Source organism: Sarcophilus harrisii, chromosome 3 (genome assembly GCF_902635505.1).
Source record: "Sarcophilus harrisii chromosome 3, mSarHar1.11, whole genome shotgun sequence".
Classification (NCBI taxonomy): domain Eukaryota; kingdom Metazoa; phylum Chordata; class Mammalia; order Dasyuromorphia; family Dasyuridae; genus Sarcophilus; species Sarcophilus harrisii.
The window spans coordinates 556543088-556613127 of NC_045428.1; the positions used below are offsets into that span (position 1 = coordinate 556543088).

The 70040-nt window shown below is 46.2% G+C and overlaps 5 protein-coding genes across 7 annotated transcripts in view; 1 reads left to right on the forward strand and 4 right to left on the reverse strand.

The window, feature by feature from the left end:
• Nucleotides 1-10112, reverse strand: part of CATSPER4 (cation channel sperm associated 4) — a 20878-nt gene extending 10766 nt beyond the window's left edge. For both annotated transcript variants that reach the window (XM_031962535.1, XM_031962536.1), the window contains exons 1-4: nt 9999-10112; nt 9730-9810; nt 9365-9508; nt 5858-5959 (exon numbers count right to left, since the gene is read on the reverse strand). In XM_031962535.1, coding sequence (XP_031818395.1) covers nt 5858-5959; nt 9365-9508; nt 9730-9810; nt 9999-10070 — 399 coding nt within the window. In that variant the 5' untranslated portion in view covers nt 10071-10112. The remainder of the gene's footprint in view (nt 1-5857; nt 5960-9364; nt 9509-9729; nt 9811-9998) is intronic.
• A 10919-nt stretch (nt 10113-21031) lies between these two features.
• On the reverse strand, nt 21032-38314 carry CNKSR1 (connector enhancer of kinase suppressor of Ras 1). The gene is made up of 21 exons (XM_031961528.1): nt 38206-38314; nt 32435-32592; nt 31641-31822; nt 31092-31176; nt 30733-30784; nt 29913-30097; nt 29025-29084; nt 28756-28824; nt 28203-28304; nt 28058-28122; nt 27888-27964; nt 26586-26728; nt 26109-26145; nt 25425-25597; nt 24891-24964; nt 24584-24655; nt 24209-24282; nt 23959-24020; nt 23775-23874; nt 23459-23643; nt 21032-23334 (listed from the first exon to the last, which is right to left on the reverse strand). Exons 1-21 carry the CDS (start codon nt 38255-38257, stop codon nt 23095-23097), a joined length of 2247 nt encoding a protein of 748 aa, XP_031817388.1. The 5' UTR covers nt 38258-38314; the 3' UTR covers nt 21032-23094.
• Nucleotides 38315-44646: 6332 nt separating this feature from the next.
• ZNF593 (zinc finger protein 593) lies at nt 44647-46748 on the reverse strand. The gene is made up of 3 exons (XM_031962537.1): nt 46459-46748; nt 45113-45175; nt 44647-44912 (listed from the first exon to the last, which is right to left on the reverse strand). The coding sequence occupies exons 1-3, from the start codon at nt 46653-46655 to the stop codon at nt 44771-44773; spliced, it is 402 nt and encodes a 133-aa protein (XP_031818397.1). The 5' UTR covers nt 46656-46748; the 3' UTR covers nt 44647-44770.
• Nucleotides 46749-49662: 2914 nt separating this feature from the next.
• Nucleotides 49663-55593, forward strand: C3H1orf232 (chromosome 3 C1orf232 homolog). Its single transcript, XM_031962539.1, has 4 exons — nt 49663-50508; nt 53217-53300; nt 53525-53622; nt 54813-55593. Exons 1-4 carry the CDS (start codon nt 50425-50427, stop codon nt 55093-55095), a joined length of 549 nt encoding a protein of 182 aa, XP_031818399.1. The 5' UTR covers nt 49663-50424; the 3' UTR covers nt 55096-55593.
• Nucleotides 55594-55723: 130 nt separating this feature from the next.
• Nucleotides 55724-59028, reverse strand: FAM110D (family with sequence similarity 110 member D). 2 transcript variants are annotated; one of them, XM_012545543.3, is made up of 2 exons: nt 58872-59028; nt 55724-56768 (listed from the first exon to the last, which is right to left on the reverse strand). In XM_012545543.3, the coding sequence occupies exon 2, from the start codon at nt 56700-56702 to the stop codon at nt 55905-55907; it is 798 nt and encodes a 265-aa protein (XP_012400997.1). In that variant the 5' UTR covers nt 56703-56768; nt 58872-59028; the 3' UTR covers nt 55724-55904. The 2 variants fall into 2 exon arrangements, with proteins under 2 accessions (XP_012400997.1, XP_031818398.1); XM_031962538.1 differs by lacking the exon at nt 58872-59028 and adding an exon at nt 57194-58755.
• Between the last annotated feature and the right edge of the window lie 11012 nt (nt 59029-70040).

A 70040-nucleotide genomic window follows, 5' to 3' on the forward strand; every position in this document is an offset into this window, starting at 1 on the left:
TCCTCTTCCCTCCCTCTTCCTCCATCTCTCCCTCTCCCTCTCTCTGTTCCTCCATCTCTCCCTCTCCTTCTCCCCCCTCTTTCTCCCTCCCTCTCTCTCCTCTCTCTCTCTCTCTGTTCTTTCTTGGTTCTCTTTGTGTAGTGTGTGTGTGTGTGTGTGTGTGTGTGTATGTATGTGTGTGTTTTGCCTCTCTCCCTTCCCCTCCCCTCTCTTCTTCTCCCCCCTTTCTCCTCTTCCCTCCCTTCCTCTTTCTGTCTCTGTCTCCCCCCTTTCCTTTTCCTCCTCCTTCTCCTTCTCCTCTTCCTCCTCCTTCCTCTCCCTGCCTCTCCTCTCATTTTCAATTTATCCTTATTTGTAGATAGTTCTTTGCGTGTTGTCTTCCCAGTTAGACTGAATTCCTTGAGAGCAGGACCAGTTTCTTTGCCTTTCATTATATTCCCAACTCTTAGTACAGTGCTTAGCATATAGAAGCACTTAAATATTTGTGGTCTAGAAATTGTCTTGACTTTCTAGAGAATGATGGAGACAGTAGTTGAAAACATGAACTACCCAGAAGTGTTGATGTTCCTTGATTATACCACTGTCTTTAGGAAAATTCCAGAAGAACATGAAGAAAGAGTAATAAAATGGCTAGAAGAAAATGGTCCGAATTTCCAACTGACAAATGCCTCTTTTGTATAGCCCTTATCTAACTTGTGGGTTACACAGATTTGCAACAAAATTTGACTACTAAGCCAGAGAAATCAAAAGCACATCCACAGAATCTTTAAGATCTATAGACTTTTTTAGGATTTGGTGGATATTATCTCAAATTTGTTTTTTAAAAGACTACTTTAAAAATAAAATATAATAAATCAAATCTATTTTATAAATAACAAACATGAAATTAATATGGAATATAATAAATGTTAAATATAAATATGTGTAAAAATAAATATACATAAAAATAATATAAACTTGACAAATGTAGAAATATGTTTAGAAAAATTGCACATATTTAGCCTATATTGGATTAAAGTTAAGTCATACATTGGGCAAGCATGCTGAACTTAGAAAGTTCAAATCCCATCTCAGACACTTAATAGCTATGTGACCCTGGTTAAATCAATTCACCTCTGTCTGCCACAGTTTTCTCATCTGTAAAATGAGCACATGTTTCATAAGGTTAATGTGAGGGACAAATGAGATAATATATGTAAAGTTCTATGTAAGTACTGAGTAGCTGTACCACTTAGCTACTAGTCTGGAACCAGGAAGATTCATCAATGAGTTCAAATTTGGTCTCAGACACTAGCTATGTGACCTTCAGCAAGTCACTTTATCCTGTTTGCCTCAGTTTCCTCATCTGTAAAATGAGCTAGAGATGGAAATGGCAAACCCTTCCAGGCTCTTTGCCAAGAAAACCCCAAACAGGGTCATGAAGAGTCAGATTTGGCTGAAAAATGACTGAACATCATCATCATATAAATACTAGCTGTAATAATGACTACTGCTTCATAAGGTATGCAAAAGGTATCCCTTAATCAGGATACTTACTAAGAAATTGTGAGAGATTTAGTTCTCAGACTTCCTGAAAAAACTACTCCAGAGTTTGTCAGTTGGGGAATGGTCGAATAAGTTATAGTATTTGAATATAATGGAATATTATTGTTGTATAAGAAAAGATGAGGATGCTGATTTTCAGGAAAGATTTACATGAGCTGATGCTGAGTGAAGTGAGCAGAACCTAGAGAACATTGTACATAATAACAAGAAGATTATGTGATGATCAATTGTGATGGACTTGGCTCTTTTCAACAATGAGGTGATTCAAGGCAATTCCAATAGACTTATGATGGATGGAAAGTATCATCTGCATTAAGAGAGAGAACTATGGAGACTGAATATGGATATCAAAGCATATGTTCATCTTTTTATTGTTTGCTTGTTTTTTTCCTTTTGTGTTTTTTTCTCTTTAGACCCAATTTTTCAAGCACAGTATGATGAATATGAAAATGTTTAGAAGAATTGCACATGTTTAATCTATATCAGATCGCTTGCAATCTTGGGGAGAGCAGAGGAAAGAGAAAAAATTTAGAACACAAGGCTCTGCAAAAATGAATGTTGAAATCTTTGCATGAATCTAGAAAAATAAAATACTCTTGAATTTTTTAAAAAGAAAACTACTCCAAGTCAAGGCCTCCAACAGAGGAGGTAGCATTTTGCCAAGAACACTCGGGGTTCTTGGGGCCCATTAGGGGCAAGGCAGAAACTTTAACAGCAGCTGCTCAAGGACAGGTTAGCATAAACTGCCATCAAAAACAGCGCTATCATTCTCAAGACGACCTTTAGCTTGAAATATTTCAATTACATATATTGTGATGAATATGTTAGGGACAGGGAACCAGAGCAAAGTGGAAACAACATGTAGTTTTCCTAGAGCATGAACACATGGGAAATAGCATTTTCATGGGAAATGATACCAGCCAGTTTATACTCCACCTGCTAATGTTTGACTGTGATCCATATGCTTTGGAGTCCCTAAGAGTGGAGAGATTGTTGATACAATATTTCTCAAGTGAGAGAGGAGCTACAGTTTCAGCCCGGAAGAGTTGTGTAATGCTTGTGGTCAATACCCCCAACAAAGAGACAGCATTTTGCCAAGGAGTCTCGGGGTTCTTGGGACTCACAAGTTAAAAAATCAGTGGCAAGTTACCCCACACTGGAGAGACTGGGCAGCTCGCTGTTGTCAGAACAGTTCCTAAAACTGGTGGAAGCTACATCAAAACAATTCATTGCAATCATTATTTAGTTGCTCTCCCTGATGAGCCTCCTTTCTGGAGGAGTTTTTACACATGTAGCCAGCTGGTAATGCTACTAACTTTCCCACACACTGTATGCATTTTTCTTTTGCCTGATATTGCATATGCTCATAGATACATGTGTTAATTGTTGTATAATTTGAGTGCTTCTGTTTTTACAATGTTCTTTTTCATGTTTCTTTGCATTTATATCATGCACATGGAGATCACTGAATGTGCTCCTATGGGTCTAGACTTACACCCTGCCCTTCTCTCCCCAGTATGGGGAAAAGGAGCAATTTTCTCAGCTTTGACAGTTGTCCTATCATTGATACCCGCTGAGGTATAGATGGGACGGTATGGTTTTCAGGATCCTTACCATCCTGATGATCCTCCTTCAGATGTGCTCTGATTTGTCAGTGTTCTTTCAAAAATATGGCTCCATCAATACCTGAAAACATGGTCCATCAACTGGGTAATGGCAGAACAAATTGCAACGTATGGATGTTATGAAATAGCATTGAGCTATAAGAAATGAAGAAAGAAATGGTCTCAGAGAAAGCTGAGAATATTTGTGTGAATTGATGCAGAGGGGAGTGAATAGAACCAGGAGAACAATTTATATAATAATCACAACAATAAAGACAAAAACTTTTTTCCCCCTGAGGCAATTGGGGTTAAGTGACTCGCCCAGGGTCACACAGCTAGGAAGTATTAAATGTCTGAGATCAGATTTGAACTCAGGTCCTCCTGACTTCAGGGCTGGTGTTCTATCCAAGTGCCACCTAGCTGCCCCCAGACAAAAACTTTTAAAAACTTAAGATCTCTGATTAAAATAATGACCAACTGTGATTCCAGAAGATCAGTGATGAAACATATTACCCACCTCTAGACAGAGAGAGGATAGATTCAAGAAACACTCACTCTATAAATATTATCTCATTTAATCCTCACTACTACCCTGGGAGGTAGATGTTGTCTCTGTTTTGTGTTGAGGGAACTGAGGCAGGCAGAGGTTTGTGCTTTGCCCAGGGTCACACATCTAGGAAGTATCTAAGACTGGCTTTGAAGTCAGACTTTCCTGACTCCAGGCCTGGCACTCTATCCACTGTGTCACCTAGTTGTAAATAAATAAAAATATGGCACTTAGAACAAACCAAATAGTCTGACCAGGAAAGAGAATAGCAAAATCATCCCTTTCCTTGATGTAAAAACTAGACTTGTCTTCATACAAAGAAGGACTGGTCAAAGAGGCTGAATCAGGAGAAGATAGTTATGGAGGGCAAGGAAGCAGAGAATTCCCAGAAATGGGAGTAGTAACAGTACCAGATACTTCAAAGACAGGGAAGACAGGAATGAGGAAAGGCCCCTGGATTTGATGAGTCAGAGATTATCTGAGGAAGCAGTTTTCTCCGAGGATGAGTTGGTCTCAGCTACACAGACATATAAATGAGGCATTTAGAGACACCCACATGTTATTTTTCAGTCACATATAAACAGATACATTCACCCCTTTGTACTCTCCTTCCCACAGATATGACAACACACAGACATAGACACCAACAGATATTCTGAACGCACAAACACAGACAAAAAGACATAATTACACATACACAAACACATCCCAAAGATGGCCAGACAGATACCACAAATTGACAGACAATCCCATCCCCAGAGAAAGCCCCACATACAAGCACATACCATTCTGATAGAGGACACACCCCTCCCCACAGTACATACAGCCCAAATATAGATAAGTACGGCTGTATAGTCACACACACACACACACACACACACACACACACACTCAGATCTTCATAAGCAAGCGGGCTGGTATGGAATGTCAGAAAGACCATCTGATGATCAATTCTGATTTTCAACAATGAGATGATCCAGGTCAGGTCAACTCCAATGGTCTTGTGATGAAAAGAGCCATCTGCACCCAGAGAGAGGACTATGGGAAATGGATCACAACAAGCATTTTCACTCTTTTTGTTGTTGTTTGCTTACATTTTGTTTTTTCTCATTTTTTTCCTTTTTGATCTGATATTTCTTGTGCAGCATGATTAAGGTAGAAATATGTATAGAAGAATTGCAAGTGTTTAACATATATTGGATTACTTTCTATCTAGGGTAAGGGTAAGGGAGGGGAGGGAAAAAACATGGAACACATGGTTTTGCAAGGGTGAATGTTGAAAAGTGTCTATGCATATGTTTTGAAAATAAAAGAACTTTAATAATAATAATAAAGAAAAAAAAGAAAGACTATCTGAAAGGCATTTTTCTGAAATTGGATTTAACTCAGACAGTCTTCGTACAACTGGCAATCAGTAAGTTTCAACAACCTCTACCTTCTCATTAGAGAGTCCATCCACAGACATTTAAACACACACACAATACACACACACACAATACACACACACACACACACACACACACACACACACACACACACACCCTACACCTATCTCAGACAAACAGAACCCCTACCAACAGAAAAATAAAACATGGACAAACTGATCATTTCTCTCTGTCTCTGTCTGACTTCCTTCTCCCTCCTTTTTTCTAACTCTGTCTTTATCTCTTTCTATCAGGCACGCGCGCGCACACACACACACACACACACACACACACACAATCTACACTCCATAAATATTTATACATAGATATATGTATATCCTGCCAACTGACACACATACACACAGCTATATAGATCCCCTCCCCCAGCTCTAATGGACAGATGGACACAGAGAGATATACAGCTTCCTCTCCACACACAGACATAAAGGCACTCACCTTTTAGAAAGACACAGAGACACTCATCAGATACTCTCACACAGCACTCCCCAGGCAGATATCTACCCACAGACATCACCCCTCTGAGAGAGTTGTAGCCCATCCCACTAAAGATGGACACACATCCATTCCAAACCATAGAGACAGATGCCTACTCACACCCTTGCCCATGTACTCAAGTCTCACAAAGAAGCCTTCAGCAGAATTCAAGACGTATAGGAGCAGAAGCATGGTGGAGCAGGGAGCATGTTTGGGGGCTGGAGGAACAGGACTGAAATCACCTTCCAGAAGATCCAGAATCCATTAAACCAGCCGAGCAGAACCTCACACAAGAGAATTGTAAGCACAATGTCATCTATAGCAGAGAATAACTCATAGTGTTGCTACATGGGAGTAAGAGAAAAAGAGAGAGAGAGAATGTATCAGTTGGACAGGCCTGAGAGTAAGGAGAGATGTGGCTCTGGGCTTCAAGGGTGGGGAGCAACAGGAGAGGGGGTGACAAGAGGGTCTGGATGGGGTGAATGAGGAGAAAAGAGGGAGGATATCTCTAGTCATCCCCACTTCCTCCCTCCACTATAGGCATCTTAAAACTCGGTCTTAGAGGGGCAGCTAGGTGGCAAAGTGGATAGAGTACTGGCTCTGAACCCTAAGTCACTTATCCCTGATTATCCCTCTCCCCCTAAGAAAAAAACCAATTGAATTCTAAGCAGCATAGTATAGGACAAGGAATAATAGACTTGGACTCATAGAACCTGGATTCAAATCCCAACTCTTCTACTTACTATCTCTTGACCAGGTCACAGAAATTTCTGGGCATCAGTTTCTCTATCTATAAAATGATTGAAGTAGATAGGCTTCTCTTTCTAGTGTCATATCTATGATCCTTGTGCTAGAAAAGAACTCAGAGCTCACTGGGTCTAACCCCTTCCCTCCCCATTTAACAGATGAGATTAAAGAGGCTAGACACAGACTAAGAGATTTGCTTGTGATCACATAACTAATAAGAAACAGAGCCCAGGTTGGAATCCCCAAATCCAACGATTTCCTCCTAGATTCTCTCTTCCCTGAAACTACTCTCCTAGCTTCAAGCATCCTCTCTAAGCAAACGTTTCCCGAATTCTGACCCAATCCCAATTACTTTTTGAGCTCCAAACAAGCGTGCATCTCCAATAACCCATGAGAAACCTTCACAATTCAACCCGCGGAGCCTAAGCTGAACTCATCACCTTCCACAATTCCATTTTCGAATTTGATTTTCCAATTTCTATCTATGACACTATTATTGAAATCTCCTCACTTTAGAAACCCATTTTTTGGCTCCAACCCCATCCCCAAATCTGACTTTCCTATTTCTATCTATGACGTTATTACTACAGTCTCCCAACTTTAGAAACCCACTTTTGGTTCTTCCTTCCTATTCACCACCCTCTCCTCCAGCCTCCATCATCATGAACAGGTTATCTCCTGCTCTTCTCAAGTGTTACTCAGTCTTCTCCTTGACCTACTCCTCCTTGACACATGTTAAACTTTTAGGCAAAAGGGGTGTCCATAAATGTTTCTAACAACTGACTTTCTGGAAGAAGAAAAAGCCAAAATAAACAATTAAAGTCCAATCCAAATTATTCACATTTTCTCCATCACTTTCTTAATTCTACACAAACAACAAAACAAGAAATCAAGCCCTAATTTATTTATTTGGCATGAAGGTTCACACTGAAATTTGAAGAATTGGTCTGTTTTGTGTTTATTGAACTCCGCTCTAGAACACTCCTACCTTCAAACCAGTTTCTCCATTCCTTCTTCCCTCTTATTAAGGGAAGAAACTGGCATTTGTGGTTGGAGAAGCACAGCAAGAGGTTAGTCAAAGTTCCCAGTGGGTAAAAGAGAGCGGCCCCTGATATTTGCAGTAACCTTGGTAGTTTTATTTTAAGACCAGATGGCAGTCAGAAAAAACTGGGATCAAATTCAGTTTCTGAGACAGTCTCTGGGTGACCAAAGGCATTTAATCTTTCAGTATCCCAGGCAACTGGGCAGCATCATAAGTTACAGGTTGGTTCCAACCTGCACTGATAAGTTTTTCCACATTGGGAGTTCTCCATACCTGTGAAATCACAAATCCAGACAAAAACAAAAATATTGTAGTCATGGTATCTGAAAGGAGAAATAGGAAGGAGAAGAGGAATAAGTGTCCTTTGTTGCTGGAACTGCCAGACACTGGTGAAAAAAGTTAGCCATCAAAAGGTCATGGGGCTTGAAAACTAAGAGCATCAGATCAGAACAGCCAGAGGACAAACTTGGGGTACCAATAAACAAATGTTTCAGCCCCAACTGGAGCTTGGATTGGCTAATTAATACATGCTAGTGATATTATAATGAGGGCAAACGAGAAAAATGGAACATCCAACATTTATGTCCAACTGTTGTCTGAGGACAAGGGAGGTAACTTATTCATTGTCATGCTCACGCTCTTTCCAAGTGACAGAGCCAAGATCTGAAGCTCAGCCATCTGAGTTCAAACCCTGTTTTCTTCTCACTCCACCATACTGCCTTTTGGTCTTTTCAAATCCAATCTATTGCTCATGGTTCACCTCAGAGTCCATCTTCCCCAGGAGGCCCTCTCTGATGACTGCCCTAAAATTGGGCCTAATAGTGGCTGTGGACCTCTCGCTGGCCACGTGCACTTAGCACTTAGTACAGAATTCACACACCTCAGTCTTGTCTCTCTTATGGAATAGGGAATTCCTAGTAAATAAGAACAGATGTAGCGTTCTCTTTGCTCTTCTCTCCCAAGATTTAGCCAAGGACAGTAGACACAGAAAATGCTCGGTGAAATCGTTGGTAGGTGAGAGGATGGGAAATGGGTAGATTTAGAGATTTATCCATCAGTGAATGAATTAGAGAAGGAGGGATGAATGGAGAGAAAAAGAAATGAAAAATGATTGGTGAAGGGATGAAAGAAGGAGAGTTAGAGGAAAGAATGGGTAGGGAGAAATGAAAAGATGGATTGGGAGGAATTAATTGGAGAGGAATGGATACAAGGTTGAATGAATTGGGAAAGGTAGAATGGAAAGATGAAGGATGAATGAGGGATGGTGATGGGAGAAATAGATGATAACATAGTTGGGGATGGATATATGGAGGGCTCAGTGGAGGATGAGAAAAAGTAATGAATGGGGAAGGTATGGGTGAAAAGATAAGACAGATGAGAGAAAAATGGATGATTATGGCAATGGATGAATGATTATGGCAAAGGATGGATGAAAAGATATTATATTTGGGAAAAGAGATAAGTGGAAAGAAATAGGGAAAGATGGAGTAATGAATAGATGATGAGAGAGAAGGATGGATGGATGGAGAGAAGATGCTATGGATGGGAGGAATGGATGGGAATTAAAGACAAAAAAATAGGTGCTATATAGGAATGGAAAGAAATGGAATAATGGAATAAGCATTTATTAAATGTGCCAGGAACCGAACTAAGCATTTTTTTTTACAAAATTGATCTCTTACTTTATTCTCACAACAACTCTGGGAGATAGGTACTATTATTATCCCCATTTTACAGATGGGGAAACTGAGGTAGACAGAAGTGAAGTGACTTGCCCAGGTTCAGACAGCTGGTAAGTGTCTGAGGCAGAATTTGAACTCTGTTCTTCCTGACTCTAAGCCCAGTGTTGTATCCACGATGCCACCTTGGGTCCTCATCAGGAGAGGGATGGATAGGGGATGGAGAAAAGAGGAAGATCCTGGCTGGGGGGGAGGGTCAGAAGCAGGGACCTCGGTCCCACCTGGCCAAGGTAAATGTTAGTGCGGGCAGCGATGGTGATGGCGTTGGCCACCAGAAGCAGGGCCAGTAGCATCTGGAAGGCCGGATGTCGCAGGAGCTGCTTGATATACATGTAAGTGATGAACTCCTGCATGTCCCAGGCATCCTGGGGAGGGGGAGAGCAGAGACATCACTGTGAGGGGGACGGACAGCCACACCATCACAAGGGAGCCCTGGGCAGAGGTTCCCAGGGAGGGAACCCTGGGGGTCCCATGGGGGTAGGAGGGGGCTGCAAGGGACGGAGTGTCACTGCAGAAGAAAGGGACCGCTGGGGTGGGAGGGGAAATGTCAGTGTGGGGCTCCTGGCCACTTCAACCAAGGCCTTACTCTGCTAATTGTGACTTCATGACGATTGATAAGCACTTTTTCCTCTGGCCTTCCATAGGAATCTCGCAAGTTTCCACCAGTCTAAAGGAGGAAAGGGGGGAGGGGGCTTCACTCAGTATCAGAATGCCAGGGGAGACCCCCTTCCCACAGGGGGGGTCTTCCAGACTTCTCTCCTTCTTACCTCCCTCCTTTGTTTCTCCTTCTTTCTCTTAATCTCTCCCTCTTCCCCCAACCCAGGACGTCCAGCCTGAGGTGTCAGGATCACTTACCCTAAAAAAATTCACAGGCCTTCTTTGATCCTTTTGGTCCCAATGTGTCCATTCGGCTCCATTCACGTTCATCGTTCCAGCCTGGCCCAACGCCCAACCTTCACAGAATCCCGATTCCAAGAATTCTAAGCCAGCCTTTCTTGACCACCTCACAAAAGGAACCATGTGACCATGTGCATTCCAAACTCTCCAAGACCCCCCCTTCCAAGCCACAGACCTGTCTGGAGGGATATAAGGCATCTCGGAAGTTGGGGACACCCAGATCAAGACAACTCAGAATACCAAGGGACTTGTTACCCTAGAACCTCCTGGATCCAGAGCCACATTTGAAGAAAATAGAGGAGGTCCCTGCATCTTATAAGGCTCGGAGAATAAACATGATATTCCATCTAGAGCTAGAGATAGAATCTTCTATCTTGAGAGAGAGTTCATTTGATCTACCATCTCTTTTATTTTTAAATGGAGAAAATGTCTGCTGTGCATCTAGAAGCTCTTCTACATTTCTACCTTTCTGCTTTTAAATCTTTCTTCCATGTCACTTCTCTAACACTATAACCACTCAGCAGCTCAGGCCTCAGCCACTGCAATAGCCAGCCAGTTAGTTTCCCTCTCTAGTCCATCTTCAGCCTAATCGCGAAAGTAAGTGATCTTCCTTCTGACCACCTGGCAGAAATACGTACGGTCAAAGACCAAGGTCAACCAGATTGTAGCCTTCCTGATTCAAGTTCATGGCCAGGTTGCTAGGGAAGACTGGACCTCAAGAAAGTCAAAAAGGCCTTTGACTCCATTATGGATCATTCCTTGTTCTAATCTTTTCAGGATCTAGCCCACCTCCCAAAGACAGTCAAACCATAATTCAATTCAGTTCAGAAAATATTTATTATCAGAAATATCAGAATTTAATTTAATATCAGAAATAATTTATTAAGCTAGGCACTGTGCTAAGTGCTAGAGATACAAAATAACAAAGAAGAAAAGCAATTCCTGCTTCAAGGGATTTATAATTTAATGAGGGGGAGGACAATATACAAAAGGAAGCTGAAAAGTATGGGGGATGGGGCCATGGGCCTGATATTCTGAAGAGTTGAAACAAAACAGAGCTGCTGCTGGAAAATAGAGAGCTGCCTGGAAAGTCTTGAAATATCCAGTAAGGAAGGCTTTATTTCAATCATATCCAATCTTCATGACCCTATTTGAAGATTTCTTGGCAATAATACTGGAGTGATTTGTCATTTCTTTCTCTAGCTCATTTTACAGATGAGGAAATGGAGGCATCTGAATTCATGAAGATGAGTCTTCCCGATTCCAAGTCCAATGATCTATTCACATTTAGCTGTCCAAGGATGGCTTGGGGTGGGGGAGGATTTTATTGCTCCATGCTTTAATCTTGAAATCAGAGGGAAGAAGCAACTAAGGGTGTTAAAAAGCTATTGAGTATTTAAAATGAGTCAGTCAGCATGATGGTGACATTTTAGGTGATTCCCCTTATCCTGGGAAGTCAGAATGATCTGTTGACAAAAAGAGGGAGTTACCTTAGACTCTTATCTTGGAAGACTATGTATGGACCACCTGAAGAAAGGGAGAACACACTCTTCACCTGAAGCATTTATTATGTCAGGCTAAGAATACAAAGAAAGACAAAAACTTCATCTTTGAGTTCAAGAGACACATTCTAATGGGGGAGACAATATGCAATCACTTCTGTGATAATATAGTCTATATTTATATATAATTATATGTTATAAGATAGTCTTTAATATAATCGTGCATAATGTTTTTGTAATGTAAAATTCTATTAACATATTAGATGTTAATATATAATATATGGTATAATGGTATAATATGGTATGGTATATAATATAATATGGTATATAATGGTATAATAATAATATATAATATATGGTATAATGGTATATGGGAGATAATCTCAGAGGGGAGGTATTGGTGGAGTCGGGGAAGGGGACTTGGAAAAGCATCTTACAAAAGGTAGATTTTAACAAAGTCTTCAAGTAAACCTGGAAGTAGATGAGAAGGGAGAATATCCCAGAGCCCTCCAGATGTCCAGGATAGCTTGTGAAAAAGAACTGAGTCTGGGGCCACTAGGTGGTGCAATAGCTAGAGCATTAGCCTTGGAATCAGGAGGACTCATGTTCAAATGCTGTCTCAGAGACACTTGACACTTAGCTATATGATGCTGGGCAAGTCATTTAACCACTAGTGCCTTCCTCCTTTCTTCCTCCCTCCCCCCCAAAAAAGAAACTGAATCTCTCCCCAAACCAAAAATAAATGTAACAAAATTATAAAGATCAAATGGCTTGGAATGAAGAAATATGATAAACTACCAGTAATCTTTGAGGAAGTGGAAGGTCCACAGGTGTTACATATTGCACCTGTTCTTAGATTTTTTCAGTATATCCATCAGTAGTGCTGGCTTCTTCCTCTTTAAAAATATAATTTGTCATTTAGGATGGCTCTCTAAGAAGGGGAAGGAAGAGAAGGGGTATATTGGATACTATGATGATGTAAGAAACAAAGCATCAATAAAAACTTATTAAAAGAAAAGGAAAAAAGGCGCTGAGTTGAGAGATGGAACATTATGTTTAAGGAACAAGATGAAGGCCGGAGTAGCTCAATTGTAAAATATAGGAAGGGAAGTATGAAAAGGCAGAAAGGTAGGAAGGAACCAGATTATAAAGACTTTAAAAGCCACAAATGGGGGTTTTATGATTTTGATCCCAAAGATAATAGGGAGCCACTGGAGAATATTGATTAGGGAGGGAATATGATTAGACCCACACTCTAGGATAATCACTTTAGCAGCTAAGTAGAAGATGGACTGGACTGGGAGAAGACAGAGCAGGGAAAGTGAGGATCTGTCCCAGAATGGCAGCTGTCTCAGAAGACAAAAGGAAATATATTCCAAAACCCTGAAGATAACAAGATTTGGCAGCAAATTGGATGTGGATGGGGATGAGGGCAGTTAATGGAAATGAGGAAATGATGTGACCTTCTCCCAGAGAGGCGGTTAGGGATCTTGTAGACGGAATTCACATATTTCTAGGCTGAGCATTAGATAGACTGGATGGCCTCAAAGGGTCTCAACTCTATCCATGCTTTGTAAGGACTTACTGATGGGAAGAGAAGATGCACAGAACAGTGGGAGGAGCTGGGGCTGGGGCACTTAACCCATCATCGCTTTACCAGGTCTTTTTTCCTTTGTTACCACCTGGGTTTTTCCTAGGATCACTGGAGTTTCAGAGATGGAGAGACCTTTACAGATAGAGAAGTCTGAAAAGACTGATTTGGGAAATAAGCAACTTAATTAAGAGGGTGGTGTTTGAGTGTATTAGAGTAAGGACTTAGTATAGCTTAAAACATAGTTTGTCCAGCTATATGGTATTTTCATGTTGGTCTGAAATTGAAGTTAGGGGCCTCAGAAAAGACTGACTTGTGTAATAAAGCAACTAATTAAGAGGGTGATGTTTGAGTGTAATAGCGTAAGGACTTGTATAGCTTAAAACATAGTTTGTCTATATCAGCCTCTGCCAGGAAAGGAATACAGTAGAAAATGCTGAACCTGAATACTGAATTGAATTATAGATCTACCGCTTCATATCTGTGTGATCTTGGGAGAGTTATATACCTCAGCTCTGAGCATTTTCTCTGATTATCCACCATGTCTTTAATACTCTCCCTTTTCCCCTTCCCACCCTGGTTTTAACTAAAATTCTACCTGTTATAGGAAGCCCTCTCTAACTCCTCTTAATTCCACTATTAATTATTTCCTGTTTATTGTGTGGGAAGTTGTCTTAGCAAAACTCAAACCTGTTAAAGACCCTAACTTAAGAAGGTCACTATCTCCCACTTCATCTGGGGACATTTCCAGTTATCCTAATCCATATCTGGCTATTGGACCCAGATGGCTCTGGAGGAGAAAGTGAGGCTGGTGGCCTTGTATTGTTCTAATCTCCTCAATTCATCAACTTACTCATTTTTACGACCTATTCCTCTATCCTACCATTACCACACATGGAGAAGTGTGTCTATTTTTCATTCTTGCTCTCTTCTTAATTGTTTGCAGTCTGACTTCTGGCCTAATTGTCAAACTGAGATTGCTCTCCTTAGAGTTACCAGGATTTCCTTTCTTTTTCTTTTGAGAATTAAAAAAAATTCTTTTTTTATTGTTATATTTGAGTTCCAAGCTGTTTCCCTCCCTTCCTCCCAATCACACAATGGAAAAAAACCACCATTTAACAGAGATAGATATATAAATATTCTTATGTGTGAAGATCGTGTATTTTAAAATCAGCACGAGACAGGAATTCAGGTTAGGGGAAAATAGTCAGTCTTTATTCTCAGTGAAGAAAGATCGGAGGTGGAAAAGAATCGGCGATAGCAATGTGTGCAGCTGAGTCAAGAAGCTAGCTTGACCAGCAGCCACACAACCAGCAGCTTGGAGTCTTCCTGTCTCTCTCTCTGCCTCCACCCACCAAAATCGTCATTTCCTATACAACACATCAGGACTTGCACGGAGAGTGGGCAGGGACCATTCTTTATCCAATCATGTATATTAATAGAGTATAGCCCAATTACTATCTAGCCTCACGAACTTGGGACCTCAGTGCATCAGTTCAAACCTCAGCCCATTACATCTCCCGCTTTCTTTTATTTTAGAGCACAGGTGGTCATGCCATCCCTGACTCCTCAGGGAGGTCAGAGCCCCCAAGGGGAGGTGATCACAGCCTTCCTAACTTCTCAGGGAAGGAGGTGAAAGCACCGAAAAGGAGGTGATCACAGCCTCCCTGACTTCTCAGAAAAGGCGGTGAAAGCACTAAAAAGGAGATGATCACGCCCTACCTGACATCTCAGGAAGGGAGATGAAAAGCACCAAAGGGAAATGGGGGTTGCTAGCGGGTTTCTGGGCTGAAGGGTCTTATTATGCACAAACCCATCAGCATGGGAGGTATTACACAAGCACATAGCAATAACGCAGAGGCTATTAGGGATGACCCTCCCCTCAGTCAGTGCAGGCTCGATGTGGTGTAACAAACATGAATTGTACACGCAAGTAGCGGAATAGCAAACAATATAAATCAACATGGTGTTGGAAAAGATCACCAGAAGTCCTAGAAGGTGGGTATGTAAACAACAGTCACACATACACCTTCTTCAGCAGCCAAGAGATAGTCCAAAACCAATCTATTGTCCATTGTTTCACATGTCAGGGAATCCAATGATCCCCCTGAGTTTTTGAAGTCCTGCAAAAGTCTTTTTATGTGTTAGGGAATCCAATGATTCCAGCAGATTTTGAAGTGTTGTAACAGTCTTATCATTTCTCAGAGAATCCAATGATTCCTGAGAGTTTTCAAGTCCTATGTCTCAGAGAATCCAATGATTCCTGAGGGTTTTCGAGTCCTATGGCTCAGAGAATCCAATGATTCCTGAGGGTTTTGAAGTCCAACAATCTTTGATGTCCATGAGTCAAACGCCATAACTGCCACGCTCTTTCAATGGTGAGCACAATCAGCAACAGCACCACCCGATATTTCTTGGGTCTTCTCCTTTGTTTCAAAGGTCTGCTCCGTCTCTCTGCGATGGACAAGGCGAATATGGCTCGTTGGCACCCATCTGATTCCTTCTCCACCTGTAGAGATACAAGCAAACCCTCTCCCCAAAGCAGTTAGCCTATCTGGTCCTTTCCATTCACCACTTTCTGGGTCTCTCCACATCACCTGGCGATTATCTAAAGATAGTGGAGCTGCTCGCACTGGACACTGACCTTCCGGTGGGTTATAAAACCTGTCTGCCGGAGCCAGTGCATCTTTGTCAAAAATCAAGAAGTTAATAGTATAAAGAGCTAGATTTAGAAGTTCTCTAGGGTTACCTGTGGCCTGCCTCCACCCACCAAAATCGTCATTTCCTATACAACACATCAGGACTTGCACGGAGAGTGGGCAGGGACCATTCTTTATCCAATCATGTATATTAATAGAGTATATAGCCCAATTACTATCTAGCCTCACGTACTTGGGACCTCAGTGCATCAGCTCAAACCTCAGCCCATTACACTTATGCATATATGTATACATATATATAACTTATTTAAAACCATACTATTTATACTTCTATTAATTATTTCTCTGGACGTGGATAGCATCTTCTTTCACAGGTCTTTTGTAGTTTATTTGAATGTTCACATTACTCAAAGAAGTTTAGTTGTTTAGTTATTCTTTGAACAATCTTGCTGTTATTGTATTCAACCTTCTTTTGGTTCCGTTTATTTCTCCATTTTATGCAGGTCTTTCTATGTTTTCCTATAATCAACTTGCTTATCATTTTTTTTACAGCATAGTAGTATTCCATCATAACCATATACCACAACTTATTCAGCAATTCCCCCAATTGATAGGCATCCCCTCTATTATTCCAATATCATTGTCAAGAAAACCCCAAATGAGGTCACTGTCAGACATGACCAAATAAAAAATTAAAGTAGAAAGTTACAAATATATTTCCAAACTAAGAGCATAACTCTCCATCTTGGTCCTTGAGAAGAATGGGCTCAAACCTAAAACAATTGCTCTGAGACATTCCTTCCATTAAGTTCACCTCTGGGTGTGGCATAGTTAGTGAGCACATCACTTCCTAACTTACAGGAAAAACAGCTATTGGTTGATTCACCACTGGGCAGGTCAAAGTAGATTACTCCTCCAAAATGGATTATAGCCTGCCAGGGCCCAAGTTATACAACATATACTTGTAGAGGAACCCAGTCAGAATGATGGTGTGATTTTCTCCCCATTCATTTAGCAGCACATGTATTGAAAAGAGCAGATAATGGAAATGATCCAAAGCTGAGACTCGGCAAGGCAAAAAAGGAGATTAGGGACTCTGGTGATCAGGACAGTGTAGAGTTGAATTGGTTTGCCAAGGGAGCAAACTGAGGAAAAGAGAGAGTGGCTGGTACAAGGCAGATAACCTGAAGAAAAATTGAGGGGTCAAGATATTGGAGGTCATGGTACGTATAGAGAGTAGAGTTTTGCAAGAGAAGGCAGAGAGAGAGAGGTAGGAAGCCAACAAGTTATGGTCAAAAGAGCTCTGGAATTCTTGACATGGAAGTGATACGTTGGTGATGGCCAGAACAAGGGTATGCTCCTCATTGGGTGTGGTTGTGGTGGGTAGAGGAGTAGCTCATGGGAGGTGAGTGGCTCCAGTACTTGAGGGAGCAACAATTATACTTAAGTCCCCTAGTATAAAGGCAGGACTTGGGACTTATGACTGGAATATAGCTGCAAAAGAATGTCTTTTTCAAAAGAAACAATATAGATAAAAGGAAGTTTCAGTAATATTTTATGTGGATAAGATATTGTCATGTAAGGAAATCCAACCATCTAAGTAAGGACAAAGGAAAGTGGACAGAAAAGCAATACACTTACATAACTATAGCACATACATAAACAACTTGTTATTGTGTGCAGATGTTTCCTCGCCACTTTAGTGTAACTCTGCTTTAATTATAACACAGGTTGTCACACCCTCAGGGTGCTGGTGAACCAAACCAGATGCATCAGCAGAGATCCCTTGGACTGCAGGGTCTTATACCTCGCCCAGGGTTCCCCACTTATCTGTGACCCTCTACAAATGTCTACAGAAATCTCAGTGTGAGATAAATTGGTCTCAAGCCCAAAGAGGCTTCTTGGAAATGCTCATAAAAGATTTCAAAAGGCAAATGAGAGAAGTAGAAGAAAAAATGAGAAAAGAAATAAAAAGGTATGCATAAGACAGTCAAAGTTTGAAAAAGGAAGGGAAAAAATTGAACTCCTTAAACAGTAGAATAAACCAAATAGGAAAAGAGATACAAAAGAAAACTGAAGAAAATCACATTAAAAATTAGAACAGGGCAAATGGAAGCTAATGACTTTGTGAAACAGAATCAGTCAAACTAAAAAGAATGAAAAAATGGAAGAAAATGTGAAATACCTCATTGGTAAAAAAACAGCCAACCTGGAAAACAGATCCAGAAGAGACAATTTAAACATCATTGACCTACCTGAAAGCCATGAACAACAACAACAAAAAGAGCTTGGATAGCCTTCTATAAGAGGTCATTAAGGAAAAACTTCCTCAATACTCTAGAAACAAAGGGGGAAATACTCATTGAAAGAATCGATCCATCACCTCTGGAAAGATTTCACAAGGAAAATCTCAAGGATCATTGTTGCAAAATCATAATCTCAAGGGGAAAATACTGCAAGCTACCAGAACAATTGAATCAATGTCCAACTTGACCAAGAGTACACTAGTGTGTCCCCCTTCCAGCCATAATTTCAACATTATTTTCATCTTTTGTTACCTTTGTCGTTTTTTGGGGTGTGAGACGAAATCTCAGAGCTGTTCTGATCTGCACTTCTAATTATTAATTTGAACTAATAATTAATAATTCGTGGTTCTTTTAGGATTGTTTATATCCTTTGTCTCCACTGGAGAACAGCTTAGTTTTTTATATTTGTGTCAATTCTCTAAATCTTAACTATCAAACTCAACAATTTCACAAAACAAAAATGATCTGTTTGCTCTTTTGTGAAGCTAATACATTCTTGACTGACCTTAAAGATAATTTCATTCTTCTAAAGAGCAGAGGTGACAAGGTGATCTTCTAAAGAGCAGAGGTGACAAGGGGATTCTGAGTCTGAGTCACAAAAAAGGATTAAGAAGATAAAGTAGAAATGATGGGAAACTCAACAAGAGGTGATGGCTTAATCTTGGCATTTCCTGATAAAGGAGGTAAAAGTCAGACCAAGTCTGATAGCTACCGTGGATGGGGTTTGTTTTTTTGGGAGCAGATTTTAGGTTCAGAGATAAGATAGGTAGGATCTCAGAGACCAAGAGTGGTGAAAAAGCCTAATAAAATTCTAAAGATACACAGAAACGGTACCACTAAGAACAGAGCAAGCTCCAAAAAGACTGGATACACAGGGAATCAACTTTGTGGTTACTTGAGGGTAGTTTCCTTGATCAATTTGATGATCTTTCTTTCTGCAGAGAAGTCTTAAACATTTGGGGGTGGGGGTGGGGATCAGCATCATGGACTCCTGAGGCAGTCTGGTAAAACCTAAGGACATCTGCTCAGAAGAATGTTTTTCGTTTTGGTCATGTATACTTATTGTGTATCTAATTTATATTTTAATATATTTAACATCTACTGGTCATCCTGCCATCTAGGGGAGGGGGTGGGGGGGTAAGAGGTGAAAAATTGGAACAATAGGTTTGGCAATTATCAATGCTGTAAAGTTACCCATGCATATAACCTGTAAATAAAAGGCTATTAAATTTAAAAAAAAAAAAAAAAAAGAATGTTTTTAAGAATATACAGTTAATGCAAAACTGTTTTGCATGACTTCCTGTGTATAAGGGTACATAACAGAGTTTATAACATTTCTTGCTTTTTCAGCCAGTGCACATGGACTAGAAGGAATTTGAATCTGAAAAAAAAATTTAAATGCATATAATAAAAGCATTAATAAGGAGACCAACTTATGTTGAAATGCAGTTATCAAAATGTTATAAAAACAAATTTGTGATGGTCAAAGGATATGAACAATTTTCAGATGATGAAATTGAAATTATTACCATCATAGAAAGGTTCCAAACCATTTTAATCGAGAAATGCAAATTGACAACCTGAGATACCCACTACACACCTTCAGATTACTAAGATGACAGGAAAAAATAATGATTTGTTGGAGGGGATGGGAAAAACGGGAATGAACAAAGGGGAGCTGTGAACAATCCAACCATTCTGGAGAGCAATCTAATTTGCCAAAGTTATCAAACTGTGATACCCTTTATCCAGAGTGTTTCTACTGGGCTTATACCCCAAGGAGATACTAAAGAAGGGAAAGGGACCAGTATGGGCCAAATGGGGAGCCCTGTTTGAGTGGCTAGAAACTGGAAAATGAAGGGATCCCATTTGAGAATGGGTAAATTGTGGTATATGAATGTTTTTTTTTTTTTTTTTTTTTTTAATTTAAAGCCTTTTATTTACAGGATATATAATGGGTAACTTTTACAGCATTAAAATTGCCAAATTTGTTCCAATTTTCCCTCTTTCCCCACCCCCCTAAATGGCAGGATGACCAGTAGATGTTAAATATATTAAAATATAACTTAGATACACAATAAGTATACATGACCAAAACATTTTTTGCTGTACAAAAAAATAGACTTAATTATTGCTTAGTTTGAAGGAAACGAAGATGCAGGTGTGCAAAATAGGGATTGGGAATTCAATGTAATGGTTTTTTGTCATCTCCCAGAGTTCTTTTTTCTGGTATAGCTATTAGCATTATCCCATTAGAAATGATTTGTTGATCTTTCCGAGGATTTTTGATCCATCAAAGGTCATATTGTTTAAAGGGAAGAAAGATTTCCTGGCTTTTATTTTTTAAAGACATTGTGTAAGTCCTCCAGGCCTTTTGAATTTTGTTGGTCATTTCTTACAGAACAGTAATATTCCATAATTTTCAAAATTGTGGTATATGAATGTTATGGAATATTATTGTTCTGTAAGAAATGACCAGCAGGATGAATACAGAGAGGCTTGGAGAGACACATGAACAGCTAAGGAAATGAAAGAACCAGGAGATTTATATACGCAACCATACTTATGGAGGATTCTTGATGGAAGTGGATTTTTTGACAAAGAGACCTAATTCAGTTTCAACTGATCAATGATGGACAGAAGCATCCCAAAGAAAGAAATGGGAAATGAATTAAACTTTTTTTTTGTTTTTCTTCCCGGTTATTTTACCATCTGAATCCTTCTCCCTTGCAACAAGAAAACTGTTTGGATTTGACACATACATTGTATCTAGGATATTTAAAATATTCAACATATATAGGACTGCTTGCCATCTAGGGAGGGGGTGGAGGGTAGGAGGGAAAAAGGAAAGAAGTGAGGAAGGGATAATGTTTAAAAAAATTACCCTGGATGGATGATTTTAATAAAAGTTATATAATAAACAAACAAACAAACAAACAAAAAAAAAACAAATTTGTGGAACCTGGGTTATAGACCTACCACTTAACCTTTGTCAAGATGACAAAGAGCCACCCAATATTAATTCTGACTAGTTTCATGAAAATGAATGGGATGGTTTGGATCCTCCTAGGAGACGCATTTTGGAAATGGGATCATCACAAAATGGATTTGGTCAGCTAAGTTCAGGATGATGGGTTCATGCTGGAGGAGTCACCAACTGTTAATATCTAGAAAAGTGAGCCAAAAATTTGTTCATTTCTTTTGAACCTCATTTTCATCCTTTCCCCAAGTACCTTTTTTATCTAGGATCATAGTGGATTTTGGGGAAGAGTTGCTTCCTGACCAAGGAACTGTTTTTTTCTCTCAGAGATTTTCAGGTAGCATGATCCTTAGGGGTTGCTTTAGGAATAATCTCAAATTCAGTGGTTCCTGAGCAATGTTTTATTTTTTTTTCTGGGAGATGGGGAAGGATTACCTACATAATCTTTGAAGCTGGACACCCAACATGGTAAGACAAAAGATTTGGAATTTGTCACTTCCCAGTACGATAACAAGGTATTTAGACTCCAGCTGCTTGAACTGTGGTTCACAACCCTATACCGGACCTTGAAACTTAATGATATTGTGACAACATGAAATGTTAATATTTACATCTATTTTATGTAGCTATATATAGGATCATATAAAAATTTATTGGGAGAAAGAGGGTCGTAAATGGAAAATAATTTAAGAAGCCCTGATTTAGAAAATTCACCTTTGACGGTAAAGGGGATGCTCGTCAAATAACTGCAAAGTGTTTGCCTTTTGGGGTTGTAATCACAGGAGGTTCTACAAGTCTAGGAGGGACCCTATAGAACTCTGTGGAACAGCTACAGAGTCAACAAAATGTCAAGTATCGGCCCACTCATAAACCTGCGTTTCATCCTTGTGCTCCCCGTAGTGTTTTAGGAAGTCCGCAGGCCTTTGCACGCCTTATGGGGTTTGTTTCTGCTGTTTATGGGGCCCTCTGCATCATCTGCATTGTTTGTGGCGGCTGTCCTATACCAGGTATACACATATTAACATGGATGCTTATAGGAAATCAGAGACCACGGCCCCTCCTTACCACTAATATGTGTGGAAACTTGAGGCATGAACTCTAACCAGAGTAAGCTCAAGGGGAATAAAAGACTGAACTTTCGGGGATGTTTTGCCCCTCACCCCAACCCCAGGATCACCAGTGTCTGAGGCAGGATTTGAACTCGGATCTTTCCAATTTTAAATCCTGCAGCCTATCCACAATAAGTTCACAACTTTCTAACACCCAGTAATCCCAAGTGATGGGCAGTGGCGGCTTTCCCTCTACAAATCTACAGGCCTGACTCCTCAGTAAGTATCCCATGTGGGACACATTGGGGACCCTGAGGTCTCTTCTCCAAACCTGAGGTTCTGTGATCTTGGGGTATCGGGCACTGCTTCCTCTGGTTATAGATCATCAGTCAGAGGGACCCCAGAGTAAATCTGTTTTAATGCGTTGAAATGCAGCCAAAGTGAGGTACGCCTGTGCCGACTGGGCGGGGGGGAAGGGGGAGCAGTGCTGATGCCCTGCAGCTGTCTCCAGGACCAGAAGAGGGGGTCAGGCCCCTCGGCCCCCTCCGTCCCACCCCCCCACTTATGGATTCTCCTTCCAAAGCCCGTTCCCGCCTCTGGGCTCTCTCATTTTCCCTCCTTGGGTAACTGAAGATGAGCTCTCACATGAAGCGAGGCTCTCTTCCCCATCCTCGGACAATTCTGGCAGCATGTCGGGGCAAATAGGCTGGACCATTGGGGGGCCGGAGGGAGGGAGAAAAGGAGCAGGGGTTCAGCTGAGGTCTGTGAAGCAGGAAACAGACTTGTCATCGGCCTGGCAGCCTGGGGGGGCCAGTGATGGCTTCTCGGCCCTATGCAGACCCCAGAGAGGACCCTGCCCTGGACAAAGCTGGGCAGAGTGGGGGAGTTCAAAAGTCCGGTGGTAGAGAGATAATTCTACCTACTGAGGGGTTGGGAACTCCCTGGGTCAGAGCCCCATCCCTAGAGTCAAAGGTCGGGGGGTCTTGGGCACGGAGGGTCAGGAGGCAGGTGCTCTTTGGAGTCACAAGCAGCACTGTCCTCAGGTTTAGGGGTGGGGGGGCAGAGGGGGCCTTCGGCTCCAGCCCAGCCCCCAGGCCTGTCTGAGTACAGCTCCTGGTTTTTCTCTTTCCACCTCCGAAACTTCTCCGAAGTCAGCGTGGGGTCATTCAACACCTCATCCAGGACCTGCAGCTCCTGGAGCTTTGCCTGGAGACCAAGGGGACAGGGGGCACAGGGGCTAAGCATCGGCAACCCCTCAACCCCCCAGCCCCCAGTGCAGGGATTCTCCTTCCTCCTCCCTTCCAAAACCACGGCCATGGCGAGGACTGACCTTGAGCGTGCTCTGCAGACATCGTATGTGATGGGCCCGCTCATTGAGCTGGGGGTCCCGGGCCCGGCGCAGGAAGGAGCTGCGACACTGCTCCTGGGTCAGGAACTGTGGGCGGCCCAGCAGGGACACCCCTCCCTGTATCAGGCCCCGCACCAGGTGCTCCAGGGCTCCATCACCGCTGCTGTCTGAGGCGGGGGTACACAGGAATCAGGTCCCAGGGGCCTGTCCGCCACCCCCCCTCCCTTTTAGCCCCTCCAGACAGTCCCCACATCCCCCTCCTCCAAGCACCCAGCTCTCTCCGCTGTCCAGAGGATACCTGTCAAAGGGCTATGGGCCGCCTGGGGGCTACCTTGTGGGGGGGTGGTCGATGGGGAGGCTTCTCCATGGGGAGAGCTCCAGACTCCCCCAGGGCTGGGCTGAGAGAAGAAACAGTGTCAGGCCAGCCTTCTAGGAGGAGACCTTCCCCCGCGCCCCCACCCTCTCCCAGCCTGAGCACTCACCGAGGCGGGCCGGGACCCTGCTTCCTCATCTGGATCTTCCGCTTCGGTTTCGCTGTAGCAGTCTGGGGGGGAAAGGAAGGGGCAGCGTGAGGCTCGGGGGGCTGAGGGCTCGGGGCTGCCCTTTCTTGTGTCCCAGAGATCCAGGGGAGGGCAAGGATGTGGTGGTGGTGGGGCAAGCTCATCTCTGAGAGGGGTCCCTCATTCCAGAGCTCAGGGAAGAAAGGACCAGTCCCTCGGAAGCCACCCTCACCTTCCTCTCTGGGCGCAGGTCCTCGGCTGTGGAACTGGTACTTGGAAATGCAGGTCACCAGGCGGCTCACCCACCTGCCAAAAAGGGAGGGGTCATGGGCAGGTGGGCAAGGAGGCATGAAGGGATAATGTCAGTACAAAAGGGAGGGGAGGGTCATGGGCAAGGGGAGGGCAGGTGGGTAAGGGGGCACGAAGGGACAACGTCAGTACAAAAGGGAGGGAAGGGGAAAGAGGAGTTTCCCTCACTGAGTAGAGGGGAAGGGTTGAGAAAAGGGAGAAATAGGAATGGGGATGGCACAGAAACAGGGATGAGGGTGGCAAAGGGGTGCAGATGGGAATGGGGAGGGGGCGGAAGGAATAGCAATCAACCCCTCACATGCTCAAGTCAGCCAGGGTTTCCGCCGCGAAGATGAAAGGCTTGTACAAGTTATGGGTCAGCTGGAACACACTGGGGACGGGGAGGAAGGGCAAGGTCATTGCCAGAGCAGTTCCTGACCCAGAAACCCTGAGAGACCATTATTCTCCCCCCAAGTAACACTTCCCAGTCTGAGCCTCTCTCCCGTCTGCTCCCCAAGTGTGCCCCAATTCCCCATCCCTCCCACCTGCTCTCCCGTCCTGAATCCGACCCCACTCTCCACCTCCTCTCCCAGTCTGGCCAAGCCTCCCCCATGGCCCTCACTCACTATTTCTTCTTCTGGTCCCGGCCACTCTCCAGGCTGTAGTTGGAGACATTGATGAGCCCTTCAGCCTTCTCATCCTGGGGATACAGATCCAGGAAGGGGCAAGACTCTTGAGACCGCTCCCTGAGATGGGAGAATCCCCCCAGGGACGGGCCAGGGAGGAAGGGAGGGAGATGGTCGGGAAGGGAGGGCCTGTGCCCCAGAGAAAGACAGAAGCATGGAGAAGAGAGCAGACGGGCAGAGGCTGGGAGCAGGGGCGGGCAGCAGGACAGACAGACAGAGGAAGGCAGGGGACACCCCCCAGAGGGCAGAGAGTTGAGCAGGGGCGGGCAGAAGGACAGACAGACAGACAGAGGAAGGCAGGGGACGCGCCCCCCAGAGGGCAGAGAGCTGAGCAGGGGCAGGCAGAAGAACAGACAGACAGAGGAAGGCAGGCGGGTGGGCAGAGGGCGAAGGCCCTGGCTGGGCCGGGCTGGGGCAGACATTGCGATGCTCCCAGGCCTGGGGCCTCCTGTGGTCGCTCCCCTGGAGCCTCACCTGAGGCTGTCGGTACCAGTAGAGCGTGTGGCCCTTGAGCACCATCCAGCACCGGCGCCAGCGGGGGCCCATGAAACCTCCGGGCACCTTCCGAAGCAGCAGCCACCCGTCGCAGTCAGGTTGGCCCAGCTGCCGGCACGACACCCGCCTGCGGCTCAGCCGCGTTGCCGTCCCTGCGGGGTCCAAGGGTAGGAAAACCATGGTCCTTCTCCGGCCCCTTCCCTCCACTCTGCCCCAAAGCCACGTTCCCAGGGTCTGGGAACATGGAGGATTAGAACAAAAAGGGACAGTCATCATTGTTCCTCAGCCATGTCTGATGGTCCATGACCCCTCTGGGGTTTGCTTGGCAGGGATCACTAGAAGGTTTGCCATTTCCTTCTCCAGCTCATTTGACAGATGAGGAAACTGAGGCAGACAGGATTAAGGTGTCTGAGGCTGAATTTAAATCAAGATTTCCCTCTCCAGGCTGGAGATCAATGCCCTATCGTATCATTTAGCTGCCCTTAGAGGTCACCGAATCCAACCTCCCTCATTTTTACAGAAGAGAGAGGATCAGAGAGGGCAAGAACTTACCCAAGAACACACAGCAAAGCTGCCCTCCTTCATACTACTCCCCTATGTCCCCCAGAGGGAGCATCCCAGGCGTCCCCCACCTAATCCCTAATGTCTAGCAGGCCCGGTTACCTTTGGCTTTGGACTTCTTGGGACTGCAGGAAGGACCCTGGGGGCGCAAAAATTAAAAAAATCTTAAGACACCTTGGAGGTTCTCAGACAACATATACCTGAACAGAAATTCCTCCTTGCAAGTGACCATCCAGTCTCTGACAAGGGCCTTTAGTGACAGGGGACCCTTGACCCTCTGGAGAAACCCATCCCACCCTTGGAGACCTTCAATAAGTTTTTCTTATATTTGAGCAAAACTCTTTCCCTGCAGCTCCGCCCCCATTGCCTTGGGGGCTCAGGAGAATGAGCCCTGTCCCCCTTGGAAGGGCCCAGGAAAGCTGCCATCTCCTCTAAGTCCCCCCCCCCCCCCCAATCCTGCATCCAGCTGTCATTCCATCTTACCCCTAGCCCGGCTCCATCCTGATTCTCAGCTTCTGGATACATGTCTAGAACAGGGGGAAGGGAGAAGGCCGGACCTGGGGGCTCCCCTCTGCCTACCTTGTCCGGGGGCTCCGGAGATCCGTGATTCGCAATCTCCCCCATGACTGGCTGGGCTGCTGGCGGGGGGTCTGGGGCGCTGGGGGAGCGGCGTGCCTCGTCAGGGCCCCAGCTAGTGCCACAGTCTGAAGGGGTGGCCGGGCCTAGGAAGAAACAGCTTTCTCAACACATGCAAGTTCTGGGCCCATGGAGAACCCAAACTGGAGGGATATCTTGGAAGAAGCTTTGGTCTGGAGAAGGAACAGTGGGACCCAGATGTTCTGGGCCATCTGTCCTGATAACAGTGCTCCTCTGGTATGATCCGGCTGGTGGGGCAAATGAGTGGTCTGTGGTGGGCTGGGGAGGGAGGGCAGAGCCCTGGGGGACTTCCTGAAGTGCTCGAGACAGATTTAAATAATGCTGAAACTGGAGGAACTGAAAAGAGCCTTAGATTATGGAACATTGGAGCTGGGAGGGCCCTTAAAACACAGGATGTCAGAGCTGGGAGGGCCCCTAGAACCCGGGATGTCAGAGCTGGGAGGGCCCTTAGAACCCAGGAGGTCAGAGCTGGGAGGGCCCTTAGAACCTGGGATGTCAGAGCTGGGAGGGCTCTTAGAACCCAGGAGGTCAGAGCTGGGAGGGCCCTTAGAACCCAGGATGTCAGAGCTGGGAGGGCCCTAGAACCCGGGATGTCAGAGCTGGGAGGGCCTTAGAACCTAGGGAGGTCAGAGCTGGGAGGGCCTCTTAGAACCAGGAGGTCAGAGCTGGGAGGGCCCTTAGAACCCGGGATGTCAGAGCTGGGAGGGCCCTTAGAACCCAGGAGGTCAGAGCTGGGAGGGCCCTTAGAACCCAGGAGGTCAGAGCTGGGAGGGCCCTTAGAACCCGGGATGTCAGAGCTGGGAGGGCCCTTAGAACCCAGGAGGTCAGAGCTGGGAGGGCCTTAGAACCTGGGATGTAAGAGCTGGGAGGGCCCTTAGAGCCCGGGAGGTCAGAGCTGGGAGGGCCCTTAGAACCCGGGAGGTCAGAGCTGGGAGGGCCTTTAGAATGTGGAACGTCAGAGCCAGAAGGGCCCTTAGAACATAGAGTTCTAGAACCTGATATACTCTTAGAATCCTGTTAGTTGAAACAGAGTATCAGGACTAAAAGTGACTTAAAGATCATCTAGTCCAAATCCCAGAGGAAGAAACTAGACCTTTGTTTTTCTCATACTAAAGCCTAGAAAAAGGAAGGGACTGGTCAGGTTCCCACAGCTGGCCACAACAGAACCAGTATTAGAATCCCCAAAATTGCCAACCCAGTATTCTTTCCCTGACCTCACATTACCTGCCTCGGAGGAGCTCGGGAGTCTTGGTTCTGGACTCTGGTCAAAGGTGAAGGCAGAACCTTTTTCTTCTGAGGCTCTGTAGAGAACAAAGATTGCAAGGACAAAGCAGTCACCCCTCCCCATGGGCCATCCCCAAGCCACAGCGTACTCTGCTGGCAGAGTCCGTTACCTTGGAGAGGGGGGGGCCAAGCTTTCTGACTGGTTCCTGGAGCTGGCGATTGGTTCCAAGGGGCTCTGAGGAATAAGAAGGGGGGAATCATGAGCGAGGCCCAGGAAGAGGGAGGGCAGAGATGGGGGAGGGGGGAGGAACCCACCTGAGGGGCAGTCTTGGGCACAGGAACAGTCTTCAGCACCAGTCTGAGCAGGGCGGGATCCTGGAGCAGCAGCCTGTCCAAGCTAGCCCGGGGCCAGCCCACCTCAAGGACCAAGGCAGGGAAGACAGACTTAATTTGGGACCCCTGGCCTGAGCTGGGCTGGGGACAGGGGCTGCCCTGAATCGCCCCCACTTCCATGCCCACCAGTCCCAACATACAGGTGAGAGGCTCCAATTGGACAAACCTGCTCCCTTCTGTCTTTTCCCTTCCTGTAGCTAACACCCACCTCATTAACTCCCTACCCAGGTCTATGACTCAGGCTCCCCTACAGGTAGACCTGCATCCAGGTATCCACCCCAGGGACACCCCTGCCACCTGTCCCTCCAGTCCAAGGACACCACAAGAACAGGCATTGAACTTCTACAGGGAAAAGGGTGCCTCAGACGGGGAGGGATCCCCATTTCCAGTCCTGGGTCCCACTCTCAGAAGACCACCTCTCCCCAGTCAACAACGGTCTAGAGATGCATCATTCCTTCCCTTCCGGGGGACTCACCACCACCTGCCCGTTGACCTGGACAATCTCGTCTCCCAGCAAGATCCGGGAACAGCCGTCAGCAGGAGACTGGAGGGCAGAGGGAGAGGGAGGGGTTTGGGGAAGGGTAACTGAGCTGGCTCCCCGCTCCCCGCCCCCCCCACAAGAGCCTCAATTAGTCAGAGCAGCTGGAGAGCCAGGAGGGCAGGAGGAGCTTGCAGACAGGGATTAGAGTCAACATTCCTCCCTGGGGTGCAAGGATGGGTGGACAGGACGAGGAGGCCTCTCACCTCTGGGGCCGTTCCAGACACAAAGTGGTGGCAGCTGCTGGTGCTGAGGATTTCCAGGCCCTGGACAAACAGATACACCCAGACACACAGGCCCAGGCCCGGGCTCCGTGAGGATGGGGAAGCGAGAAGCGCAAGGAGCCTTCCCTGGGCCTTACCCTGGGTGACTCAGGCACTAGCTACCACACCAGGAATGCAAAGTGGGGCAACAGCTTCCAGGAGTCGGGGGGAAGGGCCCTTAGAACTTGGGAGAACAGAGCTGGGAGGGGGGGCAAAGAACCAAAGTCTAGTCCCAGCTCTTTCACTTAGTAACTGTGTAATCTTGGAGAAATCATTTAGCTGATCTGGGGTTCAGTTTTGTTCTCTAAAAAAAGGAGAATGGTTTAGAGTATGAAGCAGCTAAATATCTGATCCCTAAAGTCTTTTCCAACTCTGACATCCTGGGTTCTAGGTCCCTCCTAGCTCTGACCTCCCAGGTTCTAAGGACCCTCCCAGCTCTGACCTCCTGAGTTCTAGGTCCATTCCAGCTCTGACCTCCTGAGTTCTAGGTCCATTCCAGCTCTGACACTATACTTCAGTTTTCCAACTCTCAGCAGGGTTCTCTAACTGTAGGATCCAGGATCTCAATAACTCACATTTAAATACAATTTTCAATCCATTGTGTCATGTGACACCATTGACACTCATGTCAGGTTTGCAATACAAACATTATAATGCCCATTTAACAGAGGCACAAACTGACGCTCCAGTTAATCAACTCGCCTAAGACCCCAGAGGAAGAGTCGGAGCTGGACAAGTCCCAGCAGGTCCTGTGGCTCTCCACACTGCCCCGGGCTGCCTCTCTCTCCTGGCCAAGACCAAGGGGTGTAGAGGGGGCTGGGACAGGCTCACCAGGGGCTCCTCTGGGTGTCGGGCTCTCAGCTCCACCAGCTCCAAGACGGCCAGCTGATCCAGCAAGTCCTCAGGGCTGAAGCTCAGAATGGCGTCACAGACGCTCACAATGTTGTCCCCCTGGGAAGGCGGGAAGGTATACGGGAGACCCGGGGCGGGCAGAGGAGAGAGGGAGATGACGGTGGCTGCTCAGCCCCTGCCGCCCCCCCCCCCCACACCAGCCCCCACCCAGAACACTCACGAGCCTCCTGGGCCTGGGCCACCGGGGTCCAAAGAGACAAAGAGCTGATGGGTTTAGATGAACAGGGGCCTGCTTTGGGCAAAGCCCTGTCCTCCTGGAAGGGGGCCAGCTGTGGGGCCACTGCCCCTTAAAAGGATAACCCTCTGCCCAGCCGGCCACTTTCTTCCTACCTGGGTACCTCCATCAGACAGGGTTATCCCCTGTTCTCTGCAGGGGCCCGCCCTAGAAGGCCGTGTCCCTGGGAAGGCCCGGCCCCCCCTTCTCAGGGGCCACATGCCTGTTCTCAGAGACGGACAAACACACACACACACACACACACACACACACACACACACACACTCCCCTCCAAGCCCGGACAATTTCCCGATTCCCAAAGTGGATCCCCAGAGCCAGGCTTTCACGGGGTGGGAGGTAAAGCCAGGATAGCAGTGGGGGGAAAGGGAAAAGTCCCAGGACCCTCTGCTGTTCTTCCCTCAGTTCATTCCAGCTATTCCTGGACCTGCCAAATAGGAAAACTTGAGTCTCCTGGGTGCTCGCTCTTCCACCTCCCAAAGAGGGGGCCAGGAGGGCTACACTCACAGCTCCCTCGTTCCCCCCCACACTCCAAGTCCAAAACACCCGTGGCCGAGGTCTGAGAAAGTCAAGGTCATGGGGGGCGGGCTGGGATATCCGAGTCTCTGGCGGGAGGGCTGGCAAAGACTAGGGGAGCCCCAGCTTCCCCCAAATCTAGATCTCTCTTCCAATCCTGGAGAGACCTACAGGTCCATTCCCCTCCCCCAGTACCTGAAGCCTTGGTCTTCCTCAAGTGGCCAGTCACCCCTCTCCAGGCTGTCTGGCCCCCACCCCGGGCCCTGTCTGATTCACGGGTTATAAAAAGCATCACTAGGATCCGATTCCCAGTCCCACCCCGAGTGTCAGGCTGGGGGCCGGTCACTCACCTCCTGCAGGGCCTGGGCCAGCTCCCTGCACAAGTCCCCGACCTCCTGGCACGCAGAAAAGTCATTGAGTTGGGAAAAAAGGTACCTGGGAGCCCAGGAAGGGAGAAAGACATTAAGTCCTGGATTGGGACAGAGCGTGGAAATTCCCGTCTCCTCACAGGGCGTCAGGGGCCCTGCCCAAGCCCGGAGCCTCACAGCCCCAGGCCCTTGTCTTCCTTCTCTCTCCAGGAGGGTCTCCCCGGCTCGCAGCAGAGAGAAGCAAAGGGGTTAGAATCGCAGAGGGCAGAAATCGAGAGGCCGATGTTTCAGGACTTGGCTCTGCCACTGACTCACTGGATAACTTTGGGTAAGCCCCTTAACTGCTAGAAGCCTCAGTTTTCTGAGCTGCAAAATGGAGCCAATATCCCTACTCTATGGGATCTATCTAGAAGGTCTAGGAGGACCAGGATTCAAATGTGGCCTCAGACATTTAATGAGTAAGTCACTTGACCCAACTGCCTCTCCCCCCACCCCAAAAAGGGAGAAAGAATAACCCATTCATCCCATTACCTGTTGAGCCAGCAGAGAAGGGCCCAAGCTGCTCGGACCAACTCGATGGCTCCCGTGAGTAGGTCTGGGGCAGGTTCCCCACAGGGCCCGAGGCAGCCCGGGACAAGACTGCAGAATTTGTGGGTCAGGGTCCGCAGCTGTTCTGTTAGTTTCCGGAGATTTTCAGTCTCTAGGCCGGAGCTCTGTGGCCGGGGGGGGAACACAATAGGTCACTCCCCATCCCATGGCCACATTCTCCTGTATCAGGTCCTCCCAATGGGAAGAATGGATGAGGAGGGAGAGTCCAAACCCTAACTCTGCTCTTTCTCTCTGTATAACTTTGGGCCACTAAGTGGCTCAGCGGGGAGAGCCTGACTTCAACTTGCACCTCAGACACTTCCTAGCTGTGTGACTGTGGCAAGTTGCCTAAACGGTTTTCCTTAATCTGTGGGAGTAGGAATGGCAAACCACTCCAGGACCTTTGCCAAGAAAGCTCCAGGGATGGTATGGCCCACGGGGTCACAGAGCTGGACACAACTGAACAATGGCTAACTCAGGACAAGCCCCTCAACCTCTCTGTGCCTCAGTTTCCTCATATGTAAAATGAGAGGACTGGCCCCGATAAATTCCTAACTCCCTTCCAGGTCTAGGTCCACAAATCTGCAGGCCTCTGGGCCACTAGAACCCCCAGGTTCTAGGCGCGGTTCCACCATACATTCTCAGCAGCACCTTGGAGTAGTCAATCACTTCCCTACATCCTTAAGGAGAAGGGCCTTCCAGGAGGTGTGGGCTCCATGTGCCCAGCACCTACTCACCAGAGTCCGGAGCTGTTCCACCCCATCCAGGATGAGTTCCTGATGGCCAATGTGCCAGACCCCCAGGGCCTCCAGGTTCCGAGGACAGAGCTGAAGCAGGTCACTGCCCACCAGGGCCCACTGCTCAAAAGGGTGTTCTTGTACCAGCTCATCCAGGCCTGCAGGATGAGAGATCCGGCACGGCACGAGTTACCCGGGTCACCTCTCCTGGCTACGGCCGAGTGGGCTGTCCCAGGCGAGCCCCAGACTCCTTCTGAGCTAGGTTTCCTCGTGCTTCCAGATCCCCGACTAGGAGAAGGCCCTCAGGCTCTCTCCTCAGCCCTTGGGCCTCAAGCATCCCTGGGACCCCAACTTTCATGTGTAGACATAGACCAAAAGACATCCACATGGATCTGGAAGTGAGGAATACCAGGGTTCGAATTCTTACTAACTGTGATGCTGGGCAAGTCACTTAGCTTTTCAGCTTCAGTTTCCTCATTTGTAAAGTAGAGGCGATTATAGTACCATATCCCAAATTTATAGTGAGGATCAAACGAGATAATTGTCGATCGCTTAGCATGGCGCCTGGCACACAGTAGGTGCTAAATAAATATTAGCTATTATTATTATTATTATGATGATCAAATGGGACAACATATATATGGTGCTTTGAAAACCTTAAAGGATTATATGAATGTTAACAGTTATTGCTATTTTAAAATTCTTCCCTTACTCCACTTGGGACAAGGGAAAATTTGACCAGGAAGCATTTTGGAATAAAGAGAAGAATCTGAGCAAGGGAAAAAGGAGTCCTGCATTTAAGACAGTGCAAATTACCGATCTGTTCTGGCCCTGGTTTTTCATCTGCAAAGTGAGAAAGCTGGCCTAGCTAAACTTTAAAGGCCCTCCCAGATCTGATATCTAAGATCTCTCTAGCTCTGACCTCCTGGGTTCTAAGGACCCTCCCAGCTCTGACCTCCCGGGTTCTAAGGGCCCTCCCAGCTCTGACTTCCTGGGTTCTAAGGGCCCTCCCAGCTCTGACACTCTGTGTTCTAAGGGCCCTCCCAGCTCTGACCTCCCTGGTTCTAAGGGCCCTCCCAGCTCTGACCTCCCTGGTTCTAAGGGCCCTCCCAGCTCTGACCTCCCGGGTTCTAAGGCCCTCCCAACTCTGACACGCTGGTTCTAAGGGCTTGCCCAGCTCTGACCTCCTGGGTTCTAAGGCCCTCCCAGCTCTGACATCCTATGTCCTAAGGGCCCTCCTAGCTCTGACCTCCTGTGTCTCAAGGGCCCTCCCATTCACCCTCCATGCAGCCAGGTCACTCTTCAATGCCTGCTTAAAGCTCTTTTATCTGGAAAGTTCTCCCTGTACCATGACCTCTGAAAATTCCTAGTTTCCTTTAAAGTCAAGCTTGAATGCTTCTCCTAACATGAGTTATTTCCTGATGAGTTATGTTCCACCCTTCTTACAAGGGATTACTTTCTATCCCCACCCCCATCAATTTATCTTGTATTTTATAAGTACCTACTTGTGGCTATTATTATTATTAATCACTACTATGGTAGCTAAGTGGCCCCAGGGATAGAGCACTGGACCTGGAGTCAGGAAGATTCATCAACTGGAGTTCAAATCCAGCCTCAGACATTTACTAGCTGTCCCTAATCCCATTTGCTTCAGCTTCCTCCTCTATAAAATGACCTGGAGAAGAAAACACTCTGGTATCTCTGTCAAGAAAATCCCAAATGTGGTCATGTTGTACATGATTTAAACAGACCATATCTTGGCAGTATTATTTCCCTCCAGAGAGGCTGGGAGTATTCCATTCTTATCTTTGGGAACTCAGTAGGGGCTTTGTAAATGCATATTAATGGGTCACGTGAAAGGAACAGGAAGATACAAAACTCACAGCAGTCAAGTTTCTCAAAATGTCAGTTTGATCCAAAGCAATCCCAATAGACTTTGGATAGAAAATGCTGTCTCAGAAAAACAACTATGGAGATTGAATGTAAATCAACACATGCTATATTCATTTCTTTTTTCTGCTTTGTTTTTCTCTTTTGTTCTGATTTTTCTCTCCCAACATGATTCATAAACCAATGTAAATTAAAAATAGTTTTAAAAAATTGTCAGTCTGTTTAGCATCTCTGACCTCCCCTATTAAAGGGGAAAATGGGATAAAATTGACGGTTAAATTTTAGCATTTTGACTTTAGCAGTAGCTACAAATCAGGGCTTACTTTATTGTTTCATTTTTTACTTTAAACTTTATTATGTATTATTTCATTATATCTATTATCTAGGCAATAGAGAAAATGTTAATATTAAAATATACTATATAAGACAATAATATTAAAATGTTATATGATGTAAAAAAGTATTATCAAAATGCAACACTGGAGGAAGGGATTTTGGGGAATAAGGTTGTAGATTAGGCTATCGTTGGTGGGGAATCCAAAAATCCCAGAGAATAATAATACCTCCATCATAGAGATGACCCTCATTCTTCCCTTAAGAAATCTGAGACAAATTATGTAGTAAGAATACACTTCTCTAAAGGGTTGTAGGGTTCAGTTACCAGCTCCCCACTTTTGTCCATCTGCTGTTTTTCTGCAGAATCCTGGGGAGGGATAGCATGGAACTATTTTTACATCTCCTCCTTAGTGGGGCTGGGGATCAGGGTTCCTGGGTTCTTCACAACAAGCTGAACCCTCCCTACCACTACACATACTTATATAACCACACACATAAACACATAGGAGTTCAATCAAACTGAGACTTGCTGAAGACCTTAGCTTTAAAAGGGCAAGGTCCATTGTCTCCCAGGGCCATCCACCTCCAATCCTCCTGATCTTGCCACTGGACCCAGATGGCTCTGGAGGGAAAAGTGAGGTAGATAATCTTGCATAGCTCTCCCTCACTTAAATCCAATTCACTCAGATGTCATATCATGGTCCTCTTGGAGAATGAAGGACAAACAACACACATACATACACATCTCTTAATAATCTATTATATACGGCTCTCTTTGAACTAGGAGTTCCACATTTTCTCCTAACTTGCTTGTTGTGTAAGTTGCTTTTTCCTGCTGGATCTCAATTTCTTTTTCAGTAATGCAAAGATTAGACCAGATCAGGGATTTCTAGTCTTTTTTTGAGGGGGGGGAAGGAGGTTCGTGGAGGATCATGGACTCTTTGGGCAAACTGGTGAAGTCTATGAACCCTTTCTTAGAAAAATGTTTTGTGTTTTTTTAAATATATAAAATAAAAGGGCATAAAAAGGAAATCAACTGTAGTAAAAAAATAACTACCAATATGTTTAAAAACACACACACACACACACACTGGACAGATGATCTAATCCAAACTCATTTTGCAGATGTGGAAACTGAGGTCCAGGGAGGTTAATTGACTAACTTCACAGAGAGTCAAGAGAAGGAAAAAGCATTTATATAGCACCTACCACATGCCAGGTGACCCTATAAGATACATGCTATTCCCATTTGATAGTTGAAGAAATTGAGGCAAAATGACTTGCTCTGGGTCACTCAGTAAGGCTAGATCTGAATTCACCTCTTTCTGACTTCTGCACTATCCACAGAACCACCAGCTTGATGCCTTTTAAGACAGTGAGCATCACTGGTAGGGGCTTAAATCTCAATCTTCAGTCTTTTAAGGTATCAATCTTCACAGTTTCTAAATTCCTTTCTAGCATTATAGAATGCTATACTATGTTTCTCTTAGATTCAGCTCCTCAGTTAAATCCCCATCAGCTTCTTTATCTCCCCAATTAGCTCCTTGGAGCTCTTTCCTCCTTCAATCCTATTTAACCTCTCCGAGATGTTGCTAGGTAATACCACACACATGAATGGAAAGAGAAATGACTCCAGTCTGTGTGTGACTTAAAGCAAATCAGTTCTTTCCTCTATAAAACCATAGGGTTGGCTTAGGTGACCTATAATTTTCCTTCTGACTCCAAATTTATGATTCTGTGACCACTAAGCCTGCACAAAGGCTGTTTTTGTGGACCTTCCCAAAACCTGTTCCTGGTTCTCCTCCTCCAGTAAGTCTTTCCTGATTCACCCTAGCTGGTTTCTGCTCTCTACTTCCTCCTTATTCTACCCAGCACTGGTTTCTAGAACTTTTTACATTTGGGAAAGTTTTATTTGTTGGGTTTTGTCCTGAGTATATCTTCCCTTTCAGACTGGGGCTCCCTGAGGACAGCATCTTCCTTACAGGCCACTCCAGAGCATTTTCATCTGGGGTCCATGAACTTTTTCATTAAAAAAAATGTTTTTATATAATTTCTTTCCTTTGTAATACTATGTATTTTATCTTATACATTTAGAAACTATGACTGAGAAGGGATATAGTCCGACTTCAACTGATGAAAAGTCCATGACAAAAAAAGGTTAGGGAGTGCTAGAAGCTTTTTCTTTAACCCTAATAATAGCAGCCACTAATAGCTTGTAACATTTTTATAGGGCATTAAAAGTTTCAAAAGTACTTTCCCAATATTATCTCATTTTTATCCTCACAATAACCCTGGGAGGTAGGTGCTATTATTTATTGCCATCTTACAATTAAGGAAACTGAGGCAGACTTGCTAAGAGGCCCACAGCTAATACGGGAAAACAAAATTAAACTTGGGTGAAGCCCAATAGTGAATGGTATCCATCCAAGATGATATGGGCAAATTGCCTGCTCTTTTTCCCACAGGCTCTGAGCTAGTTACCACCTTGCTTCTTGAGTCTCTCCACTTGAGAAATGGGTCTAATGATAGCTTCCTCCAGATCCCAGTGGCCTTTTGAAGATGAAGGAGATATGATTATATCTATTTATTATATTTATTATATAATCTATAATTATAGTTCAGCTTCCTTCAGCAAGCCCCAGGGGCAGATGGCAAGGAGAGTGGAAAACCCCTAGAATTCTGGGAAGTCTTAATTTAGGAGGCCCTGGGTCATTTAATCGATTAAATCAAAATAGCGAAGTTTAAGCGTGTACCAGTGGCTAAACATCTCTGCCCTCAAGGAGCTTACCTTCCCCCTGTCTGAAGGGACCGACCACAAGAACGCAGCTGAATCCATCCGTACGGATGAGAATAGCTGCAAGCTACATTTCAGGCCGGGATAATAACAGTTTCGGGGGATCGGGAAAGGCCTCCCAGAGGAGCTTTGCAGGAAATGAGGCAGAGATGAAGACAGAGTGCTACCCTCTCAGTGCCTCAGTTTCTTCATCTGCACAAACGGTCACAAAAATACCTCCGCTGCCTATCTCCCTGGGTGGTTGGGAAGGAAACGCTCTGCAAACTTTATATTGCTCTACGAATGAAGGATTATTTCAGATGAATGTCTTGTTGTCTCTTTAAGAAGGGAAGAGGTGAGGGGTGGGATGGGCCTGCAATTCTGAAACTGGAAGGACCCCAAGAGGAGGCCATAGCGTCCATCCCCGGCCTCCCAACAGGCTGAGGATGCTCTTTTGCCTTTAGCACTCACTTCCCGGAGAGACCCCCTTCTTCCCAGGGAGGGTTGTAGCTCAGAGTCCCGCAACCCACAACTTCAAGGCTTCCCACCTTTGGGGCCTGGGGAAGGGCGGTGTAAAGCAGACACTTTCCACCAGGGTCAGAGTATATAACTTCCTTATACAGGCCAGTGTGGACCAGGAACCCCCCATTCTTCCCCCACCCCCACCCCGCCCCGATTCCTGGAGCAGGAGGATCAGGGCAGAGTCCTTCCTCTCTTCTCCCTCCACCCCTCAAAGACCTCACCTCCCAGCCCAGGGCACTCCTTTACCCACCTCTCAGCCACGCCACCACCGCCCCAGGACCCCAGGACGCCACCGGCTCCATTGCGAATCCCGGACCGTCCAGCTCAGAAAATTTCCGGCCCAGAAAGCCAGCGTCCTACCCAGGGTTGGGGGCGGGCGGGGCTGAGCGAGGGGCGGGGCTGGGCAAGGGGCGGGGCAAGCCACATACCTGAGCCCACGTGGCCGGGCCAGGTGAACATCCCTGCCTACCTATTGGTCCGGCCGCCCGCTCTTCAGCCCGAAGAGCCGCCCCCTACCCAACCCCACCCCACTCCCAACTCTAGCCTCGGGGGGCGGACACGGTGGCGTCCAGCTGATCTCGCGCTTGCAGAGCCTTTGGACTCCGGACCCCTCCGCTCCGTATTTGTCCCGCTCCCCTCCATGGACTGCTGCTCCTGGACAGAGCGAGGGTGGGACGCAGAGGAGGGGTCACCGACCCCCCCTAAAATAACTCCTTAGACTTACAAAACCCCTTACAACTTCGCATGATTTCACACTAAGCCTAAGGAGGAGGAAATAGAGGGTCCGCTAAGAGAAAGCCTTGGCCTTGGACCGAAAGGCCAACTAAGTAACAGAGGAGTAGCGACAGCAGCCTAGTGCTGACCACTACCCATGGGGAGCCCAGACAAGGGGAGCCGCCACATCCCACCGAGGTCTGACCAAACTAAACCAAATCCAGAACCAGAGCTTGGAGGGTGTGAGTGTCATGGGGCGGGAAGACGGTCCCCGTCCTTCTCTCCCCCTCCCATCCCAGCCAAAGCCAGTCCCCTAAAGGTCAATCGAGGTCAGAGCCTAATTAATCAAGCCCCAGGCATCTCCTGAATGCCTGCTATGTGGCAGGCTGGAGGAGGTGGTGATTGAAGAGCTGCTTTGGAATCAGGAAAGTCTATCACAAGTGTCACCTCTGACACACACAGGCTGTGGCCCTGGGAAGTCACTCAGGGTGGCCAGGCCACTCTCTAAGACCTCTAAATGCAAAGGGGGCTCCACAGAAGGGGTGAGGTTCCCTATTACAGGGAGCTCCCCTCAGCAAGGAAATCACAGAGGGACTGGGAACAAAAGTGGTCCCCAAACCCCAGAAACCCTGACAAAAATGAAACCAGTCCCATTCACCAATGGGGTACCTTATCAATGGCACATTCTATCAAGGCTGAGGTTCTTAACCTGGAGTGTGTGTGTGTACATACACACATTGGATATACACACACACATATTCCATATATAATATATATATACACATACACATATTCCATATATATTATATACATAATATACACACATATTCCATATATAATAATATATACACACATTCCATATATATTATATATAATACACACACATATTCCATATATATGTTATATACATAATATACACACATATTCCATATATAATAATATATACACACATTCCATATATATTATATATAATACACACACATATTCCATATATATGTTATATACATAATATACACACATATTCCATATATAATAATATATACACACATTCCATATATATTATATATAATACACACACATATTCCATATATATGTTATATACATAATATATACACGCATATTCCATATATATTATACATAATATATATATACACACATTCTATATATATTATATATATAACACACACATATTCCATATATATTATTTACATAATATATATACACACATATTCCATATATATTATATGTAATATACATACACACATATATTCCATATATATTATATATAATATATATACACACACATTCCATATATATTATATATAATATACACACACACATACATTTTGTTATATGTATTATTTCAGAAATGGTTTCTTGTATAATCCTAGTTTAGGCTTTTAATACACATTCTGGTTCTCTAGGATGTCCAGGATTCACAAAAAGGCTAAGATTGCCCACATGGGGTGACATACAACCAACATGGCCCCAGAGAAGTACCTAACAGCTATGGTTACAGTGGAGCCCTGAGCTCCTGAGTTCAAATTATACTTTATTCTGATGGCCTCGTCTATAAAAGGGGAGAGAGAGGGAATTGGTCTATATGGCTTATATACAAATACATATACACATACAGGATTATAAATACATATACAGAATTTCATATACCAAATGTGGGGGGGGACGATTAAGAACTGTCTTTTCAAGGAGTGGACACAAGCTGGGCCTTGAAAAAAAAACAACTTTTTCAAGAGCTCCTGCTGTTCCCTCCCTTGGCACCAGGGGGTACAGGTGGACCTCACATGGACCCCCCCCCCAAAAAAAAAAAAGACGATTTATGGATTTTGATCAATCTAGGTGAAGGTGTTGCCTTTGGGGGTCCCAGTTTTATCCTTCATAGAATAGGTATGTTTTTGTAGTCCTATAGATGGGACAAATGTTTGAAGCAGCTTTCTAAACTTAAAAGTATAACACAAGTAGAACTATAAACTCACCGAGGACCAAAAAGGGAATTTCCTCTGCTTTCCAAAGCTAGCGCTGTTCTGTATTACCAACCTAGTTGGGAAGGAATTCAACATTTATTAAGAGAGAGGGATTGTGATTTAAAGAGTGCCATATGGAGTCGAGGGACCTGAGTTCAAATACTTAGGGGGCGGTTAGCAAGGATCTTCTCTGGCATTATTTCCTTTTTTGTAAAATGAGGTTGAATTAAACAAATTTGGAAGTCAGCCAACACACATTTACTATGTGCCAGGAATTGCACTAAATGCTAGAGTTAAAAAGAAGATAAAAACAAAAAAACTACTCTCATAGTGCTAGTTTTTAAATAGCTTACATGGTAACAAAGGAGACAACATAAAAGATAAATATGGAATAGATGGAAAGTAATTTGAAAAGGTACAGCATTAGCAACTAGGGAAACTAGGACAGGGCTCTGAGAGGTGAAGTTTGGGCTGAGCCTTGATGGAAGCCTGAGGAGCCAGGAGGTAGAGATGAGAGGGCAGAGCATGCGACTAGGGGGACAAGGGGTACAGCCAATGCAAACGCCAAGAGGAAACATGGAGTAGTGTACAAGAGCTACAACAGGGATCTGTAGTAAGGAGAGAAGGGGAAAATGAAGGTGTAAGAAAGCTGGAAAGGGAAAAAGCCCCAAGTTATGGGGCTTTATATTTGATCCTGAAAGTAAGAGGGAGCCACTGGAGCTCGCTGGGAAGGTGGAGTTTAATACAATAAAAACTTTGCTTTAGAAAAATGTTGGGAAAGGGTTATCAAGCTGTGCAGACCCTTTGATCCAGCAGTGTTACTACTGGGCTTGTATTCCAAAAAGATCATAAAAGAGGGAAGAGGACCCACATGTGCAAGAATGTTTGTGGCAGCCTTTTTTTGTAGTGGCCAGAAACTAGAAACTGAGTGGATGCCCATCAATTGGAGAATGGCTGAATAAATTATGGTATAGTAATGTTATGGAATATTATTGTTCTGTAAGAAACGATTGGCAGGATGACTTCAGGGAGGCCTGAGACACTTACATGAACTGATGCTGAGTGAAATGAGCAGAATCAGATTGTACATAGCAACAGCAAGATTATATGATCAATTCTGACTCTCTTCAACAAGGAGGTGATTCAGGCCAGTTCCAATGGTCTTGTGATGATGAGAGCCATCTGCATCCAGAGAGAGGACTACAGGGATTGAATATGGATCATAACATCATAGCATTTTCACCTTTTTTGTTTTTACTTGCTTGTTTTTTTTATTTTTCATTTTATTACCTTTTAGATATGATTTTTCTTGTGCAGCATATTTGTGAAAATACGTGCAGAAGAATTGCACATGTTTAACATCTATTGAATTACTTGCCATCTAGGAGAGGGGGTGGGAGAGAAAAAATTTGGAACACAGGGTTTTGCAAGGGTGAATGTTGAAAATTATCCATGCATATATTTTGAAAATAAAAAGATTTAGTTAAAAAAAAAAAAGAAAGAAAAATGTTGGGAGATGAGGAGGGAAGGGATTGAAGTGGGAACCTATTTGAAGATTACTGCAGAAGTCCAATTGAGAGGTGCTGAGGTCCTGGACTTAGGCTACAGTTGTGTGAGCGTGAGTGGGAAGGAGGGGATATATTCAAAGGATGTAGTAAAGGTAGAAACAAGACTTGGTGACTGATTGGTATGTAGAGTGAAGAGAAGAGAATAACAGATTTCCAACTGAAAGGATAGAGATTCCACGATATTGATGGGGCAATTTAAAATGGAGAAAGATGAGGAATTATTTTGGACATATTGACTTTGAGCTGCTTATATAACATCGAGTGTAAGTTACTCCAGAGGATATTGGCGACTCGTTCATCAGAGACAAGAGCTGTGTATAAATCTGGGAATCGGCTCCCTAAAGATAATAACCCATGAGAACTAAGGAGATTACCAAGAGTATAGATAAAAGGATTCAGGACAGGGCCATGGGGGGTAGCCACAGTTAGAGGGCATGGTGAGAAGAACCAATAAAGGAGACGTGTGGAAGAACCAGGAGAGAGCAGCAGCATGAAAACCTAGAGGAGACAATATCCGAGGGAGGCGAGCGCCACTATCAAGAGCGACAGCAGAGGTTAAGATGGACAGTGGATGGGGGAACTGTGGGGTCAGCAGGTTCAGCTGAATGATGGTGAGGTCAGAAGCCAGACTGCTAGATTAGAAGAATGGGGTAGAAGAAGGGAAGAGGAAGAGAAACAGAGACCAAGCAGAGGGTCCACATCCCCCACAGATGGGGTCAAGCCCTGACTCCACATCCTGAGCTTTCTGCTGCTTCACTGCCACTGGCAGCCTTTTGGGAGCCTGGACGTCCCACTGCCCCCCCAAGCAGGTCCAGAACAGCAGCCCCAGCAGGAGCAGGGGACCTCTCCAGCCCTTGCCCAGATGAAGCATCCCCTGCCGGGGGGAGGCCTCCTTCCGGCTTGGATCTAGGTGCCCGCCTCCCTGGGAGGAAGTGGGGTGGGCACAAAGGCCTGGTTCCAGCCTGATGCTGATATCTCTTGACAGCTGCCGCCCGGGCTGGCCCAGCAAGGGGAGGGGACCTGATTTAAAGAACCCGCTGCTGCCCCAGCTGCCTGGGAGTCGTGAGTGGAAAGCCGCAGGTGAGCATCCTCTCCAGGCATCCACGCCCTTGGGTTGGGGGAGATGAAAGGAGCTCTCCTGGAATGGGGGTGATGGGTACAGAGGAGGGGGGTGGGAACTGGATGATACAGAGCTGAGCACCCAATAACAAGAAGGAAGCGGGGGAGACTGTGTGCGCGCACCCGAGTTTGGGAGGTGAGGGGTGAATGAGGGGTGGGGATCTAGGAAGAGGTAGTCCTAAGCATTCCTGCCCCCTCCCCCTGACCCAATTTCTACTCTGTGACATCGGAAATGCCAGCAAGGTTTTCATCCCCCTCCTGCCCTCTCGGGACGGCCACCAAGAAATCGGAGCCATCTTTGCCCCCAGACCAACCATGCGCTTTGGACGACTGACCCCCGGCTATTTTCGAATGCTAGAGGTAACTTCTCCCCCATAACAGCCAGGCTCCCTCCTCCTCCTCCAGCCCCAGCCCGCCACAGTAGAGCCAGCCAGGCACGTTGCAAGCCGCCTGAGCAGCTGGGCCCCGCATGCTTGCCCTGCAGCACTGATGCGAGAGAGCATCGGCATGGAATGTCCCTGGGAGGGAGGCCATCCTCCTGCTCTTCTGGGCCCCCAGAAAGAAGGCGTGGGGTTACTGGCACCCCCCATTCAGCCCTACCCTTCTCCAAGGCACCCCCATCCCCAACACCCCCAATCTGGATCCTCAAGGCCAGAGGAAAACACCCTGGGCCTTGATGGAAAAGGCCCCTCCCAACGCTGCTCCCTTTCTACCCCATTACCCAGATGCAAGTGGCTGGGGAGCTGGCGGCAGAGCCCCGGAACAAGCTGGTGGGTGCCCTGGCCACACTGCTGGCTGTGTTCGGCCTGGGTCTCTCCTTCTACAGTGTCCGGCAGCTGGTGGATCAAGGAAAGTCCCCAAAGACCCCATGACAGGACAGGCAGCCCCTGGAAGTCTGCAAGGCAGTAGCCATCTCACCCAAATCCAGAGGAAGACCTCTTCCTGCCTTTTCTACCACTTTCTGTCCCCTTACCCATCGGACGGCAGCCCCAGCAGGCTGGGAGGCCAAGGGAGAAAGGATGGGGCATCAGGAGCATCCATGCCTACCTAGGCTGGAGAAGTGGGAGCCCTGATGGAATAAACCTGGAAACCTGCAAGGTGCAGAGAAGATATGCTATAACTGGGGCTCTGTCTGGTGATGTGCGTCCATAGCAAAGGGATCGGGAGGGAAGGGCTCCCTTCACCCAAAGGTTCAGCATGTGGCAGGGTCCCCACGAGCAAGCATAGAGACTAGGGGTAGAGGAGCTCCTGGGGCAAAGTGGATGGGCAAGCATCAGCTCCAGCAGAGAAATCAGAAACACGATGGAGTCAGAGCCGCTCAGCTCCTTTATTGGGAAAGAGCAAGAACTCTGCTCTGAGAATTGGGGGAGATACAGTCCAGCCAGTCCAGTCTAGCATCGCCATGCAGTGGTTTCCTCTGCCTGCAGCAGCATCAGCTAGCCACCTCCATAGCGGCTGTGTCAGTGGATACATCTGTGGGCACTGCCAGCAACTTGGGGGGCACATAAGAGCCCATGCCCGCTGCCCGCTCCGCTTCCTCCTGACTGTAGGGTTCCACTGTCAGTTGCTTCAGCCTGTGGGAGAAAAGGAGCCAGAGTTAAAGAAGGGCCAGGACTGGACTGGGAAGAAAGGGGAAAGGCAGAGATCAGGGAGGGGATCTAAGGGAAGAGACTGCAGAGAGAGAAAGAAGAAATGCTGTGGGGGAGGGAAACAGTTCTTAAAGAAGGGCCAGAAGGGAAGATAACATCAGCGGAGGAGCCACCCCAGCTCTCACCTTTTTTTGTGATCTTTGGATTTTAAATGATTCTTCAGGCTGGCTGTATCAATGAAGTATCTCCTGGAGGAAGGCAGAGGGGAGATGTGTCTATGAGGGCCTTTCCCTCCCTCTTCATCCTCCCCTCAGAGAAGAAGCGCAGGGAAATGAGGAGCCGGGCAAGTCACTGGCCTCAGAACTGACCTTTCACCTCCCAGCTTCCTCTCCTTCTTGAGCTAGGACCCAGTGCCTCCATCCCGAGTCCCAAAGCCTCATTCCCAATTCCCCAGCTTTGTTTCCCAAAGCCTCCATCCTCTGGGTCCTCAATTACCACGTGCGCCCAACCCACAAACCTTTAGTGCCCAGGGCCCCAATTTCCCATCCCCCAGCCTCTCCCCCTGGGTCCCCACTTCCCAGCTTCCCCAGCCTCTGTCCCCTAGATCCCCCAACTTCTACCTCCTAGTTCCCCATTTTCCAACCTTCTATGAAGTTCCAACTCCAAGTCCCTACTTCCTAATCCCCCCAGCCTCTGCCTCTTAGGTCCCCCACTTCCCGGCCCCGCCCCCAGTCGCCACTCGCTGGGTGCCCCGCCCCCCAGCCTCTGCCCCCTAAGCCCCCACTTCCCGGCCCCGCCCCCAGTCGCCGGGTGCCCCGCCCCCCAGCCTCTGTCCCCTGGGCCCCCACTTCCAGGCCCCGCCCCCAGTCGCCACTCGCTGGGTGCCCCGCCCCCCAGCCTCTGCCCCCTAAGCCCCCACTTCCCGGCCCCGCCCCCAGTCGCCGGGTGCCCCGCCCCCCAGCCTCTGTCCCCCTGCCCACTTCCCGGTGCCCCGCCCCAGTCCCGGGTGCCCCGCCCCAGCCTCGTCCCAGGCCCCCCCACTTCCAGGCCCCGCCCCCAGTCGCCACTCGCTGGGTGCCCCGCCCCCCAGCCTCTGCCCCTAGGCCCCACTTCCCGGCCCCGCCCCCAGTCGCCGGGTGCCCCGCCCCCCAGCCTCTGTCCCCTGGGCCCCCACTTCCCGGCCCCGCCCCCAGTCGCCGGGTGCCCCGCCCCCCAGCCTCTGTCCCCTGGGCCCCCCCATGCCGCCCCAGTCGCCGGTGCCCCCCCCAGCCTCTGTCCCTGCCCCCCTTCCCGGCCCCGCCCCCAGTCGCCAGGTGCCCCGCCCCCCAGCCTCTGTCCCCTGGGCCCCCACTTCCCGGCCCCGCCCCCAGTCGCCAGGTGCCCCGCCCCCGCCTCTGCCCCTAAGCCCCCACTTCCCGGCCCCGTCGCCGGGTGCCCCCAGCCTCTGTCCCCTGGGCCCCCACTTCCCGGCCCCGCCCCCAGTCGCCACTCCTGGGTGCCCCGCCCCCGGCCCGCCCCTCCCGGAGCTCACGCGCAGGCCAAGCAGCGGTGGGTGCCTCCCCCGGGCAAGTCGGGGTCCTGCTCGGCGTCGGGCTGGGGCCGGCGCGCTGCGCTGTCGGGCCGCAGGTCCCGGTGAATCTCGTCCAGGTCCGGCCGCCGCCGCTTGGCCTTCAGCTGGCGGGCCAGGGAGTGCGCGCGATGTGCGCCGGTGCGCCGGGAGCGGGCCATGGCTTCGCTGGGGATAAGAGTCTGGGCTGGAGGCAGCCGCGGTCCACGTGAAGCCGACTTCCGGGCCGGGTCGTGACGTCTTGGGGCGGGGCTTAGCCGGCCTCTCGGCTCGAGCGCCCCCCGGCGGTCCGGCGGGGCGCCGCAGCGGGCGGGGTCTCGTCCCCCGCCTCCGAACGCCCTATTCGCGCTACCGGCACAGAGAGTCTTCTCGGGCTGGAGGGAGGGGCGTGCGTCCCTGGGCGGCGTGCGCTCGCCCTGCCCCCCGGGGCCTAACGGCCCGACGCTGAGCCTTATTTCCACTACTTGGAGCCGTTTCTCATGGACTGCCCCTCCCCCCAGGGGGTTGCTCCTCCCCCCCCCGAGCCTCCGGCCCCCGCATCCATCCGCAAGCTCCAGACTCTGGGCGTGGCCCGGAGGAGGCTGACAATGTCAATCAACGCTGGGAGTCCCGCTGTGGGCCGGGCGCCGCGCTGGGTGCTGGGCGCTCCAAGTTAAAAAGCCGCCCCTTGCCTTCCTCATGGACCAGTTATGAAGCGCCTACTACGCGCGGGGGACGCGGCGGATAGAGAGGGCTAGGCCCCGGGGGCCTCAGACGCTCGCCAGCTGGGTGACCCCGGGCAAGTCCCTTAGCCGCGATCGCCTCGGTTTCCTTATTTGTCAATGAGCTGGAGAAGGGAATGGCCAAGAAAACCCCACGGGGGTCTGTAACAATCGGACCCAACTGAACGCCTACTGTGTGCTAGGCAGCGCTTTTAGTTCTAGGGACACAGAAAGAAAGTCCGCATTCATGAAGCCCCTACTATGTGCCGGGCTCTGCGCTAAGCGCTGGGAATAAAAGGGAGGCAAAGGGCGGCGCCTGCCTCTCACAGCGCTAGCGGGGGAGACTACCTCAAGGGGCTTAAGTGAGTGGTCCCCAAGGCTCTGAGGCTGGCGTTGCTCTCAGGTCCTCCGGCTCCCAACGCGCCAGGAGATAATCAGAACTAAGAGGGGTTGGGAAAGGCGCGTTTGAGGCAAAGAAGCCAGGGAGCTCTGTAGTGAGAGGGAAGGGGGCATCCAGTCAGAGGGGAGCTAGGTCATGTTCATGGGACAGCCAGGTGGTCAGCATCAGTGAGGGAGGGTCAGTAAAGTGGGGGGGGCTGGGAAGGTGGGGGGACAGGAGAGCGTTTTGGGTTTGTTCATGGAGGCAATAGGGAGTTTTTGAAAAGTGGGGTGATAGGGTCAGTTCTGCGTTTTCGGAAAATCACTCTAGTGGCTGAATGGAGCGTGGAGCTGAAGCAGGCCGAGTGAATCTCAGTTTCCTCATCTGTAAAATGAGGATAATAAGAGCATCTATCTCCCAGAAATGTTGAATGGATGACAATTGTAAAAGCCTTAAAGCTCCATGTTGAATGCTAGCTATTGAGGAAACTCCCTCTGAAAATGCAGATGGGCGCATACCCCGCAATGTCTTGTCCTGGGGCAACTGAGGTTGTGTTGGGCAGGTTCATGCAGCCAGAATGTAGCCAGTTGGGACTTGAATCTCCAGGATCCAGCCCTTTAAACACTGCTGCCTGCTCAGATACCAAGTACATCCCAGGTGAATAAACATAAGTTTTTAATTTATTAGACAGCTACTTATTTATAATGGGTGAGAGATACTGTCCATAGGCTTGAGCTAGCCACTCAGAGTCCTTTATTGGCCCAGTGCCGCTCCAGTCTGCACCTGTTCCAGCTGATCTATGTTCTGACTAAAATCTGCCCAGAATCTGCCAATTCTGTTCAAGCCAGCTAACATTTATTAAGGTTTGCTATTCATAATAGAGACACATGGAGAAACATTATGACATTCTGTATCAAGAACTGTGCTTGCAGTCAGACATGAATGAAAGAATGAATAAAAAAAAATACCTAGTAAACATTGTATGCTAAGCACTAGGGGAGTTCTGGAGTTCATTCCTGCTTCGTGTCCTTCTTAGCTGGGGGACATTGGGAAGCTCACTCAAACACTTAGAGCTTCCACTCCAAATCGTCTGTAGTTTATCAAATGCTTCTATGAAGAGAGTTCCTAACCCAGACTAAAACCCAAGCCCCTGCTCTGTTACCTGGTACAATGTAGCCCATGAAATTACATTGACTTTGTTCCTAAGAGCACCTGGAGAAGAGGTGGGTTCCTTTTCTTTGGAGGTCTTTGAGCAAAGGATGGAGTCCACTTGCGGGGTATATTGTTCTGAGAATTTCTTGTAGATCTGGGTCAGATTAGATGGCTGATCACTAAGGTCCCTGCTGACTCTCAAATTCTCTCATGCTCTGTCTCTGTGTCTCTGTCTCTGTCTCTGTCTCTGTCTCTGTCTCTGTCTCTGTCTCTGTCTCTCTCTCTCTCTCTCTCTTTCTCTCTCTCTCTCTCTCTCTCTCTCTCTCTCACACACACACACACAGAAGATACAAATTAAGCCAAGTTCTCTCAAATAACTTAAGTTACTCAAAATGTGATCTTAACTAGGGCAGAGAATTGCAGGATTGTCAGCCCTTCTTCACTTAATTACAGCTGGAAATTGCAGTTAGTTACCATTGCCCCCTGCCAAATTAGGTTGTTAGTATATATAACATCCTTAAAGGAAAGGCCTGGATGGTTCCCCTCCTAGTTCTGAGCATCCCACCTTGCTTATACAGTCTCAGGTGCTTAATTCAGGTTTATTGCATTAAATAGGACACCGTCCAGGCAATGAATAGCTTGAAGTTCATGAAGATCCCTGGGGTTTTTTCCCCATGAGCCCATGTCTCATTCTTCTGTTTTATATGTGTGTAGGAGTTGAAGGCTAATAGCACACAGGGATGAAACCCCTGAGATGCTCATGGCAAATGGGATGTGGGGGAGGGTCACTTTGGTCTCAATCAGGATAAGGGGGAGGAGAATTCTCATGGGAGAATTCCTCCCTGGAGCTCCAGGGGATAAATGTTTTTAGGACTGAGACCTGCCTGATGTATCAGTCCCAACCTAATAGGCAAAGATTTGGGGAAAAGAAGATGAGATAGGAGGCAAAGAAAAGGAGCCTCTCCCTAGCTCCAGCTCCGTGTCCCCAGGGCCTAATTCCTCTTAGACTGGCAGAAACCAAAGCTGGAATGAGTGGCAGTCAGGGACTCAGCAATAATTCAGAGACTTGGGCTATTTGGAGCTGGTTGCCAGGAGACAGGGTCACAGGACTGAGTGTCCCCACTCCAGGAAGGGGGAATCAGTTACGGGTCTAGACAATGCTGTGAAATATGAGACTGGGACATTGGTGGCTCCAGGGGCTGAGGGGCCTGCCTAGGACCCTGATCAGCAAATATTAGCCAGGTCCTTATGGCTAAGCAGGGGCAATAGACAGGACCTCACTGAGAATGCAAAAAGTATGTCCATGACCATCAGGTTGGATTTTTTAAAGAGGACTTGTACTTGGATTGGGAAATACTTGTCCTAGGGCTGGAGATGAATGAGATGAGAAGGATTGGGGGAAAGTTTCTCCTGAACCCTTCCTGTCTCATCCCAGGGGGATGACTAGGAGCCTCTAGTCATCTTGGGCCTTACAGCTTCCACGGATGAGCAGAAGGAAGGTGGGGGTCCCTACCTCCACCCAGATCAGATTCCCACTCCCACGGCACTGGGCCAGGTAGGGAAAGCTGGTTTATCTTTAATGAGGTCATCTGATCCCAGAGGGCAAGAGCCAAGCCCAGTCAAGTGGCCTTGTGAGATGGGCACTGGTACCCACTGAGTCATCACTTGCCCCATGCCCTGGATAGTACTCCTACAGCCATGAACCAGGCCTTTTGGAAGACCTACAAGTCAAAGGTGCTGCAGACCCTGGGCGGAGAGTCTGGGGAAGAGCTATCGGAAGAGGTGGGTGACCCAGGAGCCTAAAAGGTGGCACAGTCTGGGGAGAGGGCAAGGGTGATAGGGGTGGGGAGGAAAAAGGAAAAGGAAGCTGATGGTGGTGTAGAAAGGGCAATGGACTGTCATTTCAGGATCTGGGATTCGATTCTTGGTGGGCTATTCCTCACTTGCTGTGTGCTCACTAAGCAAATCAGGCTGTCTCTGACTCAGTAAATAATAATAATAATAATAGTATTTATTAAGTGCCTAATATTGCCGGGTACTCTGCTACATCAAAAAAGTGAGAACTGTTCTATTAGATCAAAATTTCTTAAAATGTGGGAGACTTTTGGAGGTTTCTAAGACCTTTTTGGTAAATCCGCAAAGTTGAGATGATTTTTATAACAGAAACATGTTTTAATTTCCAATATGGTAAATATCAATACATACAACCCACACAAACAAAAATTATTTGAGGGGGATGCAGTCCACAATATTTTTTAAGAACAGCAAAGGGGTCCTGAGATCAGAAATTCTGAGAACTCCTGAGCTAGAGAATCTCTGAGATCTCTAGAATTGTTCTCTGGTCCATTCTAGCTTTGACATTCTGTGTTTTAAGGTCCTTCTAACTCTGAATTCTATGTTTTAAGGTCTCTTCCCAACTCTTATCTACCATGTTCTAAGGTCTCTTTCCAGCTCTGATATTTCATGTTCTAAGGCCCCTACAGCTCTGACATTTTATAACAAAAGGAATTGGAAAAGGGAAAAAAGGGAACTAGGGAAAGGAAATAGGAACAAGATAGGACAATAGGGAAGGGAAAACAGGAAATAGGGAGAAGGGAGATGGAGAAGATAAGAAAGGGGAGGGGAAGGGCAGGGAGAGAGGTCCCTTAGGCTTCAGGGAGACAGATATCTTCCCAGGGATGAGTGCCAGATTTGACTTGGAAGAACATTAGCTGGGGACATAGAGGCCAATGTACCTTTAGAGTTTCTAATCAACTCTGACCCAGACTCTTTGTCTTGACATCAGATATGGGACACTCCAGTCCTCCCCAGAACTATTATCTCCTTAATGTAAACACTCCCTCTAACAATCCATCGCTGCCTGCTCCACCCCTGTGACTTTTGTCCAAGGCTCCCATAAATCCTGCCTTGTCAAGAGTGCTTCTAGGGGAAGGAGTCCACCAACATGCTTGACTTTGCCTAGAGAGTATAAAGAGATCCTGGGGAGAAAGGGGCTACTAACCTGCATTGGGGGAGGAATAGTCATCATCCTGGGGAAGCTCTTTGGATTTGTCTGGGGCCTGAGCTCGGCAGGGGTCTGTGTGAGCTGATTGCCAGTGAGTGAAGGGAAAGCCTGACCATGAACACACAGTTGGATGCTGTGGAGGGAGCACTGAATTCAAAAGCAAAAAAACTTGGGTTCTAGAGTTCTCTCTGATACTGGTTGTATGACCTTGGATAAGTCTATAAAATAATACGATTCAATTAAATGATTCCTGCGCTTTCCCCTCACTTTGTATGAAGCATATAGAAGCATAGATGATGAGAGCTGGAAAGAAATTTGGAAAATTTAAAACCCTCATTTGCAGATGAGAAAGTGAAGGCCCATAGAGATGAGACTACCCTAAGATCACACAGCAGGTGGGCAGAGCTTGTTCTACTGAACCCTGGTGCTCTCATATGTACAGGCTGTTGACAGGTACAGGTAGCTGGGCAGGTACAGTCAGTCAGTCAGATGTCTAATCAGCATTTATTAAGCATTTACTATATGTCAGGTAGCTACGTGGCTCAGGGGTAGAGTCTAGAGACAGGAGACCTGAGTTCAAATGTGGCCTCAGACACTTACCAGCTGTGTATGCTTGGGTAAGTCACTTTACCCTGTTTGCCTTGGTTTTCTTATCTGTAAAATGAGCTGGAAAAAGAAATGGCAAACTGCTTCAATATCTTTGCCAAGAAATCCCCAAAGAGGGTCATGAAGGGTCTCACACACACACACGAGAAAATATGTGTCAGGTATTTTACTGAAAGCCAGTCCCTTAAGCTCTCAGTCTAACAGAGGAGACAACATGCAAACAACTATGTACAAACTAGATATAGACAGTCTCTGTTGCAAAGGCCTTGAGCTTATTAACGCTTAAAGTTGCCCTAAGACATTTGGGACACTGTACCTCCTAAATTGGAGATGGTCTCGGGAAGGCCCTGAGAGAAATGGATCTGTGTGTATATATATAAAATGCATCAGGATGGGGTAGGTCTGGAGGGAGACAGAGGTGTGGGTTGGAGGGGATAGTCTGTGTGTTTGTATGTGAGGGAAGAGAAGAGATGAGGTCATGGGAAGGGAAGATGGAATGGTGTGTGGGAGAGAGAAATAAATATGGACATGAGGGGACAGATTGGGTGGGTAGGGTGTGTGTGTGTGTGTGTGTGTGAGAGAGAGAGAGAGAGAGAAAGACAGACAGACAGACACAGAGAGATAGAGACAGAGATAGAGACACACAGAGAGAGTCAGAGACAAACAAAAACAGAGACAGAGAGAAGGAGAGACAGAGAGAGGAGAGATAAAGAGAGACAAAGAGAGACAGAGAGAGGAGAGACAAAGACAGACAGAGAGAGAGAGAAAGAAATGTGATTCTAGAGGTAAGATCGTGTGTGAGAGGAGGATGAGAAAGGAGATAGGGGGTGTCTGTGTGTGTGCCCCCCTCTCACAGCTGGGCTTGGGGCTTGTGTCACAGACAGAGAGTCCAGTGCTAGCAGAGCAGGAAGATGTGCAGCTGACAGAAGAGGCCAGCAATCCCATGTCCCAGCTGGCCCGAAGGGTAAGACTGCCCGGCGCAGGGAACAGGGCATCCTTCCACCCAGGGGGATGAAAGGAAGGCAAGACAAGTGGATGGGAAGGGAAGAAAAGAGGGTAGAGAATGGAAAGAATGAAAAAAGAAGGGAAGAAAAGGGAAGGAAGGCAAAAGAAGACGTTCTCTGCTTTTGGGTAGGGAGGTCACCTATGACTGGTACCCCTATCGATGACTCTGCTCTTGTGCCCCAGGTCCAAGGTGCTGGGGTGAAAGGCTGGAGGACAATGTCATCCTTGTTCAACAAAGAAGACGAGGATAAACTCCTGCCTTCAGAACCCTGTGCTGACCAGTAGGAAGGGATTGGGAAGCGGGGGGATGTCCAGCTCCTGCTAACCTCAGGCTGGGGGTGGGGAGAAGAAGGGAGGGGACCTTTGGTTTCTGCAGCTCAGCTTCTTCCCTCACTGTCCCTTCCAACTACACCCTGAGTCTGTGCCTGGATCTGGGGCTGAGTCCGAGCCGGAGTGAAGCTATTATTCTCCCTCCAGAGAACAAGTTGATGCCTGCTCTGGAGGAGGTTGCTCTGCTTGACCTTGCAGAGGGTTGACCTGCGAAAGCCTGGCGGGGCAGCCTCTTCCCTCAGTCACCTGGAAAAGTGCTACCAAGTCCAGGGACAGGGGATAGATAAGATGATCTTTTAGTGACCTTCCTTCCTAGTAGGAATTGATCCTCGTGAACAGGATCAATTCACTTACCTGAGCTCTTGACTTCTGAGCCTTTTCCCATCCTTTCCACTAGATGACCCTGTCAACATCTGTCTCTCCTTGGACACAGACCCTCACACACACACACACACACACACACACACACACACGGACACACACACACACACCCCTTTCCTCCTCTATCTCCACAGCTGTCCTCATCTGAGTTTTCCCCCTCAATCCCGGTCTCTCCCCTTTTCAGACCCCTCCCTATTTGTCTTCAATGAACTAATACTCTTTTCCTCTAAAGCTAATGCATTCTCTTCCCCATCTACAACATAGATGTCTCCAAGGCCCTCCCATACATATGTCCCCCCCCCCCCATCCTTTCCCCTTCCCCCCCCCCTCCTCTCTCCTCAAAGCCCCCTTTCCCTGACACTCTTATCTCTCTTCTCCCATACTTACTCCCCATCATAAAATCATACAAAAAACCCTCCCTCTCCCCAATTACTCTAACCTGGGTCTTGCCCCCTCAGCCAGAGCATCAGGCCTGGAACCAAGTGGGAATCAGTGACTGCTTAGTTCAATCCTATCCAAAAGAATGGAAACTTGGGCCTGGAGTTAGGAAGACCTGGATTCAAATGCTGCCTCAAGACATTTCCTAGCTATGTGGTCTTGGGCAAGACATTTAATGACTGGCTCACAAATTCTCCATCTGCAAAATAAAGTCCCTCCGGCTCCAAACCTAAGATCCTTTACTCCTGTACTTCCCTTTGCTCTTCCCCTTCTCCCCTTGGCAGATTCCATCTCACCCCCACGCCCCTTCTCTCCCATACAGCCCCTTGGCAGCACCGCCCCCCATGGAGGAGGCCCCCAAGGGGCCAGGCTTCTGGGATGCCTTTGCCAGCAGATGGCAGCAACAGCAGCAGCAGCAGCAGCCTCTGCAGGAGGCCCAGGCAGCGGCCGAGGCCATGCTTGGGGATCGAGGGGCTGCGGAGCCGGACCAGGAGGATGGAGCCGATGACCGCGCCGAGCCGGACCCAGCCGCTGGCTTCAAGTGGGGCTTCCTAACCAACAAATTGGCTGAGATGCGTAGCAAAGCCACCCCCAAAGGAGATTAGATGCCCCCCATTGTCACCCCCTCTCACAGGCCCTCTAGGACCAAGAGCTCCTGCTGTCCCCATGCTTTTCTGTCCCTCACAGCCACAGGCCCCAGAACAAGGGGACAGAGGAGATCTGGGGCTGGGGAAGGTGGGTGCCCATATCACCCCTACCCCATGAAGATACTTTTTCCATCCTTGACCTTAAGCTTCCCCAAACTCCTGGAACAAACTCCATTCACCTCCCAGATAGAGCTCCATGTGCAATAAGAGACTTCAGAAAGAAGATATGGGAAAAGCCGGCCACTGATCCCTTTCTACTTCATTTTCCCACCCCACCGTGGGCCCAGGCTAGAAAGGCAAATAGCAATAGCAGCCATCTCTAGGTACATGGTGAGATTATGTATGTGCAGCCCTTTGGAACCTTAATTCAATATACAAATGTTCTCTACTATCACCATCATTATTATCATGATTCCCCCAGAGCCCTTCCTGAGTCCATCAAAAATGAATCCTAGGATCCTCAGTAGCTACTTCCTCACCCTCCATCCTCCATCCATCCCAATATAGAACCAGACTTAAATAAAATCTACTTTATTTAGCATGTCTCCCGGACACAGCCCCACTATCTCCCCACCTCCCACCCCCACTCCCCAGACCAAGCCTCCACAGGGGCTATGGGGTTACCCTCCCTCTCCCCAATTACTCCAACTTGGGTCCTGCCCCCTCAGCCAGAGCATCAGGCCTGGAACATCAGTGCTTTCCCACAGACAATGACTTGCCCCATCCCAGAAGGCAGGGAAGAGCCCAGCTCCTATACCACTGTCCCTTCACACTTCTGACTCCAGGGGGGGTGCCTGAGCCCGCTGGCACCCATAGAGCCACTTGATGACCCTGGCGTTTCGCTCTACCACAGATACAGGGGGTTGCCCATCTCTTGAAGTGCCCACCTCAGAGTCTCCACCGCCACCATCAGCCCCACTTGAATCCCACTCGCTGCCACCCTCAGAACTGGGTCTGCCCAGTGGAGGGCTGGCATCTGTCTCCCAGGTCTTAGGTGAGAACCTCTCAGCACCCAGCACCTCCACCAGGGCCCGCTCCAGCCCACAGTAATTGAAGAAACGTTCTTTCTCAGACAGGGGCAGGGAGCATGTGGGACAGAGGGCTCTCTTGCTCGACTCAGGAGATGTAGGCTGGGAGGCTCCGGGACCCTTCCCAGCTGTGGCCCATCCTGCTCGGGGAGCCACACGCTCCACTGGGCTGGGGCTTCCGGCAGGATCCTGGGGGGCTCCCTGGAAGAGGCGCCGCACCAGGCTCTGCCCCTTGGCATTCTCCTTGTTTACTGCCTTACAGTCCCGCTTCTGCCGATAGATGATAAGCGAATCGGGTCTCAGAAGCCGCTTGCCGCTGCCTCTCCGGGCTGGCCCAAGAGGCCTCGGGGAGGTTGGGGGCTCCAGCTCATTGCAGGAGTGAGGAGTCAGGGGGCCCGTTCCTCCCAGAAGGGCTGGCTCCTGGCGCCGGGCAATCACCTGCTGGGTCTTGACATATTTGGCCTTGTCCGCCTCTAGCCTCTCCACAGCGCTGGGCCTCCGGGTGGGGGATGGGGAGGCCAGTGAAGATGGATGCATCTCAGCAGGGCAGGGGTGAGCAATACCCCATGGGCCACGGAGACTAGCTGTGCCTCTAGGTAAGGCCTGGGGGAAGAAGAAAAAAATTATCAACCAGTAGCAGCTACACCTGCCTCCACTCCCAGACTCCTAAAGAGAGCATCCTGGGAGTTGTAAAGGCACTCAGAGGCCATCTCCCCATTTAACTGAGTCCAAATGACTGCCCAATGTCTCCGAGTTAGTCCCCAGCAAAGCCAAGGTCTGAACCTGGTTTTTTCCAAGTTTGGCTGTGGCTGAAGGGGCCAGAGTGACCAGGAATTGATCCTGGGCCAGGTGACTAGATATGTAGACATCCAAAGTCTTCCCAGTTACCCCACACCAAGCAGGGCCATGGGGGGCACATTCCTGAGCTGGGTGGGAGCTCAGCAGGAATAAAAAAAGAGAGACAGCTCCCATCCTCCAAGGCCTCACCCAGCCCAAATCCCAAAAGTGGCTCCAACCGGAAAAAATACCTCTTCCCAGCCTCAAAACTCCAGAGGCCAAGACAAAGCTGTCCACTGCGGGCTCCCGGGCCCAGCCACCCTCCCAGCCGGCCCCTCCTGCCTCCCGCCTTCACTGAAGTCCAGGATGTAACCACAGGGCGGGAGCCTCTCGTAATCATAGCTGGCCAGGACCTGCCCAGGCCCTTCCTGGACATTTAAAGGAGGGGAGGGGAGCAGTTCACCAGGGTCAACTCATACAGTCCCCTGCCTCCCAACAGATTCCTCATTCTTTCTCACTCCAGCCAGGGGCAAAGATTTCCGTTATATTTCTTTTCTGTTGGAAGTGAGTATGTCTCTTTTCTTGTCTGAGTTTTATTTTTCTCATTTTCGAGATCCTCTCCAATTCTAAATCCTATAATTCCCAAACTCTCCCTACTACCCTGGCTCCCCATATCCCTCCCTCCAATATTCATCCCTGCTTCGGTAACTCATTTTCCCCTTTCTGGATCTATTGGGCTAGCAGCCCCTTGGTGATCCTAAATATTTAACAAGAAGTAGTCAGTCATCTTTCCACTCCAAAGCTTTGCATTCAGGGCATGCTGCGTCTCTGAGAACCACAGAACCCCTGTGACCCCCTAACCTGACCTCCCAGCCACCCCACTCTCCATTGGGCTTCTGCAGAGGAAGGGCAGCTGGGCAAGAGGGGCTGTAAATCAACTCCTGACAGGTCCAGAACCAGCCCCCAGGGCTTCCAAACAGGACAGGGACCCGGCCACCCACATGGCTCAAATCCTCATATCCTGCCCCTTTACCACCAGCTTGGGGAGGAGAAAGAAGAGGAAGAAACAGATCAGACCATTGAGTGGGGCATAGGGAGAGGGCAGCAAAGGACATATTGGCAGGCAGGCAAGAAGAAAAAGAGAATGTACCCCAACCAGGGCATATGGGGAGAGTGTCCCCTTCCATAAGCACCCTGGTCCAGCTGCCCCATCTTTCTGTCTTCAAAGCTCCCAGGCCCTGACCCCAACAGGAGAGGAGGGGGGAGGAGGGAGGGGAGGGAAGAGGGCGGACACATAAATAGAGAGGAGACAAAGAAACACAGATTGGGGGGCAGAGAGTCAAGTGGCTGGGGGAGGTGACAGACTAAAGTGGGGTCGGATGTTAAGTCCTCCAGTTCACTTGTCTCAAACTTCCCTGGTATCAGAAAGAATGCACTTCAAACCCAGAGGAACGGGGTTCGGAATGAGGGGGTGCACTGCAAGACCCAGTTCAGTACCAATACAGAACCCAGCAAATCTAACCCCAAGACTGACCTTCGCGGCCCCTAAAGGGGCGAGGGGGCACAGACCCAGGATACTTGGTCAGGGCAAGCCTGTACTTCCCCTTTCCTCTTCCCATCCCTCCCCAGTGAACCTCTAAGCTTCAAGTAGTGAGCTATAAAAAGCGCCAAACTACTGGCTTTTTTTAATCATAGGACCCAAAATACTTAGCTGCCCACCCCTTCTCCTCCCAGCCAGTCCCTTCGGTTCTCCTCCGAGCCAACCGCAGACACATCACAACAGGGGTTATCTGAGGGTCCCCATTACCCCAGTTCTTTCCAGCATCCGGACCTCAGGATGCGCACTGCCGGGGCACCTTCCGCATGCCCTAGACAATGTCCAGTAGCCCTCCCGCCCCAAGGGAATGGTGGGAAGGGTGGGATACTCACCTCTCAGAAGATTATAAGTGAAACAAGGGAGCACGCACAGATTCAGGCAGACTGGAAGGACAGAAGTAATTGAGGCAGAAAGGAACCCATCCCCTACTCTCCTCCCAGCAGGAAAGGTTTGGTCTTTAGAGTCCCTGGATTAACCCCTCCTTCTCCGCTAGCCCAGCCTCCATTAACCCCCTCCTTCCCCTCCGCCAGGATGACCAGTGGGTCTCTGTTGTTTCCTTCCGCTGTTTAGCACCACATCAGGAACTCAGAGGTAGAAGTGACCTTAAGAGTCATGTGGTCAAAAATCCTCATTTAATAATTCACAACTCAGCAAAGTCGCAGAATATAAAAAAGCAACCACATAAAGTATGGCTATTTCTAGATAGTGCCAACAAAGATAGAAAGAGAAATTCCATTTAAAATACTTGCCATTGATATAAAATACTTGAGAATCTATCTGTCAAGACAAACCCAGGAATTATATGAACACAAGCTACAAAACACTTTCACACAAATAAAGTCAGATCTCAATAATTGAAAAAATATTTTTTTCATGGATAGACTGAATCAATATATAAAAATGACAAACTTACCTAAATTAATTTACTTAGTGCCAAAAAATCATTTTTATAGAGCTAGAAAAAACAATTTAAAAATTCATCTGGAAGAAAAAAAATATTAAGAGAATCATTGAAAAAAAAAAAAAGGTGAAATAAGATGACTTAACAGTACCAGATTTCTTACTGTATTACAAAGTGGCAATCATCAAAACAATCTGGTACTGCCTAAGAAATTCAGTGGTAGATCAGTGGAATAGATTAGGTACACAATACACAGTAGTAAATCCAGTATTTGACAAATCCAGAGATACAAGTTTTTAGGATAAGAATTCACTATTTAATAAAAATTGCTGGAAAACTGGAAAAGTAATTTGATAGAAAGTAGGTATAAATCAACATCTCATAATACCACTTACCAAAATAAGGTCAAAATGGGCATTTGATTTAGATATAAGGGATGATAACATAAGCAAATTAGGGGAGTTTTAAATAGTTTACCTGCGTATTTTTGGATAAATGAAGAATTTATGACCAAATGAGATAAAAAGTATTACAGCATATAAAATGGATAATTTTGATTCTATAAAATTAAAAAGGTTTTGCATAAACAAAAGATGTTTACACACACTCACACACACACAAATGTAGCCACGATTAGAAGGAAAACAGGCAGTTGAGGAGGGGGCAGATTTCTGTCTCCAAAAAAATCTCACTTCTGAAATATATAGAGGAGTCAAATTTATAAGAATGCAAAACATTGCCCAAGTGATAAATGGTCAAAGGATATGAACAAGTAGCTTCCAGAAGAAGAAATCAAAATTATCAATTGTCACATGAAAAAATTCTTTAAATCACTACTGATTAAAGATAGGCAAATTAAAACAACTCTGAAACCACTTCATATCTATTAAATTGGCTAATGTGACAGAAAATGAAAATGAAAATATTGGGAAGGATGTAGAAAAATCAAGACACTAATGAACTGATCCAACCATTCTGGAAAACAATTTGGAACTATGCCAAAAGAGCCATAAAACTGGGCATATCCTTTAACTGGCAATACCACTACTTGGTGTATACTTCAAAAAGATCAAAGAAAAAGGGGACAGGATCTACATATACAAAAATATTTACAGCAGATCTTTTTGTGGTGGTGAAAAATGGGACATTGAAAGGGATGACTTTACTATTCTCAGCAATACAATGATCCAAGAGAATTTTGAAGGGGTTAATGATGAATGATACTTATCCACCTCCAGAGAAAGAACTAATGACATCTAAATGCAGATTGAAACACACCTTATTTTATTTTATTATTCTTGGGTGTTTTGGGGTTTTTTTGCAATATGACTAATATGGAAATGTCTGAGTCACTATATATGTATAATTTATATCAAATTGCTTGTTTTGTTTTGAGTAATTAGTGTTAAGTGAATTGTCCAGGATCACAAAACTAGTAAGTGCTAAGTAGCTGAGGCTGAATTTGAACTCAGATCCTCTCGATTCTAGGGCCAGTGCTCTACCCACTATGCCATCTAGCTACCCCATGCTTACTTTCTTTTTTTATGTTAAATTCAATATATATATATATACATATTTATACAATTATCATGCTGCACAAGAAAAATTAGATCAAAATGGAAAAAAAAGAGAGAAAGCAAACAACCAAGAGTGAAAATGTTATGTTGGGATCCATATTCAATTACCACAGTCCTTTTCTGGGTGCAGATGGCTATCTCCAACACAAGGTCATTGGAATTGGCCTGAATTATCTCATTGTTGAAAAGAGCCCCATCCATCAGAATTGATCATCATATAATCTTGTTACTGTGTACAATGATCTCCTGGTTCTGTTCATTTTACTTAGCATCGGTTCGTGTAAGTCTCTTTAGGCTTCTCTGAAATCATCCTGCTGCTTGTTTCTTATAGAATAATAATATTCCATAATATTCATATACCATAACTTATTCAGCCATTTCCCAATAATGGGCATCCACTCAGTTTCCAGTTTCTTGCCACTACAAAAAGGGCTGCCACAAACATTTTTGCACATGTGGGTTCTTTTCCTTCCTTTAAGATCTCTTTGGGATACAAATCCAGTAGAAACACTGCTGGATCAAAGGATATGCTTTTTTTGATAGCCTTTTCGGTATAGTTCCAAATTCTCTCCAGAATGGTTGAATCAGTTCACAACTCCACCAATAATGTATTAGTGTCCCAGTTTTCCCACATCCCTTCCAACATTTGTCATTTTCTTTTCCTGTCATCTTAGATAATATGAGAGGTGTGTAGTGGTATCCCAGAGTTGTCTTAATTTCATGCTTACCTTCTCAAAAGAAGAGAGAAAAGAGAATGAGAGAATTTGGAACTCAAAATTTAAAAAACAAATGTTAAAAATTTTTGTTTGCATGTAATTGAGAAGATAAAATAAAATGATAAAAAATACTTATTTACAGATGAAGAATCTGAGAGCTAAAGAGCTTCAGTGATTCTCCAAGTGTATAGGTGATAACTAGAAGGATTAAAATTTGGATTTAGGATCATAGCATTTAAAGCTGGAAGAGAGACCTTAAAGATCAATTAGTCATTTTACAGATGAGGAAACTGAGACCCAGAAAAAGCAAGTGTCCAAGAGCATGTGATCTAATGGGCAAGTTTAGATTGGAATCAGGTGCTCTGATTCCAAGTTAGATGCTCCATATCACACTGCTTCCCAACATTTTGTGATGGGAAGCTTATTTCTAACGTGAATGGCGAGAACACAGATTTTGAGAAAGAAGAAAACCAAGAAATCAGCTAGTTCTATCTTCTCTTGTACCCAATGTGTACATCTTCTCCCTTTTTCTCTTAGTTTCCTATAGAGTAGAGTACAACTGATTCCAGGTAGACCTTCACTGCTACAGTTTCATTCAATTCAACATATATGTTTTAAGAATCTACTGGGTGGAAGAGAGAGCTAAGTCTTTGGGAATTTAAGATGCTTTTAAAAATAAATTTATATTGATATTTTTTGTCTTTACATCACTCTATTTCCCATTGTATACCTCCCACTCTTCCCCTATTACTGGGCCATTCCTTATAACAAAGAATAGAAAAAAATACAAAAATTTATCAAAATGAACCAATGCCTCCAAAAAGTCTAATATTGTCTTTTGCATTCCATACCCATAGTCTCCTACCTCTGCCCAGGAAGGGAGAGGTGAGGAGGAGGTGCTTTCTCACATCTCTTCTGTGAAACCAAGCTTGGATATTATAATTTCAAATGTTTTGTTATTGCTCTTCTTTTCATTTATATTGTTGTAGTCCTTATGCATACAGTTTTCCTAGTTCTACAGACCAGCAAAGTTTTTTTAATGACCCCAGTCAAGCTCCTCTTTGAAATAACTGTCCATCTTTTTAACATCAAAATTAAATCAGGGCTGGTGATTCCAAGTTAAGACAGTCTCAAAACTAACCCAAAGGACAATGGAGTGGGCACTCCACAATAAAACAGAAACTCAAGAAAAAATGGCAGTGGATAGAATGACATCAAAGAAATGCCCTATCAAAAAAAAAAAAAAAAAAAAAGAATATGGACTAATTACAAATCAAGATGGGAGGATGACAAATGGACAGCCCCAAAGCCCACTGATGATCCTCTCTAGATGTCAAGAGAGCTCAAGGGAGATCCAGTATGCTGAGTGGATGCTCTATGATTCATTTATGGGGGGCATAGATGAGGGTTATATGGAACGAGTAAACAAGGATGAATTGCTAGAAGAAGTAACAGTTGTTTAATTGTTTTCATTATTCTTTGTGATCCTATTTGAGGTTTTCTTGGCAAAGACACTAATATGGTTTGCCATTTCTTCCTTCAACACATTTTACAGATAAGAAAACTGAGGCAAATGGGCTTGAATGACTTGTCCAGGGTTAGTAAATGCCTAACATTTATAGAATGCTTTATGAATGCTATCCTTTAAAATAATCCTCTGAGGTTCTAACCCCCATTTTACAGAGGCTGATGGTTTAGGTGACTTTGGCCAGAGTTCCATAGCTAGTAATAATCTGAGGGAGGAGAAAGGGAGGGAATAAGAATTTATATAGAGCCTATCATGTGCCAGGTACTATGTTAAATGTGTGTGTGGTTTTCCCCTTTGATCTTCACAGCAATTCTGGAAAATATGTGCTATTATAACCTCCATGTTACAGCTAAATAAATTGAAGCAAATAAATTACATGACTAGATCTGGGAAATGGAGGCTCTCAGGTTAGTTTTGAATTCAGATCTTACTAACTCCAAGCATATCATTCTAGACCCTAGCTATCTCTAAAGCAGGAATTTTAAAATCTGGAGTTCATGGATAGATTTGGGGGAGGTCCATGATTCTTTTTTCATATTTTTGCAACTATTTCAATATAATCAGTTTCCTTTGTAAATGGCATGTTTTATACTTAATTATGCATATTTTGCATTTAAAAACATTATTCTGAGAAGGGGGTCATATAGCAAAAAGGTTAACAATCCCTCCTCTAGTGTGAAATACCCTGGAGATCAGGAGTATCTGGGTTCCTGCCTCTGCTGAAAATCAGCTGTTTCATTCTGGGCAAGTCCCTTCACCTCTTTTTGCCTCAGGCAGTTTTCTAAGACGTTTTGTAGAGCGTGTACTGATCTCATTGGCAGAGGGAGTTTCCTTACTGGGAGTTCTTTATGCCAAGGAAATCAGAGATCTAGATAATAAAAAAAACTTTTTTTTTTTTTTTTTAAAGTAAGGAACAGTGCCATATTCTAGGGATCCAAACACAAAAACAGCCTTCAGGGAACTTACATTTCAACATGGGTTAGGTCAGTCAACAAACATTTATTAAGGACTCCCCAGTGTGCCCAGGCACTATGCTAAATGCTAAATACAAAGACAGGCAAAAAACAAAACCATCTGAAGTCCCTTCATCACATTCAGAGAGTTTGTCTGAAGTCTTGAATGCATGCAGAGCAGCTTTAGATTAGTAGTATAGTATGTTTGTATGTTTTTTTCTGGCCAGCAGTGTCTGGTAGAATAAATGCTATTCAGGAAGGACTGCTGGAGGCTTCCCATTTAGAACCATCTAATGGCCAGTGAGCCTGGTTTAAAATGGGTTCCTGAGCATAAAGATGGAGAGGTAGGTGTTAGGGGTGTTTGGTGATTCTGAAGAAAGTTCTAATTCCCTCTGCCTTGACTTTTCCTTTTACTCTGACCCTCTCCCCTGGAAACATCTGAAATGGCAACAGCTGTTTTTCTTTTGACACTTCCTCACTCAGTGGGAATATGAGAATTCTAATCCTTCTCCTTCTCCCCAGCTAGAGAAATCATTTAGATGGAAAGACTTTACCAGCTTTAAGAATCTGGCACCAGCAGATGCCCTCTGGTCACTCCAACATCCCAATCATCCTGCCTAGCCAAAGAGAGCTTTGTGGCATCAAACAGGTAATTTACTCTCTTCAGCACTCAATTTCTTCCTCGTAAGTACCAAATTCACATGAAAAGGTTGGACTAAATGATTTCTAAAAAGTTTTTCAGCTCAGATATACTAAGGTTCTCCCAGCCCCTATATTCTTTGTTGTAAGACTCCTTCTACCCTTGACATTTGATATTCTGAGTCACCTTCCAGTTTAACATTCCATGTTCTAAGAGCTCTTGCAGTCCCATCATTCCATTTTCTAAAAGTCTGTCTTTTAGACTAGTGGTGTCAGATTCAGATAGAAGTAGGGGCTACTAAACCATACATAAATATTCCTGTGAGCTAGATGTTGAGCAAGTTTTTAAATGTTTTATTGCATTTTCATTTTTTAAATTTTCATTTATTTTGTTAAGTATTTCTCTGTAACATTTTAATCTGGTTCTGGCATCACTCAGGAGAGTTGTAGGTCACCTCTGAATCCTCACTCCATGATTTTAAGGAGTACCTAGTTGCACAACATGACAGATATCGAAATATGTTTAAAGGAATTGTACATATTTAACCTATATGGTAGAGAAAACAAGTTGGAACACATAAGTTTTGCATGACTATCTTTACATGTATTTGGAAAAATAAAATACTACTGAAAAGAAAAAAAGTACCTAGGAATTACCCCCATTTTCTAGAAAAGGCATAAAGCAGGAGATAAGATTTTAGTCTATAAATGATTCCCTATTCAACCTTCTCTGGACCTCAGTTCTTCATCAGTAGAATGGTCATGACTCACTGTTGTGTCCTGTTTCTCTATCAGGATCAAATGAGAGAATGGTTAGTTGGAAAAGTGCTTTAGAAAGGAGAAGCCCTTCTCACAGGTGCATGTTTTCATTAATGGCAATTCACAGAGAATAATCCAGGAACAAAATGAAATGCAAAGCCCACAGAAACAAAGGATAAGAAAGGATTTTGAACAGGAAATAACAGAACTGGAAGGGATTATACAGAATGGAATCCCAGAGCTGAAGTGGAAGGGACCTCAGAGGCCATTTAGTTCAATTCATTTCCCCATTTTACAGATGAGGAAACTGAGGTCCAGGAATGCTAAAGGACTTGTCTAAGATCCTCCATATAATAAGTTTAAAAAGTGATATTTGAACCCACGTCCTCTGGCTTCAGAACCACTGTTCTTTAGTTTTTGTTGTAGTGGTAAGGAATTGGAAATTGAGTATATGCCCATCAGTTAGGGAATGGTTGAATAAATCATAGTATATGAATATAATGGAATAATATTGTTCTATAAAAAATGATGAGAAAAAAAAAGCCTAGAAAGACTTTCATGAACTGATGCTAAGTGAAAAGAACCAAGAGAACATTGTACATAATAATAGCAGGATTATGTGATGATCAATTTTAATAGACTTGGCTCTTCTCAGCAATGTGGTGATTTAATCCCAATAGATTTGGGATGGAAAATACCATCCACATCTAGAAAAAGAACTTTGGGGACTGAATATAGATTGAAGCATAATATTTTCACCTTTTTATTTGTTTTTGCTTTTTCTTTCTCATGGTTTCCTCCTTTATGGTCTGATTTTTCTTGCACGATATCACAAACATAGGAATATGTTTAAAAGGATTGTACATGTTTAATTTATATCAGGTTGTTAGCTGTTTTGGGGAGGAGAAAAAAATTAGAACACAAAATCTTATAAAAATGAATGCTGAAAATTATCTTTATGTGTATTTTGAAAAATAAAATGCTGGGGGGGGGGGGGAAGAACCACTGCTTTTCTTCAAAACCATATTGTTAGAGCCAGGAGCCCTGATTTCTTTGGGATTCTTTGGATTCAGTTTACTGAATTTGGGTTTGAATCCTGAGCAAATTTACTCACTTTCTCTAGCCTTAGAAATTTTCTCATTCATAAAATGAGCAGTGTAGAACCACGTTTTCCAAGGTTTCTTCCAGCCTTATATCCTATCAATAACGAGTGAAAATCTATTGAACACTCATATGTTTGTTAGTGGTCAAACATTCAGTTTTCCTAGTTTCATCCTCATAACCGGAAAGGGGCTATGAAAGGTCATTTTTACTAGACCTTCCTCTCTTTTTAAGCCTTTTTAAGGCTTTATCTACCTATTTTAAGGCCAATTTGGGAAACAATGTGGGATCTGGTGGTGAAAGGGTTAAGCTTGAAGTGGCTAGAGAGGCTGGGTTGGGTCCAGCTGGGACATTGTCTAAGGCAGGAAACCTCTCTCCCTTTGGGGGCTGGGGGGAGCAGCAGGAGACTGCTGTTGTGTCTGACAAGAGCCCTGCCTGGTTTGGTCTGCAAGTGTTAACTGGGGTGAATGAGCTCTTTGCCCCCCACTATGAATCCATGTAACCTCTCCCCAAGTCTTCCAAGCTTATCCAGGGGACATTGTCAAAGGAAGAGAGTAGAAGGCTTCTGTCCTGGGAAGGATTCCACTTTGGATGAGAGAGGACTCAGTCCCTAATCTTAAGGAGGGGGTTGTCTGATGGGGGAGTTAGGATACCTACTTTAAGGAGCTCCCTATTTGGGAGGAAGAGACACCGTTTCTCCCTCTGAGAGCTCCTTATCAGATGGGACAGGACACACAGGAGCAGTGACAAGGACAGAGCTGAAATTGATGGAGACCGAAAGAGCTAGGTGGGGTTAATCAAGGAATGCTCCCTGGGGGAAGACAGGGATGATGTGAACAGCTCTGAGAGGGCAGAAGACCAGGGATGACAGAGTACATCTCCACACCTTTACACTGGCCCTTTGCACTGGTACATCCCATGCTTAGAAAGCTTTTCCTCTTTACCTGAGCCTATTAAAATCCCTGGCTTCCTCAAGTTTCTGAGTGACTTTTCCTAGTACTAAACTCTGAGTCTGTACCTGCAAGTAATCTCTTCAGGTTACTTTGTATCCCCATAGTTTTTTTGTATCTATTTGTCATCTCTCATTAGATCCGCAACTGTTTCTCCCTTTTCTTTGTATCCTCCATATGCTTGGCCCTGGGTCCTGCACACAGTAAAAATTTAATTGTTTTACCTGAATGACCATCTAGCTGTGGGATTCTTAACCTGTTTTGGGTCATGGTCTCCTCTGGCAGTGTCTTGAGAAGCCTAGGGAATCCTTTTTTAGAATCATGTTTTGTTTTATTTTTTAAAACATCAATAGAACACCCAGGAATAAAAGGAAACTGATTACATTGAAATACAGTTCTGAGATTATCTTTAAATCAAGCTCACCCAGTCCAGATTAAAGACACCTGGTTTGGCCCATCCCCTCGTGGGATCTCTAAGGATTCTGCAGCCCAGACAAGTTGGGAGTCCCTCAGGGTCATAGCCCCTGAATTCTTATCCAGGACTTCTGACTCCCCATGAATCACTTTCCCCCTCAGGTAATTGAGGTGCCCCGGGGGCCAGGACTTCTCCAATCTCTGCTCCCTCTTTCCCTCCCTCCCCCACTTTCCCTGAACCGGATATTCTCTCTTCCTGGCCTCAGGTCCCCTGAGAGCTCCCAGAAGAGACTTCTTCCGCAGCAGTTACTGGAGCCTCGCCCACAGGGCAGTCAGGATGGGGAGGCGAAGAGGGGGTGCAAGGTCTGAGCCCGAGACACATTTCCTTCCTCTGCCCAAGCCTCATTCTCGGATCACCTCTAGGGTTCGGGAAGGGGCCTGACTCATGATGGCTCCTTGGGGGTGAGGTGGGAAGGGCAGAGGGGACTATGGGAGCTTGCACTCCAATGAGATTCAAAGCTAAGGAGATGGAAGATGGGAGAGCAGGAGAAGAGATCCCAGTAGGGTTTGGGCCGAAGTGAGTTGCACCAATGAACATTCTTTAAGCAGTTACTATTCATGTGTTTATACTGTACTTAGCACTAGAAATACAAAACAAAAAATCAAAACCCCCACCACCAACAAGAGAACAACATGGTCCCTGCCCTGAAAGAGCTCACATTCTGATGGGAGAGACAGCATACAAATAACTATGATCTTATAAGCCATCTCTGGAGGAGAGAGAAAGCATTAACATTGGGAGAATGGACAAGGCCTCCTCTGAGAGTGGGAAGTGAGGAGGAAAGATGTGGGGGACAGATGGCCAAAGCAAAGCAGTGAGTTTATGGGACGACTGGCTCTGGAACTTTAAGAAAGCCACTGTTTGTGAATCATACACACAGAGAGTACTTGAAAAGATCGGTAAAGTAGGAAGGGAGCAATGTTATAAAAGGCTTTGGATGCCAAACAAAGATGTTTTATTTGTCTGGAGGTAATTGGGAGCCATTGTAAGGGGAGAGAAGGGAGCCTATTGTGAAAGTAGACATGGTAAGGCTTGAGAAGAGAGTGGCCTGGAGGTGAATGAGAGTGGAAAATGGATGATGACATGGAGATTTGAAGCCAGGGTGACTGGGAGCATGGGGATGCCCCTAACAGTCAAATGAAAAGTGGGAAGAAGAGAAGGTTTGGGGTAAAAGATAATGAATTCCGCTTTGATCTATTGAGTTTGACATCAAATTTAAGATATTCAAGAGCAACAGGAAGAAAGTTTTAGACCTGGGAATCATTTGAATCAAGATTAATTGAGCCTCTGGGAGTGAAAGAGATCACCAAATGAGAAAGCAGAAGGAAAAGAGGACCTAGGACAGAGACCTGGGGGATACCCCCACTTTTATGACTAGCAGGCATGATCTGAGTGATGGATGAATCAGCAAAGGAGACTGAAAAGGATCAGTTAGATAAGTATGAGCAGAACCAGGAGACAGCAAGGTCATGAAAACCTCTTAGAGAGGAGAGTCTCACTAGTTACTAGGTACAGATGTCGCTAGTTATAAATCAGTTAACCAACAAACATGCCCTCAGGATCCCCAGTGTGTCTAGTCCTTTGTTGGGCAGCCTTAAGGATGTAATCTAAGACCTGACTTGGAATGAGTGAGGTGGGAGGGGAGGGCAAATAAATACTGGGATTAGGAGTCTTAATTCTGCTACTTTCTAGCTCCATGACTTCTTGTAAATCGTGGAACTGATTATCTGAGCCCTGGGTTTCTTCATCTGTAACATGAGACACTTGTGCTACCTGTCTCATCAGGGCATTATGAATAAAGGCCAATAGAATGAGGGGTAAGACAGATTCCATAAAAACATTTATTAAGTGCAAGAACATTATCCTCAGGGCTGGAGCAAGCACAAGACTGAGTCAAGAATG

Coding starts and splice junctions, on each gene's coding strand:
- CNKSR1 (XM_031961528.1), bottom strand. CDS start 38,257: ATGGAGCCGGTGGCGTCCTGGGGTCCTGGGGCGGTGGTGGCGTGGCTG. Junction 29,085..29,912: donor GACACCCAGAGGAGCCCCTG/GTGAGCCTGTCC, acceptor CTGTTTGTCCAG/GGCCTGGAAATCCTCAGCAC. Junction 23,644..23,774: donor GGCCCATAGCCCTTTGACAG/GTATCCTCTGGA, acceptor CCCCCGCCTCAG/ACAGCAGCGGTGATGGAGCC.
- C3H1orf232 (XM_031962539.1), top strand. CDS start 50,425: ATGAACCAGGCCTTTTGGAAGACCTACAAGTCAAAGGTGCTGCAGACC. Junction 50,509..53,216: donor GGGAAGAGCTATCGGAAGAG/GTGGGTGACCCA, acceptor CTTGTGTCACAG/ACAGAGAGTCCAGTGCTAGC. Junction 53,623..54,812: donor TCAGAACCCTGTGCTGACCA/GTAGGAAGGGAT, acceptor TCTCCCATACAG/CCCCTTGGCAGCACCGCCCC.
- ZNF593 (XM_031962537.1), bottom strand. CDS start 46,655: ATGGCCCGCTCCCGGCGCACCGGCGCACATCGCGCGCACTCCCTGGCC. Junction 45,176..46,458: donor CACCGCTGCTTGGCCTGCGC/GTGAGCTCCGGG, acceptor GCCTTCCTCCAG/GAGATACTTCATTGATACAG. Junction 44,913..45,112: donor TCCAAAGATCACAAAAAAAG/GTGAGAGCTGGG, acceptor TTTCTCCCACAG/GCTGAAGCAACTGACAGTGG.
- FAM110D (XM_012545543.3), bottom strand. CDS start 56,702: ATGCATCCATCTTCACTGGCCTCCCCATCCCCCACCCGGAGGCCCAGC.